This window comes from Stegastes partitus, unplaced genomic scaffold (genome assembly GCF_000690725.1).
Source record: "Stegastes partitus isolate 25-593 unplaced genomic scaffold, Stegastes_partitus-1.0.2 Scaffold737, whole genome shotgun sequence".
Taxonomy (NCBI): domain Eukaryota; kingdom Metazoa; phylum Chordata; class Actinopteri; family Pomacentridae; genus Stegastes; species Stegastes partitus.
This window is the reverse complement of record NW_007578468.1, coordinates 202573-273964: the sequence shown is the minus strand read 5'-3', so window position 1 is coordinate 273964 and position 71392 is coordinate 202573. Positions and strand designations below refer to the sequence as shown.

At 40.5% G+C, this 71392-nt stretch overlaps 2 protein-coding genes across 4 annotated transcripts in view; both read left to right on the top strand.

The window, feature by feature from the left end:
• popdc1 (popeye domain cAMP effector 1) overlaps positions 1–24684 on the top strand; it is a 28642-nt gene extending 3958 nt beyond the window's left edge. The window contains exons 4-9 of one of the 2 annotated variants that reach the window (XM_008291342.1): positions 3528–3715; positions 4076–4184; positions 4369–4536; positions 4682–4823; positions 10245–10286; positions 23978–24065. In XM_008291342.1, the coding sequence (XP_008289564.1) occupies positions 3528–3715; positions 4076–4184; positions 4369–4536; positions 4682–4823; positions 10245–10267 (630 nt within the window). In that variant the 3' untranslated portion in view covers positions 10268–10286; positions 23978–24065. Of the gene's footprint in view, positions 1–3527; positions 3716–4075; positions 4185–4368; positions 4537–4681; positions 4824–10244; positions 10287–23977 lie in introns of both variants that reach the window. The other variant, XM_008291341.1, reaches the window with a different exon arrangement.
• Positions 24685–26888: 2204 nt separating this feature from the next.
• On the top strand, positions 26889–66810 carry hace1 (HECT domain and ankyrin repeat containing E3 ubiquitin protein ligase 1). 2 transcript variants are annotated; one of them, XM_008291340.1, is made up of 24 exons: positions 26889–27147; positions 31738–31792; positions 32024–32113; positions 35929–36033; positions 36942–37017; positions 37169–37300; positions 38108–38190; positions 38457–38553; positions 38651–38752; positions 38873–38979; positions 42558–42708; positions 48183–48487; positions 49479–49547; positions 51998–52085; positions 53363–53474; positions 53896–53993; positions 54142–54229; positions 54443–54523; positions 58625–58821; positions 60847–60978; positions 61394–61492; positions 61975–62045; positions 62134–62247; positions 64380–66810. In XM_008291340.1, the coding sequence occupies exons 1-24, from the start codon at positions 27057–27059 to the stop codon at positions 64480–64482; spliced, it is 2646 nt and encodes an 881-aa protein (XP_008289562.1). In that variant the 5' UTR covers positions 26889–27056; the 3' UTR covers positions 64483–66810. The 2 variants fall into 2 exon arrangements, with proteins under 2 accessions (XP_008289562.1, XP_008289561.1); XM_008291339.1 differs by having other exon boundaries at positions 26890–27147; positions 54374–54523.
• Positions 66811–71392: the final 4582 nt, after the last annotated feature.

The following is a 71392-nucleotide window of genomic DNA, read 5'->3' as shown; positions in this document are numbered from 1 at the left end:
TTACACATAATTTAATTTATGGACATAAATGTTTGGATTTCTTTGTATGTGAGCATTACTTGGGTAGATGCCGACATCTGGTGAAAATTTCATGTCAATAGCTCGATTAGAAATATGTTTTTTGAGAGAAATGTTGACGTGTTCAATACTTATTTTCCCCGCTGTATATAGTGGGACTCCATCAAGCCGATAGAATCACACCAGAGGCCTCATTTATCATCAGTGCTTACGCACAGATGCGTGCGTAGTGAGTGTGTACGAACATTCCCACACAAAGTATGGAATTTATTAATTTGTACTTATACTTAGGAATGTGTGTAAATATATGCATAACTCTGACCATGCTTACACACATAATCTAGCGGTAGAACAGTGTAACTGCAAATAGAAAGCATTAAGGGATTTTGACCACCGGCACATTCCAGCTTGAGGCTGAAGATATATGCAGCTTTCCCAGCAATCACTGAGCAGGATCATGCTCCAGTGGCGGTTGGTTAATATGGGGCGCAGGGGTGCCACCTGACTACTAATGACCAGATAAAAAGTAGTTCTCAAACACAATATTCAATTTGAATTAATTATAACAAAATAATACTAAAATGAATAATAACCTTCATATTCGTTTGCCATATTAAAAAAAATATATATATTTTTAACAGATTTGAAATTAGTCTTTGCTGCGTGTTTACTAATTTTACACTTCCTGGATGCGGGGCGCCAGCTACATGAGTGTGTATGTAGCTTGAAAAACTTTGCGTGATCATGTGACCTTGGCCCGAGCTGCAGACTTTCTCACAGGGTGCAGCATGGTGCATCCCAGATCCGTCCACTTTTGCTGTAAGCCAGTTAATTTTGTCTTTATTTGCTTTGTCTTCTGTGGTTGGATATCGAAACTATCCTTTGATGTTCTTGAGAGTGTGTGAATTGATGAGCATGATGATCATTAAACTGTATTAGCGCTGCTGTAACCGGCATAGGAAGCTGCTGTGTTCATCACAGTGGTGGAAAGCAGAACTTTTATAACTTCGGTGTACTGCAGTATTTAAAAATGCGATCTTCTTGTGAAAATGGAGCGCACCTGCATTCGCTGTTTTTCCTCTCATAGAAAAGACCACATGTAGAATACATCTAACTCGGTTTCATCTTGGACAAATCTGACATGAGAACACTCTAGTTTATTATTTTTAAAGCCATTTTTGGTAGCACATCTGTCTGGGCACACCATAGCCACCAAGTAGCATCTACCACAGCTTGCTATGCAGGGCGTTTATGGAACATCAGTAAATCGTTGTGTCTATCAATAAGAAAATGTTTAGCAAGTCATATGTTACGCCTTTGACCAGGTGGGAGGTGCGGCAAAATGAGAAAGTGGGTCGTACCGGTGCTACCAGGAAAAAAAAAGTTAGTCAGGAGCCCTGAATAGTGTTTTTTTTCCATTATTTATGTTGTATGTTTTGAGTTTGTACAGATCCTGTAAATACTGATGAAAGACTGATGAGTAGTTTTGAAATTTACTTCTGATAAGCCTTAAGCGCTATGTGTTGACGTATGTTGTAAACGGCCCTGTACAAATAAAATTGAATTTAACTGAATAATGTTAAATTAGATTATGATTAGAATATCCTCCAAAGGTAGAACATTTGCATTCCTGTAAATAGTTGTGCCTGTTTTTACTCATGTTATAATTTCTGATTTAAAATAAAAAGTCATTTGCAGACTGTGCCCTCCCACCAAACATTTTCACCAGCCGCCACTGATGCCGGCAGTGTTGGATGCCATAATTCCCCTGGCCCCAGCCTACATATAGTTTCCTTATAGGCATCACCAATGAACCGAAATCAAACGGGGACTTCATGCCATTGCTGGATTCCCAAACATAATTCAAAGCTGCATCACTAAACAAATGTAATTACGTTTAAAAAAAAAAAAAAAGATTTCATTCAATCAACGTACAAACAATTTGCGATGCGTATTTGCTATCAGACATTGTTGCCCGGTGGCCTGGAGGAACACATGATTTATTTATTGTGCGGAATAGCTCTGTGGGTGCATCTCCAAGCAGGAGCTGTTGAAAATGGCTGGCTTAGTGGTGAGTGCTACAAAGTGTGGAAACATTTTGCTGGGTTTAGTATGGCTATTAAAACATCTCTGTTAGGAAGTGCTCCTAATATGTAGGAAGTGGACCCAGAATGCCACGAGGGAGACAGGTAATGATAACAAAAAGGTTCATTGCGGGAGGGGGGGAGGGAGGAGTGCTGGTGCACATTGGTCTTCGTGGAGGAGGTGAGGGGGTATCCAGGAACTCCCGTGATGTGGTCCAGTGCAGGGGGGATCCATGCTCCAGGGGAAAGGTGCTCGAGGCGTGAGAAACCAGTGAGGGAGAACCGGAGAGCTGCTGCTGGTGGCTGACTTGTGATGGCTGGAGAGGACATCAAGCTGAGGAGGCTCTAAGGAATGCAAAGGAAACGAGAAGAAAGGTTAACAACTAGGAACAAATAGCACGAGAACTTGAGAACTAGTTGTGGCCGATCTACCGCTCTAAGCAGAGTGAATCGTCTGGCGCTGCATCACGGGGAGAAACCAGCTTAAAAGCAGCGCTGATTGCAATGAGGGACAGGTGCGGTCGATAGCGAGTGAGTTCTCCTCGGCCACGGCCCCGCCCAGCCTGAAAATACAACGCACAGCACATCACAGCAAAAATACACAGGAAATAATTTTCCCAAAACCACTAGAACCCCAACAATCTCATCTGTAGGTGATCAGGGTTATCCACTGGGTGAACGTTGGGCATTAATTTGTCCTCCTCCAGTTAGTCATGTCTCTTTTATAGGCTGTGATGCGTTTTTTTTGGCCCTGAGCTTTATATCAAACCACATTTTTTTTTAAAAAAGAAAAAATTCTGCTAGTGATCTCTCCACTGACCCAACAGAAATAACTGCAGTGGTTATCTTGTCCCATGCAGTGTTTTTTTTTCTTTCGTTGCTTATCCCAACATTTCACGCACCAAACAATAGTTTGTGGTCATCTTCAAACTCGCTGACAAGGACCTCGATCTCAGTTTCAGACAAGTTCTTCTTTCTCGCCCTTTTTTCCATGATGATGACGACAGGTGAGAAAAAAATAAATCTTCACTTGCTTTATAAAGACGCGTGTTTTTGCTGTATATGGTTAATTTGAAGCGTTTATGAAGTAAATGATCCTGAAAGTGCACGAGCATGGTGGTTAAGAACAAGTAGGATTTATCAACACTGATGACTTACTGATGTAGGTACGACCCACGTGTTTTTTTTTGTACTTACGCACACTCTAAATTTCATTCGTAAGACAGAATTTAGAACGCACTGATGATAAATGAGGCCCCAGGATTTTATGTAATGGGGCAGGAAACCTGTCCTCAGTTATTGCTCGTTCACCAATCCACAAACTCTATAGTGTATGCTTTCACATAGTCCACAGCAACACTACTACAATTAGCTTTGGCTTCTTGGATTTTCATTAAAACCATGAATGTGGCTGTGCTCTGTCAGATTAAGATCGACAGAGAGCTGCGGTCAGTCTACAAGCGGATGTTTGAGCCTCTCCATGTGCAGGAGGCTTTGTTTCAGAGGCTCACAGGACAGTTCTGCACCATCCAGACACTGAAGAAAGGCCAGGCATACGCTGCCGAGGACAAGACCTCAGTGGATGAGCGCCTTAGCATTCTCCTGAAAGGAAAGTATGTTTTTGTTTGACTTTGGGTGCAACTGCTGTTCCATGTCATCCAGCCTCTATATGATGGATTAGTCTTATTCTCTGCAACACAAGCTTATTGTGAATCATCCTGACAGTTACTTTGGGACATAATAAGAGGGAATTTAAAAATAATTTTCGAACTGAATTAGTGATGTTTTGAAAAATTCTGAGATTAATTTGCTGATTTAAACATCTGCTGGTCATTAGAGGAACTGCTACTTCGTACTTTAAAATAAACACAAGTTACTGCCATGTTTTTAGAAAAGGATTTAAAATTACCTGAAAAGTGATTGCTTTTTGTTTTTAAGAATGAGAATTTTGACTTTAAATTTCTGTGAGACAGGATGAAGGTATCCTACCGAGGCCATTTCCTGCACAACATCTATACCAACTCATTTATTGACTCTCCAGAGTTCAGGTCCACTGAGATGCACAAAGGAGAAAAGTTTCAGGTAAAAATCTGATGGAAAAAAGAAAGAGCTATCTGAGATGACATGCTGTGAATTGTGGTATATAAATAAAAATGAACTGAATAAAAAAGAACAAACTGTTTTAGTTTAACTCCATAGATAGATAAATAGATAGATATATAGATAGATACATAGATAAACAAATTCTATCGTGACTGACTGACAGGTGACTATCATGGCGGAGGAGAACTGCAAGTTCCTGTGTTGGTCTCGAGAGAGACTCACCTATTTCCTGGAGTCAGATGCTTTTCTAAACGAAGTGTTCAGATATCTCATCGGCAAAGACATCACCAATAAACTGTACTCATTGAATGATCCCACGCTCAGTGACAAGGTGGGTCCAACCTTGGTTATTTTATCATTTTTTGGTTGTGCAACCACTGCAAGTATTATCACATTAAGATCATACTCAGCCATAACAGTGTTTACTTGCTGTCCTGATGACATTGATGAGGTTGATGGGGACGGATCTATCCTAGGCAGTGAAGAAGATGGATCGTCAGCCCAGCCTGTGCTCCCAGCTGTCTATGATGCAGATGAGAAACAGCATGGCGAGCACCAGCGACACTGATGATGTGCTTAACCAGATCCTACGCGGAGGATCGCCTGGGTCATCACTACGTAAGTCATGTACCTTGCAATAAAATGTTTCGCCGTGTTTCCAGGTCACTGTAATGTTGAGTACCTTACAGCAGGAGACCAGGGATTTGACAATGTTGTAATGTGCCCTCATAATAAATTTTTACTGGACCTGTGGTGCAGTGACTGTGGAGTAAGGTTCATGAAAATCATTCTTGTTCTACTTTGCCCTTTCCTTAGTTCTTCAAAGCTTTGAGGTGTGTTTAGGCTAGCCCTGCTGCAGCATAAATCCTTCTCCACAAGAGAGATACACCAAAGGGTGTAGCATGTCCCTGAAGAGTGTTATTTCTCATTGATCAGTCAGTTTGTTTCTACTACGAAGTAAGAGACATGGGGCTGTAAAGAAAATTCTTCTTACTTTATCAACAAATGACAAATTATTGCTTATTGAGTAGTGATAATGTGAAGATGATGAAGAAATTCTCAGTAGATACCGTCTTGTTGATTTATAAAAATGTATTAGAACAAGTACAATATCTCAGATGCCTGGGACAGGATTCGAATCCAAAATGAATCCCCCTCCAGACCAACATTAATCACTAGCTTATATAGGGGAGTTGTTTACTTAAAACAATGGACATATGGTTCATGTCCCAATGGGAGTCACATCCTCTAGATAATGTGACGACCCTCCAGATGCAACTTTTAACCTGATTACTCCAATCATAAATCTGCAAGGCCCATAAGTCCAAAACCCAGATGCAACCTTTGAGCTGGGGACTCTAATCATAAACCCATGTGGAATATCAGATACCACATATTTCCCCCCTTAGAGACTACGCAGAGTCTCTAAGGGGTGTTGCTGGTGTGGATGGGGGTGCAGTCTGAGGTGTAGAGGGTGAAAAGCAGTGGGCTGAGCATGCAGCCTTCAGGGGAACCGGTGCTGAGTGTGAGGGGTGCAGAGGTGTGGGGGCCAATTCTGACGCGCTGTGGACGTTCTGATAAAAAGTCCTTAATCCAGAGACAGGTAGAATGAGGTAGACCGAGGTTCAGCAGTTTCCTCACGAGACCGTGGGGAAGGATCGTATTAAAGGCTGAACTATAGTCTACAAAGGGAAGGCGGACGTAGTTCCCTGGTTTCTCCAGGTGGGTCAGCGCTGTGTGTAGCGCTGTGTGTAGCGCTGTGTTCACGGCGTCCTCTGTTGACCTATTTACCTTGTAGGCAAACTGGTATGGGCCCAAGCTGGGGGTTATGAAGGTCATGATGTGACTCCTAACCAGTTTTTTGAAGCACTTCATCACCACTGGTGAGAGTGCCACTGGCCGGTAGTCGTTGAGGCTGGTTGTGGGGGATTTCTTGGGTAGGGGGATGACAGTGGAGGTCTTCAGGCAGGATGGGACTGCAGACTTTGTCAGTGACAGGTTGAAAATCTTAGTGAAGATCCCAGCGAGCTGATCGGCAGTCTTTCAATACCCGTCCTGAGACGCCATCAGGACCCGTCGCTTTCCGTGGGTTGATCCTCCTCAGCATGTGCCTCACATCATGCACCCCCACTGTGAGGGTGGGGCTGCTCCCGGCCGCTGGTGGCACTGTGGCTGCTCATGGTAGTTCAGTCTCGAAGCGGGCGAAGAAGAGGTTAAGTTCTTCTGCCAGCTCAGCATCGCCCTCAGCAGCTCTGATGCCGAGTTTGTAGTTGGTGAAGTGCTGGACCACCATCCATGCCTGCCTGGTGTTGTTGCTGTCCAGGTGGTCGTCGATCTTTCTCCTGAGGTCCTCCTTGGCTTTCCTGATGCCTCTCTTCAGGTTGGCGCGGGCTGTGCTGTAGAGAGCCCTGTCTCCAGTTCTGAAGGCTGAGTTTCTCTCCTTTAGCAGCTGCTTCACCTCTCTGGTCATCCAGGGTTTCTGGTTGGGGTGGACCCGGATGCGTTTCTCCATGGTCACCGTGTCCGCACAGTTCTTAATGTAGCACAGAACAGTGTCTGTGAACACATCCAGGTCCTCATCCTCAAAGATGTCCCAGTCAGTGCTGTTGAAACAGTCCTGCAGCTGTAGAGAAGCACCTTCTGGCCACGTCCTGATGGTCTTAATGGTGGTGGGGGTGGAATTACAGAGGGGGGTGTATGCAGGGATGAGTTGTTGGAAGATGTGGTCAGACTTGCCTAAGTGTGGTGCAGGTCTGGCCCTGTAGCCCAGCTTGATGTTTGTATAAACCTTGTCCAGTGTATTGGCTCCTCTTGTCGCACACTTGACATGCTGGTGGAGTTTAGGGAGCACTGATTTTAAGTCCACATGATTAAAATCACCAGCGATGATGTGCACCGCATCTGGATGTTGATTTTGCTGCAGGCTGATGTTGTAATGTAGCAGTCCGAGAGCCGAGCTAGCATTATCATCCGGTGGTATGTAGACAACAGTTAGCATGACCCCAGTAAACTCCCGCGGAAGGTAGAACGGTCGGCATTTCACAGTCAAATATTCCAAATCAGGGGAACAATAGCTGGCTGCCGTCTCTGTGTTGTTACACCAGTTGTTGCTGATGTAAATACACAACCCTCCTCCTTTGTTCTTACTGGAGTCACTGGTCCTGTCAAAGCGCCGTGTTGTGAAGCATGCTAGCTCGATAGCTGAGTCCGGGATGGATGAATGTAGCCATGTTTTGGTGATGAGTAGGACACAACAGTCTCTGGTGAAGCTGTCCGAAGCCGCCCGGAGCCTCAGCTCATCCATTTTGTTGGTGAGGGATCTTACATTAGCGAGGGAGAGGCTGGGAAGTGGTGGTTTGTGTGGCCGCTTCCGTAGTCTGGCTAGCCCGCTGGCCCTGCATCTCCTCTTTTGCCTACACTCCCTGCGCCGCCTCCACTTCCTCCTCGTCGAGAACGTGATCCACGAAGAGCCCTTGTTATGTTGTATGAACGAGAGGACTCCGCTGTAATACTCATCTCGCACGAAACTCCAATTTTTAACAGATCCTGTTGGCTGTAGGTGACGTTAGCTCGACAGAAGGCAGTTGAAACAAGCATGACGTACATAACAAATACAAAAACAAAGCACTGAAAGTGAGAGCACAGAGCCGCTGCGTCTACGCGCGCCGCCATCTTGCTGCTGTAATGACAAAATAAACATATTTTCTCATTTTTTTCTCATGCGTAAACTAAAGCTACATTGCTTTTATTTTGAAATAGTTTTTCAATTCACGTGCATAATGACGCAATACGTTAATACGCATGCATGATTGAATCTACACCAGCAGATCACAAAGCAATTTTAGCCATCAAAATGTTTGGTCATGCTAAAAAAAGAAAGGTAGATGCGGAATGCAGGGTTTTCAACAAAACATGGACCGCTAAGTATTTATTTACTGACGTTGGTGGTAAAGCAGTGTGTTTAGTTTGCAGAGAGCAGATCGCCGTGTTTAAGGATTACAATTTGAGTTGGCATTTTGAGACAAAACACGCAGAAAAATACAAAAACTTTCTGAAAGGGCGCGGACATCAGAAGCTTTGCTAGCGAAGCTGCAACAGCAGCAAAGCTTTTTTTTTACCAAGCTTCAAACATCCAGGGATGCAGGAACCAAGACCAGCTTTGTGATAGCACACAAAATCGCTAAAAACAGTAAACCCTTCTCAGAGGGGGAGATTGTGAAAGAGTGCTTGGTGGACTCTGCAGTGCTAATATGCCCTGAAAAAAAAGGCGCATTTGAGCAAGTCCCACTGTCCAGGCGAACCGTGACGAGAAGGATCGAGGACATTGCGGGGAATCTGGAGCTTCAGCTGCAACGTGAGGTGGGAACTTCGACTATTTCTCTTTGGCTTTGGACAACAGCTGTGATGTCCATGACACCACCCAGTTACTTGTATTTGTCCGTGGGATAATGGACTTCAAGATTATGGAGGAGCTGGCAGCAATGCGGCCAATGAAAGGGACGACTACAGGGAGTGATGCATGAATGGAGACGCTGGGACGGAAATGGGACAGACTGGCAGGAGTCCCAACAGACGGTTGTCCAAATCTGACAGGGAAAAATGTCAGACTTCTGAAACGTATGCAAGATAAAGTGACTGAAATTGATGCAGATCAGAAATTAGTAATTTTGCATTGTATTATACATCAGCATGTGTTGTGCAAGTCAGTGCACAACACACTGCAAGGGGGTTGCATATAAACATGGGGAGTAGCAAAGAAATATCTGCAAACACAAAACTGACTAATGTAACGACCACATATACAAAGAATAAGCTGAGATATGACAGATGTAGCAACTGTTCCCATGCTTGCCACAGCTGCAGAAGCCAGTAAAGCAAGGTGAACAGGAATTGAAATGGGCTCTTGGCTTCAAAGAGAAAGAGCGTTCAGGGGACAACTACCTTTATAGAATGCAGCCCATAATGATTGGCTGATGGCTGCAGCATAATTAAAATGTGAAAATACAAACTCACTTACACCTGACAGGAATACAACTTACTCTGTAACAAAGTCTTCCTTACATAGTGTTCCTTATTTAGTAAATTTTGTATTTATAATGACGCTGCTTTTTTCTTTATCTCTCAGTGAAATATGCTGATTGTATTGATCTTGCTTTGGTGTGCTCACTTTGGTCTCCCTGATACTGCTTGGATACAACTAACCCAGTGTCCACAAAGTGTTTTAGAGTGCCATGCACTACCACTTTAGAAACCTTCAGTCTAACCATGACTGAGGAAGACTCTGTTTGATTAGAAAAACAATGTGACTTTTAACACTTTCAGTTCTGATGCCATGTTTCCCACATTCAGAATGTTAATTTAGTCAGCAAAATTCAGTTTGGAATTTGAGGTACAGCCATATTTATAACAGGTGACCAACAACTGCAGGTAGATTTAGTTCACCAAACCTCCGATTAGTTGATCAAATCCACCTCAAGGAAATCTGTTTTTACAAATGCGTTCATTTTGTCAGTGCCAATAATCTGCCTCAGTTTGATTACTGACCTAGAACTGCTTGTGTTTTTAAATATTTCACCTCAGGCTTTTTGGATATATCAACATTTACATCCAATTTGGCAGATTTTTGATGGGGTCTCAGACTTTGAGGCTATATTACATCAAAACAAGCATGTAAGCAGTCTAAAAACTAAAGCCTTTGCTGTCTAAGTTGTACATGATTGATACATGCATTTTATGTATTTATTTATGTTTGAAAGATTTTTTTCAGAATTGGTATTTCTTGCATTTACTGAGCTTCACAGTTCTTTAAATGTTGAGACAACTGCTTCATCATTGTACTTGTTAGTATGCTATATTATTTATAAAGACTTAAATAAACCACTCAGTGTCAGCAACACAAATGAATTAAGTCACCAGTAAATACAACCTATGAATTTACATCAGTTTTGACAGGGTTAGCCACAGTGTTTGCTCTCCACATAGATCGAGGAGAAGCAGCTTTGTCCTTATCTAATGGTTTTCCTCCTGTCCTGCCTCCAGCTGTGACTACTCCCTCAGATTGAGCCATTACCTGACAATACTGTAAGACCAATTCTTTTATTTCACCCTACTCCCACTTCCTCTACCCCAACTCAAACTGACTATCCTGATCATATACTACTCACAATAAGTTAGGGATATTGTTATTTACATGAGTGCTTTTCCTATTTGGTCTGAATTTTAATGAAATAAGTAAAGGTTCCCTTTCATATTACTAATAATGAATGAGAAGAAACACCATTTTCATTAGTTTAATATTTATTACCCCCACAATTTAAACAATAACAAGGATAGCCCCAAATAACAAAAATTGGCAATGTCAGCAGGTGTTTCCACCATTTGCCACAATGACAGCTTGACAACGACGTCTCATGCTCCTCACTAGCCTCATGATGTTGTTCTGAGGCAATGCCTTCCACTCTTCCACAAGTGCTACACGCAGTTCTGCCAGGTCACGTGGCGGTGAATTACGGTGATCCAGTCTCTACTTCAGCTGGTTCCAGATGTGCTCTATGGGGTTCAGGTCAAGGGACATTGCTGGCCATACCATATGAGGCACTCCGACTTCCTGAAGTCGAGTTGTGACATCCATGAACAGAAAGTTGGGGGTGTGCTGGCGGAATTGGGGGATGATGAGGGGTTCTATGATGTCTCTGAGGTAGGAACGTGCAGTGACTGAGCCATCTACAAAAACCATATCTGTTTTGCGCTGGCTGGTGATGCCTGCCCAGACTGTTGCACCTCCTCCAGCAAAGCGAACCCTGGGGACCATGTTAACCTCGGCATATCGCTCACCTCGCCTTCTCCAGCAACGCTGAAGACCATCATTTCTGTGCAAGGTGACTCGACACTCATCAGTGAACAGGACGGTAGACCACTGCTGCATTGTCCAGGTCACATGGTCTTGCGCCCACTCCAAACGTTCACGGCGGTGTCTTGGTGTCAGTGGAGTCACCTGCAACAGTCGTCTGGCATTCAAGCCAAAGCGGTGGAGTCGGTTGGGAATGGTTTGTCTGGAAACCCTAGTACCCCTCACATCTTGTAAACGGGCCTGCAGCTCTGTGGCACTTGCATAGCGATGTCTGAGTGCATAGGTCCTGAGGTACTGGTCATCGTTGCGGTCAGTCACTCTTGGGGCCCCACTCCTGGGTCTGTCACGAACTGCACCAGTAGTTCTGTGTCTTGATGCAAGTCTGCTGATGACACTTTGAGACACACCAAGTTCACGAGCAACATCCGACTGCCTGCCACCAACTTGAAGGCGTGCTATGGCCAGGTGGCGCTGCTCGTCCGTTAAGTGACGTCGTGTGTTCATGGCTTTTTGAACGATGAACTTGAGATGGCTTACTGACAATACAAGCTTTTTATACCCAGAATGTTGAAACTGGTGCCACATTGAAAAGGGTTGTCTTTTAGTTTTTTGGTATTGGCCCCAATATGTAAGGCACACTGTACACAGTGAGACCATTACATGGAAAACCCAAAATGAGGTGTGTCTATCACTCCAATACAATAGCCTCCCTGTCCCAGAAATCTCTGAAGTGAAACAAAGACTGTATGTATGAAATCCACTGAGTCTCTCACAATATCCCTAACTTATTGTGAGTAGTGTATTTTCAATTTCATGTTTTCAAACCAGCCGTGGAAAATTTAACTTTCTAAACTCTATATTCTGTCTGTTCTAACAGGGTGTTCCCCTAACCTGCTTGGTCCTGGTTACATCTGATGTAATTGTTTCGTTTAAAAGAGTGACACTGATCCAGTGGTTAGCTGCTTTATTGGGCAAACATTGGCCATTTAAAGAGTAGCGTAACACCTGACTGAACTGAGGTTTTTCTCTATCCTCTCTGCCTGAAAACATCACTTTAAAAAAAATCTGCACGTCAATCATCTACACATCACTTTTGTAAGGAGTTAAATCACAAGACAAGTCTTTTTTGTGAATATCTAAGTCCATGCTAGTTCCTAAAGATAGTTGCACAAAACAAAAATCCTAATTACTATTTTGCTTACAGTATAATGCTGACATCAGACCTCATAATGTCTTATCTTTTTTGAGATTACCACTGTGTCAGATAATTTGATTACAACTATTTACAGTCGTGGATGAAAGTTTACTTACATTGTGCATTTCTATACATATGTAACAAGTTTTCATTTCTTGGCGCCATGTTGAGCGGCAGACGGTTGCAATAGTTAACTGTGTTCTTATGTTTTTTTTAAAAAATCCTTTGTACTTGTTTTGTCTCCAAGCTTTTGTCAACTTGTCACAATGACTGCTTTTTCACTTTAAAGTTTTCTACACAGGTTGTTGTGGTTCTCTTGGTTGTATTTACCATCTGTGTATTGGAGAGCCACGCAGAGAGGGGTAGAACTGTTGCTTACACCCATGGACAGCTAATGGCGATACGACCACTGTTATTGCCTAGCGCAAGGCCTGAAATCTTGGAGGAGCTGCAGAGGATATGTCGGGTTTACAGGGCTGGAACTAAGCGGAGAGCAAAGAAGAGGAAATATAAGCCCTCTGTTCCAGCAATGATTACGGGAAATGTAAGGTCTCTTGGGAATAAGATGGATGAGCTCTGCGGACTTGTAAAGATCCAGAGGAAATACCACGGGTGAAGTGTTTTTTGGTGTCACAGAAACATGGCTGCGCTGATTTATCTCTGACCACAGCCTTACTGTACCAGGCTTCAGGGCTGTTTGGGCATACAGAGACATTAAGAAGTTGTAAGAAGAAGGGGGGTGGAATTGGACTGTTTGTGAATGAGAGGTGGTGTAATCCAGTGTTCATGTGACGGAACGTTTCTAAGACCTGGACATTGAACCATTAGCTGTGTGGATGTGCCCGTTCTATCTCTTATGGTAATTCATCTCTGCCATTGTTGGTGCCTGTGAGGTGATGTGGATGTGGCCTGTGACACTATCCACTCCACTGGTGTAAAAGTTAAGGATCGGCATCCAAATACCTTTATGCTCATAACATCCACACAACAAGCCCTGGATTGCCAGTGAAATGAAGGTACTTCTAAACAGCAAGAAGAGAGCCTTGAGGGCCGTGGACAAAAAGAAGTGGAAGAGGGTTCAGTGCAAACTTAAGGTGAAGCTGAGGGAGTGCAGAGATTCCTACAGGACAAACTGGAGGCTGTGCTCCAGCAGAACACGTCAAAGGAGGTGTGGACTGGTATGAATGAAATTACTGGTTTCAAGTTGAGGGACATATTACCAGGAGGCAGCTTGGTCAGGGCATATTAGCTGAACTATTTCTTCAACAGGTTTAGTTTACAGCCTCCTGTAGTCTCCCCCTCCTCACACACAGGGTCCCTTTACCCCAACTGCAAACAGTGCTTACCCCCTCTCCCCTGTAATCCCCCTTGGTGAGCTACACAGACCCTAACCCCCCTTCACAGACAATTACACTCTTTTGCCTTGCTGTGACTACTGACCAGGTGAGGAGACCACTGGAGAGATTCCACTTTGGCAGAGCTCCGGGCACTGAAGGCATCAGCCCCAGGATTCCCAGGACCTGTGCCAGCCAGCTGTCTCCTATCCTGTGTCATCTCTTCAACCTGAGCCTGGACCAGGAGATAGTCCCAATGCTGTGGAAGACCTCCTGCCTGGTCCTGGTTCCCAAGATGTTGTCTCCATCGGGCCTCAATGACGACCAACCAGTTGCCCTCACTTCTCTTGTGACAAAGTTGCTGGAGAGGCTGGTCTTGGCCCGCCTTAGACTGCAGATGAAACCATCACTGGACCCTATGCAGTTTGCTTACCAGCCTCATTTCGGTGTGGATGATGCCCTCATCAACCTGTTACAGAGCACTCTCTAACACACGTGTAAAACTCAGTGTGGCCCGCCAAGTCATTTTATGTGGCCCACGAGAGCTTAAAAGGTGTATGATTGTCTGAAATTAGTCTATGCTGCCTTAAAGTGTGCATTGACCATAAATTACATTTCCCAGAATGCATGTCAATTGTTACCCGCGAAGTGATGTCTTCCCGTCACTAGAGCGCAGTGTTTCTACATCAGCAATTCAGGACGGCAATTTTTCCAACATATTGATTTCCGAATGACCTTCAACCAATCTAAAAATGTTCAAGAAGAGAAAAATTGATGCGGATGGAAGGCAGTGTCAAGAAAGATGGTAAGGTGAATACATGTTTGTTCTTCAAGGAGAAAACCCGACATGTCTTGTATTGTCAAAGAGTACAATCTACGTCGGCATTTTGACATTAACACGGAGCTAAATACGCCAAAATTAGCCTTGAAGAAAAGCGACAAATTGCTGAAGAATTAAAAGGCAAACTAAAGTCACAGCAGAATATGTTCAGGAAAGCTACAGCCAATGAAGATGCAGCAGTGAGAGCTAGCTATATAGTAGCTGAGGACATCGCTCGTGCTACAAAGGCCTTTTCAGAGGGAGAATTTGTGAAGCAGTGAATGCTGAAGGTGTGTGAGCAGGTGTGTCCCGATCAGATACAAGCTTTTCGAAATGTCAGTTTGTCAAGAAACACCATCGCAGACTGAGTGAAGGAACTGGCAGGAAGTCTGGCGACACAGCTAAACGAAGAGAGTCGCAGTTATCTGGCTTTTTCATTGCTGTGGATGAAAGCTCAGACAACATGGATACAGCACAGCTATCCATTTTTATTCGAGGTGTGGAGTCGGACCTCTCTATCACCGAGGAGCTCTTGGATGTAGTTGCCATGCATGGGACCACAATGGGAAAGGACATTTTTCATGCGGTGGAGAAGTCCATAAGCAAAAAAGAATTATCGTGGGAAAATTTGGTTGGGCTAACTACCAATGGCGCACCGGCAATATGTGGAAGAAAATCAAGCTTGGTTGGGCTCATGAGGGATAAAATGCAAAAAAAACAACTGTCACACGCCTCTACCATTGCATTATCCACCAAGAAGCTCTGTGTAGAAAGGTTCTGGAGCTGGATAATATAATGGCCACTGTCATTAAAAAAAAGTGAGTTTTATTCGTGCACGCGGCCTGAACCACCGCCAATTTCAGCTGTTCCTCCAGGAGCTCAGCTCGGAGCACGGAGACATGCCCGACCACACAGAGGTAAGATGGCTGAGCCGGAGCAAAGTCCTCAAAAGATTTTTTGAACCTAAGGAAGAAATTGCTGTTTTCATGCAAAGCAAAGGAAAGCCCTTGTCTGAACTGTCAGATCCAAACTGACAGTGTGACTTTGCGTTGTTGTGTGACATAACTGAGCATCTCGCCCAGCTGAATCAGAGGCTGCAGGGACGTAAGCAAGTCATCACACAGATGTCTGACATGATCACGGCTTTCCAGCGTAAACTTGACCTGTGGAAATCCCAAGTGAAACAGGATAATCTTGCACACTTTCCTGTGTGTCAAAGCATCTCAGCCTCAGTTCCCGGTGCTTTTTTTTGGGGTCGGTTGGCTGCGAAACTGAACCAGTTAATGACGGAGTTTGATCGGCGGTTCGCTGACTTTAAAGCTCAGCACTCAGGCTTTGACATTTTTGCCAATCCTTTCACCACCAACATCTGCAGCGTGCCCTACAACCGTCAGATGGAGTAAATAGAGCTTCAAAGCGACAGTGGCCTCAGAGCAAAGTTTCAGGATGCTGCAGTTGAGGACTTTTACCGTCTCCTACCCCCTGGTTTGATGCCACAGCTCCGACTTCATGCTGCCCATAAATAAAGTTAATTGAATTGAATTGAATTGAATTGAATTGAATTGAATTGAACTGAACTGAATTGAATTGAATTGATGTGGTGGTTTGTGGTACAGGAGCTCCACAGGGCGCTGTGCTGTCTCCTTTCCTGTTCACATTGTACACGTCTAACTTGTAATGCAACACTCGGTCATGTCACTTGCAGAAGTTCTTTGATGTCTTTGCTGTGGTTGGGGGTATATGGATGGCCGGGAGGAGTACAGGGCTCTGGTGGTTGATTGTCTTGAGTGGTCTGGTAGGAGTCATCTGCATCTTAACATGGCTAAGACCAGGAGATGGTGATCAACTTTAGGAAGACGAGGACATCTACACAGCCTCTGCACAGCCTGGGAGTGTTAACTGCCATAGTGGAGGACAACAAGTATCTGGGAGTCTACATCGACAACAGACTGAATTGGAGAATCCAACACTGACGCTGTGTAAAAGAAGGGGATGAGCCGACTCATATTTTCTGAGGAAACTGAGTGGCCAGCACCCTGTACTTTGCAGTGGTTTGCTGGGGGAGCAGCATCAGAACCAGAGATAACAACAAACTGATAAGGAAGGCTAGCTCTGTGATTGGCTCCAATCCGAACACCTTTGAATCTGTGGTGGAAAGGAGGACACTGAACAAACTGTTGTCCATTCTGGAAGATCCTGACCACCCACTTCACACCCTACTTGATAAACAGCGGAACAACTTTTCTAGCAGACTGGTTCAGCTCTTGCAAGGTGGCTCGGTGGTTAGCACCGTCGCCTCACAGCTAGAAGTTCCCCAGTTTGCATCCCGGTTAGGATGCCCAGGGATCTTTCTGCATGGAGTTTGCATGTTCTCCCCATGCAGCGTGGGTTCTCTCCAGGTTCTCCGGCTTCCTCCCACAGTCTAAAAACATGTTGAGGTGAATTGGTGATTTTAAATTTTCCATAGGTCTGAATGTGAGTGTGCTTGTTTGTCTGTCTCTAAGTGTCTCTAAGCCCTGGGATAGATTGATGACCTGTCCAGGGTGTCCCCTGCCTTCCCCCTGAGTCGGCTGGGATAGGCTCTAGCCCCCCATGATCCTAGAGAGTATTAAGTGTTGTATAGATAATGGATGGATGGATGGATGGTTCAGCTCTGCTGTCACAAGCACAGCAGGCCTCCAGACTAACTTTTTGACCTAGGAGCATTGTGCTCCTAACCAAAAAAAGTTAGGAGCACCAGTAAAAATCTAGGCGCACCACTATAAAAAGTTGAGAGCACAAGCAAAACTCTTGGCCATACCAAGTAATATTCCTATGAATCAATGTTAACAACCTGAAATAAAATATTTGAATAGAGTATAAAAGAAAAAGGCTACACTGATAGGTGCAAAACAATTGGCAATGTGTGGTATAGAATTTTAGTTGGTTCTTGGAGAAGAAAGACAAATCACACCATTTGTTACAACCAACTGCTTTATTCCACAGACTTCTTGACAGCCATCATGACACATGACACATCTGCATCTCTGCAGATGGTCCTCATCTGGAGGATACTTGCAGTTAGGAAGTGGTTAAGAAACTTAACTGAACTTTAAAAGAAAAGGTTCGGCTGGGGGCTCATCATCCGTGTCCAAGCTTTCATCATCGTTATCGGGTTCCACGTTGCTCTCGTGCTCCACATCTGTGTCGGGCGTGGGCTCTGGTTAATCAGGGGTTTCTTGGCTGTTCAGTGGCTCAGGATGCTCTCGCTCTCTCAAAACAGAAGGTTGAGAGGCCTTTGAAAAACACTCAGCAATAGTTTCATCTTGTCTGACAAAGGCCACAGGTTTGCAGAAATTTCTAGCCAATCATACACATGCTTACTAACCGTGCTTGTTGTTTGTCTTTATCAATTTGCTCCTTGATTTGCTGATTACGGTCAGCTGATCGTTTAGCAAGTTGATTCGTGAATCATGATCAGCTGACTCACAGGCTGCATTATGGCCCGTAGGTTCGCACGCTTCAGTAAGCCAGCAGGCGTGGAGTTTGTTTTTTTTTTTTTTTTTTCCTGCAGCCATTATTTAGGCGCAGGCTTCAGTTTTGCTAATTTTAGTGTTGGCGCACCGTGCAACTGTACTTTCAAATATAGCCGCACCTTCGAAATTCCGGGCGCATGTGCGACCATGCCAGGTGCAGTCACGAGGCTTGCACAGATACAGGAACTCATTCCTGCCCACTGCTAACTCTGTTTAACAACTCACCTCTGGCTGCTGAGAGCTCTATGCACTCTCTGCTTTATAGCACCTGTATGTTGTGCACTAATTGCACATGTTGCACTGATTTTTATCGGACTTTAATTTCCTCATTCTCTGTAATTTTTTTCTATTTAGCATTTGACACTTTACAGTGCATTTTTCACTTGAGTTTTTTTTTTTTCATTTTCAAATCATGGTGTTTTTTTACTTTATGTTCTTTATTATGCATTTTATACTTAAGTATAATTTTCTCATTCCTCATTTATTGTGGTGGTGGTCACTTTACTCTTTCTGCTTGCTACTGCAACAACAGAATTTCTCCCTGGGGATCAATATAGTATTTCTATTCTACTCTGTTTTATTTTATGTTTATAATGGCAATCTTGAGTTTCCAGTGACTCGTGCTACTCTTAATTTTCAATGATGGAATGATTGAAGCCCTGTCATAGACTGGCGACCTGTCCAGGGTGTCCCCTACCTTTGCCCTAAGTTGGCTGGGATAGCCTCCAGCCCCTAGTGAGGATTAAGTGGTGTATAGATGACGGATGGATAGATACTAGATGGATAACACATGCATCTTTGTCACAAAAAGATGCATGTGTTGTCATTTATTAAGGTGTTCTGGTAATATGCTAAAAACTACTGGGTCAAAAATATACATACAGAAATTCTTATGCTTCTGGTAGCCATCAACAAGCTTCTGGTAAGTTTCTAGGTGTATTTTTGACCATTTTTCCTGACAGAATTGGTGTGGGGCAACAAAATTTGCTGGCTTTGTGACAGACTTGTTTCTTCAGCACAGTCCACAGATTCTTGATCAGATTGAAGTCAGCACTTTTGGAAGACCAATCTAAAGCCTTATTTCTAGCCTGACGTGACCATTTCTTTACCACTTTTGATGTGTGTTTTGGTTCATTGTCGTGTTTGAACACCCACCTGCATCTAAGACCCAACCTTCTGGCCGCTGAGTTTAGGTTTTCATGAAGAACGTGGAGGTAATCCTCCGTTTTCATTATTCCATTTACTTTGTGTAAAGCACAAGCTCCACTGGCACTGAAACAGCCTGACAGTGTCATACTAAAACCACTGGGCTTGACAGGTGGTGGTAGTAGGTTTGGCCTCACTTTTTCTCCTCCAAACATCTTGCTGGTTATTGTGGCCAAATAGCTAAATTTGTGTTTCATCAACAGAAATTCCTGCCAGAAAACCTTTTCTTTGTCCATGTGATCAGCAACATACTTTAGTTAGGCAGCCTCCTACCCCATTGTGATGTAAAATACACTTGAGTGTGGACACTGATGCCTGTGTTTCAGCAGCTTCTAATTCATTGCAGACTTGCTTCTTGGTTATTCTTGACTGACACTTGACCATTTGAAAATTTGTCTCTCAGCATCTTGTGCTTTCTTCCTGATTGTGACAGTGACACAACTGTACCATGCACTATATACTTAGAGAGGTCATGCAACTACGAACATTAGATTAACACAATTTTCGATATCCTCAAAACTGATAATTCAAGTTGCTGTATGTTTATTTTTGACCCAGCAGATGTTTTCATATTTTCAGAGGACCTGTAATAAACCTATGAAAGAACAAAAATATATGATGTTTTTGGTGACAAACATGCATGTATTTCAATCATTCCATTATAGAAAATTAAGAGTTGAAGGAGTCACTGGACTGTTGATATACATGGTTTTGTATGTACACTTTTGGATACCACTGTAGGTCATTCCATGTCAAATCATTAGGAGTCTTCTGCTTGACCATTTCTGATTTGCTTGAAACTTAAACTATGGATATTTAAAATGGTATCTGTGAAATTTAAAATTGATATAGTAAGTACGTACATTTTTAAAAATAATTAAAAAATAAAAATAAAATTCCCCTTGATCCATTTTCAGTAGAACTTTGAAGCTGTGTTTGAACAACAATATCTCTGGAATTATTAAATCTAAAAGCCTAAACTTTTTACTGCTATTTCTTTTAATGGCATTGATAAAAGAAAAAAAAAATCTGAAATATTGTACATGTAGGTCAAATAGCCTCTGACTATGGGAGAGTTTGGAAAAAAAATTGAAGCCATCTCAAGATCATTGTGTAAACTGTTTGATAGGTTAAAAATCAATTCAAATGCTTTGTTCCATTGGGAATAAACATGGCCTTCAAGACCAGTGTCACAAGCTGGACTATGTGCACAAAGTTACAGCGGGCATACATGTAAATTTATAGCAACTGCTTAAGAGTTTGCTTTCAAGAATCTCTTCCAATAATTATATGAATTCAAAAGATACGTTCACAGTTCAGTCCATTTCTCCAGAAGTAGGGTACGAAAATTAAACTAATGTCCGTATTTAAAAAAAATTAAAAAATCTTGACTATATTTTGAGAACAATTTTGAAACTCCAGAGATCTGTTATACTTTGATTTGGAAATCTAGCAATATTTTTTTTGTGGTACAACTTGAAATACGTGCTCAGTCACTTATAAATGTTCAAGACACTTTTTATTTATTTATTTTTTATTAATTTACATATGGTCCAGAAAATGTCAGTACTTGACAAAAATCATTTATTTTGGTAAGTGTATGTGTATCCTCAAATTTCACAATTATCTTTTTGAATAGCCATATTTAATGCTATAAAAATTTCAAGCAAATCAGAGCTGGTCGAGCAGAAATTGTTTGGTTAGAATTTCATGATTTCATTTATATATATGGCTTGACTGGGAGACATGGCAAACTGCAAGATGGACACAACCAATCCTAGCCTGCTATCCCTCCCAACTTAGTGATTAGCAAGGTGCTGGTTGGAAGCTCAACTGCAACAACAAGTAAAAATTCTGAAATGCTGAAACGTCTCAATCATGATCTGAGACAATAAGGAGGACTAAAGCTTCTGCAGTTTACAATAGAAGGTATCACCAGTGTGGAAATGTCTGTGATGCGTGATTTTAAACAGAAGCGCAGGTGTTTACTTAAAAAAGATGAGATTTTGTATCTAATTACTGTTCAAGCATGCTGGGCAGTGAATTTGGGCTCTGTTTTCTTCAGTCTATAAAAACAGTGTGAATGTGTGATTAAGGAGCAGTCAGACAGACATGTAACATAGCAAAGAACAAGATATCAGACAAGAATTCCCAACTTCATATATTTAGATAAATAGTTTATTCAGCATTTATTTCAATGGGGCACTTTTCATTCAGTAAAAACCCAAGGCTATGTCAAGTCTGAGAAGATAATCCTGCCAATGTTTCAGTGGCAGCTTCTGCTGATGAGATGACACATTTATGTCAAGCCCTCTGTCTCTACCTCTGCTGAACTGGCAGCTCCCTCTCTCTGGGTGTGATAATGCTGTGTGTGTATGAGTCCTAATTGCAGGAGTGAAGACAACAGCCCAGTAGGTCTTAATGGAGAAGAGTTTGATGATAAGTGAAAGCTGGACCAGGTTCACTAATCATCAAACTCCGCCGTTAAGACCTGGCTTAACCTTCTTTATCTGCCACACCAATGACTCAGTCATCATATTCTGAGTGGTTTTCTGTCTCACCTTCTTCCCTGTCACTCTCAAATTCCTTCTGACTTCACTCCAGCTGTTCTGACTCGACTCAAATCACTCTTGAACACACCACTTTGGATTTCCTGTCTGCCCCTGCTGTCGTCAACACCTCCAACATCCACTCAGTACACCAGCCCTCTCATAACGGATTCTGACTGCTCTTGCAGACCACAGCAGTCCAGCCTGAACCAACTGATCTTTTTCTCTCCATCCGGTTGGAAAACTGCCTATATTTATGGTGAGAGAGAAGTGCCAGGTCTCTGTTCCCAACTTGATACTACATTGATTGAAAATGTAGTACTCAGACATTATGGAGCGTAGGAGAAACAAATTGCAAATCTTAGGCTCTGGGGCTTTTTTTTTTTGACTATTCATTTTTTATTCTGTCTCTTGTGAGTCAACAATGCCCTTCGGTTTTACTAATGCCCCTGTGGTCTTCCTTCCATCCATCCATCCATCCATCCATCCATCCATCCATTATCTATACACCGCTTAATCCTCACTAGGGTCATGGGGGGGCTGGGGTCTATCCCAGCCGACTTAGGGCGAAGGCAGGGGACACCCTGGACAGGTCGCCAGTCCATCGCAGGGCTACACTTAGAGACAGACAACCAAGCACACTCACATTCACACCTACGAACAATTTAGAATCACCAATTAACCTCAACATGTTTTTGGACTGTGTGGAGGAAGCCGGAGAACCCGGAGAGAACCCAAGCTGCACGGGGAGAACATGCTAACTCCACGCAGAAAGATTCCGGTGCCCCCACCGGGACGCGAACCGGCAACCTTCTTGCTGCGAGGCAACAGTGCTACCAACTGTGCCACTCGGCAACCCTTGTGGTCTTCCAAAACCTCATTAATAATGCACTCTGTGAAGCGATAAATGGTTTTGTTTGGTTTATCTAGATGACGTCCTGATCTTCTCCCAGACCTTTGAGGAACATACTTGACATTTTCGTTAGGTCCTGGACCAGCTCCTCAAAAACAAGCTCTACGTCAAGACAGACAAATGTGAATTCTATGTATCCTCGGTTTCCTTCCTGGCCCAGTTTCAGCAACCAGACACAAGTAACGGCCCACCTAACCTTCTTTTTGTTCTGTTTATGGGCTCACTTTACCCATCTGACCTGTGACCCTGGAACCATATGAACTTGAGCCATCCTCCACCAGCAGCTTTGGTGGCTCTCCATGGATAAGGACACTTAGGAGTTCATTGAAGCTTACTCTGTCTGTGCCAAAACAGCCTTCTAACACTCCAGATCTCTTCATCTGCCACCATTGGCCCCACATATCTCTGTACTTTATCTCTTGGCTGCTGCCCTCAAACCGTTACACAGTTGTCCTTACTGTTATTGATTGTTTTTACAAGGCTGCATATTTTGTTGCTTTTTCCAAACTCTCCTCCTTGAAAAGACTGCAGACATCATGGTTTCTCGGGTGATTCATTGCATGGTTTCCCTCTGATATAGTTCAAGACAGGGGTTCTTAGTTAATCGCCCAGTTCTAGAAAGCCTTCTGTTTTGCTCTGGGGACCAAAGTCAGCCTTTTATCTGGATATCATCCTCAGTCCAAACAGCTGGATCGAGCAATCCTATCAAGAGCTGGAGACAGCACTCTGTTGCATTACCTCTGAGAGTCCAACATCCTGGAGCTCTCACCTCTCTGGGTGAAATATGCATACAACACACTCCCTAATGCCTCTTCTGGAATGTCTTCTTTCCCATGTTCTATGGGTTACCATCTCCCTTTGTTCTCCTCCCAGGAGTAGAAAAATTGCAGTTCAAGCCTAACGACATCCTAACTTCTTCTTTTGTCCATATTAGTTAAACCTTTTCCCAACTGAGTGAAAGCATCACATGCATTGGGCAGAAGCGACCAAACATTTGTATCTGTTGTAGCTTGGATACAGACTAAAAACACTGAAAGTGTTGCTCTTCAGAATGCTTTTACTCAAGAAGAGCAGCTCGATTTCTAATGCAGCAACTGTTAGAGATCATGGAAACACATTCACTGAGCTTTTTCCAGTTTCGCAGTTTCTGTTCATCCATCATGCTGTGCTGGGCTCTGGGGGTGTCTGTCTGTGTGTGTGGACACGCATTGGATAATAACCTACAATGTGAATTGTTGCTATGTGAGTGAGGTTTGTGTCCTTAATGAGATATAGCAGCTTCTGTAGATTGGAGAGCTAAGATGACGATATTTCCCAATTACTGAGCCCATATGAGCACTTGCATACTTAAAACACCTAACTGATTCAATTGCAATATTTTTATTTCTAGAGATATCACCTGGCACGAAGTCTTCTCCTAAAATGAAGCCTATAGAAGAAGGCATGGAAGATGACGTTTTTGAGGAATCTGCACCTTCTCACCATGTGCCCAACACTTCAGCGGAGGAGGTGTAGCCGGCAAGGGAAGAATACGCATGTTATGTAAACCTGTTTAGCAACCTGACAGACCATGATCGATGAAGTGACATGGTAATTATTTAGAAATCGTCAAAGATGATTGTGATCATTTATAAACTGTGTCTCCATTAAATAGTTTATCCACCAGAGAGCTTCACAAGTTTTTTTTTTTTTTTTTCTCAAAGTAAAATGTAATTCTATTTCTTGGCAACAGTTCTTTGAAAACAGTCTCAGCAAAATGTTTGTTTTTATGTAAAAGAAAAAAGCAACAACAACAACAACAACAACAACAAAAACAACAGCAACCAAAAAAACAGGATTGGTCACCACATTGTCATAATATTTTGCCATGAATTTTATCATAGAATCTTTGTTGTGACAATTTCTCACGCAGAGATAATTTTTTATTTAACACTGTATTCTTTAGATAATGAAACAAAAACTAGTGCACTTTGTGTGTTTAATAACCATTTGGAGAAAGCTGTCTTATTGAAATACTGTTTGCCGTTTAAACTGTTAAAGCTTTAGGATCAGTTGTTATTTCCCTGTTGTACCACATTAAATGTATGTGATCTGTCAGCTCACTCTGTTTTTTTTTTGTTACCTAAACGGTAGGGAGTACCACTATTTGTAGAAGTGCAGTGCCCCTCTGTGGTCATAACATGCCATCAGTGCTTGGTTCATTACAGTAGAGGCCATTGAACATCAAACCACAGATCGAGTGTGAAGGCATAGCCTCGCTTTGCCAGCCCATTCTATAGAACATGATAGCATTGGGGGGGGGGGGGGGGGGGGTTGATTGTCTGTCTCTAGGTGTAGCCCTGTGATAGACTGGTGACCTGTCCAGGGTGTCCCCTGCCTTCACCCTAAGTCAGCTGGGATAGACTCCAGCCCCCTGCGACCCTAGTGAGGATGAAGCGTTGTATAGATAATGGATGGATGGATTATTATTATTTTAAAAATATGTATACTTTTTTGCACTGACTCCAGAGAGTCTGCCATGAAATACATACCACTGTTAATACATGTTTCAGGTGAATAAAAATAAATAAAAGTCTTTCCATTTATTACTTAAGTAGTCACTATGATTTAACAGATTCACATATCAGTTTCTTGATGTTATGGGCCATTTGGTCTAGATTGATTGGTAAACAATTTTATTTGTCTAAAATCAGATGTAGAAGACCAGTAAGTGTGCAAAAATGGAGGAGGCCTCTGTCCTGTACATGGTAAAAATACAACAAACATAGCCGAACCAGCTGTGGTGTAGTAAACAAAAATAGACAGTTCAGTTGATGGTTTACTGCTCATAAACGAACAGCACGTTGAGACAGCAACAGTTAAAAGACTGATAACCTTAACAATCCGTTATGATTGATCAACAGGAAACTTTGTTACAGCTAACAGTTAATTAATTTAGGATGCTTACAAACCCCATTTTGCATCTCACTTTCACTGTTAACACTCACGAAGTTAAGAAACAGAACCTGAGATTTACAGAACAAATTTATAATATCATGTTAGAAAATGTTTTACCATCAGAGGTTGCACACAGTCTAATGTTATTTACACAGGCTAACTTCAGCTGCAATCACATACAGTGCTGTGAAAATGTACTTGACCCTTCCTGATGTTATTTATTTTTGCACATTTCTCACATTTAAATGTTCCAGATCATCAAACTAATATTTCTGTTTATTTAGTATTAGACAGAGATAACCCACAAAACAAAAACAAAATACAGTTTTTAAATAATGTTTTATTGAAAATCTATATCACCCCTTTGAAAAAGTAACTGTTCCCCTAAACCTAATAATTTGTTAGGCAATCCTTGGCAACAACTGCAGTTAAAAGTTTGCTTGCTTGTGATGAGTCTTTTACATGGAATTTGGAGGAATTTGGTCCCACTTGTTTCTGAATAGTTTTAATTTGGCCACATTACATTGTCTTCAAGCATTAACTGCCCTTTTTTGGTCTTGCCACAGAATCTCAGCTGGGATGAAGTCCGGACTTTGACTCTGTCATTCCAAAACCTTAATGTGGTTCTTTTTGAGCCATTCAGATGTGGACTTGCTCATGTGCTCTTGGTCATTGTCATGCTGCATAACCCATTAATGCTTCAGCTTCAGGTCATGAACTGTGGCGGATATTCTCCAGGATGATTATCTGATAGAGAGCAGAATCCATGGCTCCATCAATTGTGAGAAGTCGTCCAGGTCCTGTAGAAGCAAAGCAGACCCAAACCCTTGCAAAAGGTTTGCAAAAAATAGTTTTAATGTAAAGATTGTCAGAGATTCCAGACTTGATAATTGTAAAATATTTTAATTTGAAAATGTATACATTTTGGCAACACTCTTATTCTCCTGTCATTCTTATAAACTACGTAGTTCTTTACTTGCTGATCATCTGCTTATTGTTAGTCGTTGTTTACCAATGCTCCCAAAACACCTCACAGGCTAACATACAGGCCAGCCTTGGGTGCGTTTACTCAGACAGGTGTGAGACCAAAAATTAGTTGGAAAAGAATGAAATAAGGCATTCCTCTATCGGATTTGCCCAACTTGAAACTAAATAATTGTAAATACATGGACAATTTTAATGAGCATACTTTTCTCGAAGCGAAGTGCATTTTATATGTCATTATGACAGTCGATCGGCTGCTGTTCTTCTTCAAACTATTTTCTTGCTTTGAAAAAATCCAAGATGGCGACCAGGAAGTAGCAAACGCATCACTTTAGAAATCAACGACTGACGTCACGGTGGCGCGACATCATTCTTACACTCTGTAGTGGAAGCAGAGCAACAACAGTGTATGAATCGGCTTGTCTGCCAGGAAACGGTTTCTCGTGAGCTAACACCGATGGACAACGCCCAGGAACGACACAACCCCACAAGGAATAAATAAACGAGACGACAAGGCTTTGTTCCTTATCCGTGTGGACCCTTCACCTATGATGGAACGGGCGATGGAGCAGCTTAACGTACAGCTCAACCGGCTGACCCGTTCCCTCCGCCGGGCCAGGACCGTGGAACTCCCGGAAGGTAACGATGCAGGATCTTAAAGGCATTCGTTATAACAGCGTGAGCTTACACGCGTTTAAACAGTTTTGCTCACGTGGTAAACTGTGGCACAGCAATCCGCTGCGGCCTCTGTTACGTTTAGAGATGTTTTGTAAGGCCACCGCCATGTGTTACATTAGTAAATAAGAAACACTTTGTGTTCAGTTTAGTGACTCAGCTTTTCCGTAGAGCCTACAGGCGCAGGCAATCTGAGGCAGTTTCAGTGTTTTGTTATTCAGCCTGACTTTACAGTGCGGGGACTCACGCTAGGTGTTTTTAAAGAATCCAAAAATAATCGTGTTACTGCTGTGTCGTCTAGGTGTAAATATGTTTTTTTGTAGTGTGTTTGTAGTCTGCAGTACGATAAGCGAATGTCTTCTAAAGTTACCTGACTGCAGTGACACCAGGCGCTGGGAATATAGGAACAAATATGCCGGTACAGGTTTATGCAATTACGGTAACCTGATTCTTATAGATATCAATTAACTGATGTACATACAGTATGCAACATCAGAGCCATCATATACAGTGTCCTCAACAAAGGAAAGAGTAAACAAAAATTAATTGAAAACCAAAGTAGCTGAGAATGTTATTGGACCCTAAAAAAGATTTTGTATTAGCAGAATGTGGCTTTGCTACTAGATGTAAACGACAAGAATAAATGCTAATCTATAGAGACTACAAATTACCAATTTCAAAAGGAAAACGCAGAAATTCATTGCAACCAAACGAAAGCATAATTAATGGTCACTGTTTGACGAGTGAGGTTAAGACAGAATTACTTCCTCCAACAATGTAAAACACAGTGCAATTAGGAACACTTTAGTCAGTTGAACTTTCAAAACATGGTCATTTCCAATTTTAAAGAGCCAACTGAGCTGTCAAAGTTAAAAACATACTACCTGGAGAAAGGACACAGGGAATATCTAGATGCTCAACATGCATGCATCTGGTCTAGGTGCATGTGTACCAGCAAGAAATTTTGGAAAAATAAGTCCCTAAACCTGGGGTGTTTAAAAATCTGGACTAATGACTCTGACTAAAACTGAAAATAATAATAAGAAAACTCCACAAAATGATGGGTTAACTGAGTCAAAAAAATATGAGGTAACATTCACTGTTTGCTTGACACAGTTTTGCTTCACTTGAAATAACTAAACAGGTATGAAAAGTTGTACCACAAAAACAACTATATGTTTGGTAGCTAGCCGAATTGAAGTAGAGCAAAGTTCTGGAGTTTCAAAATGGTTCTCCAAATATAAGAAAAATAAATGTATTATTATGGGCACATTTTTCATTTTCAGACACCACTTTGTAGGCTTAAGAAACACAGTGACCTTTTACCTTAACCATTATAGTTAATGAATTTATATACAGTCATGAACAAAAGTTTACATACACTTTTCAATGACTCCTACAACTCTCAATTTGATAGAATCATTGAAATCCATGTGTCTTTGTCACAAAAATCAAACCATGCATTATAGTTCTTTGTTTTCTAGCTATTCTGGATATATGGCAAAATCTGTTGGGTTAAAAAATGTATATGGAGCAATGCTAACGTGTGCTTAGATGCCCCTTGGCCAATTTCACCTCAACTAGGTGCTTTTGGTAGCTGTTCACAAGCTTCTGGCATGCTTCTGGTTGTATCTGTGACCACTCCTCTTGACCAAATTCTTATAGTTAAAGTACATTTGCTAGCTTTTTGATATAGAATTGTTTCTTCACCATAGTCCTCAGATTCTTTATTGGTTTTAAGCCAGGACTTTTGGAATGCCAGTCTAAAACCTTCATTCTAGCCTGATATACCCATTTCTTCACCACTTTTGATCTATTTTGATTCTATCACAAAGTTTCCACAGTGATCATTAGAATAAATTTACCACAGAAGTTTTAAGCAGGTATAGCAAGCTGTACCACAGAAACAAAAATATTGGTACATAGCCTAATGGTAATACTTCTTATTGTGGATATATTTGTCATTGTCAGACTCCACTTGTAGGCATAAACCTGGGTTTGGAGGAGCTTGTCATGTAGTTTTGTGAAATTTCTTTGAGAATCATCACTGCATTAAGTTCATTAGGATGATGTCAGCATAATATTGCCATGACCAAATACATATTTGGATAGTGTTGTTTTTCTTGTTAGACATGTTCATGCATTGACATACACGAGATACTTGAAAGTAAAAAGCTCAAAAAAAAAAAAAAAGATGAACCATCTACAAGCTCGAAAAAGAGAAGTCCAATAGCTTTCTACTGAATCTCCAAGGATACATTATATCTTTTTAAATTTGGCCAGTGGGGGTCACTGTTTTTACTGCTTATTTTTTGTGTTTTTATTGCTTTTTCTGTTTATTGCAACATGCAATAAGACAGGTTAGTAATCCATTATTAAATGTAATAGACACGCAGTTCGAACAAAAGTGTCGTTTTTTTTTTCTCATTTATTTATTTTTTATTTTTTTTAACAAGCACTGTTTCAAACCACCCCTGCTTGAACTTGCTGCTTCCTTGTTTTCATTCTGATTTTAATCTGGAAGTTTTCACCAAAAGTGTTGGTTCCTTTTGACCCTGCCATGACAGATGGTATTTCTGACAGTTCAGTTGCTGCTTATTAGCTCACCCAAGCGTGTCCCTGTTGCTGTTGTGGTGGTGCTCTGTAACATTCAGCTGTATCTGTAGTGAGTCTCTCATCACATGGATGGATTCCATCCCCACTTTCTTGGAATGCAACTGGCAATAGTTGTTGGCTATCTCATAGCAGGTGGACTTTATGGCATCCTTGTTCTGCTTTGCAGCCCCGTTGAGTTTGACACAGCAGCACATAAACCAATTTTCTGACTGCTGGTTCTGGTTGGTGTGGCCAGAAAGCTCACAAGGATCTCCCAGGGATCAGAACAGGGAGTTGAAGACAGGTGATTTCAATTGAATGTTAGCACTGCTTTCAGTCAGATAGCTTTCATGTTGCTGTCAGAATGAATGACTTAGTTCCAGAATTAATGATGTATGTAGAAACTGGAGACAACACACAACAGACTTTGTCTGTGTTGTAGTCTCCAGTTTTCTCTAGTTGGAGGGTGAGAAATTCACTGGAGACACCTCAGTAACATTGAACAAAAGCAGCCATACATGCTCACATCATACCATGACCTCTTTTGTTTTGCTGATGAGCTGGAATGGTCTGGGTCATGGACACTTCCACTTCCACTAAAAATTGCCAATGGTGTACAAGACTTTCAAACTACATCAGTAGTGTGAAGTACCACATGGAGGCTAAGCTGAGCAGGCACATGAATCAGCGCTTGAGCAAAGCTCAGAAGAACAATTGAAACAACAGTAGAAGGCTTAAGCACCAGCTACTGGTCAACAGAGCAATCACCCAAGACTTAAAGATTAGGGAGACTGGGCAGAGCACTGCCTGAATTGACTACATTAAAGACAGCGTTAAATTCCCCACTCTTGGATACGAGAGAACCAGTGTTAGTTTTGGCACCTGGTTTTGATTTAGTGTAAGTCTTTGCAAAAATTAGTTTTTGCAAAATTTTGTTACTTGATTTTATAAGATTTTGTTAACAAAACTTCAAAGTATTTCAGTGACATTTTAATCTATTTTTTGCATTTCTAATTGTCATATCTTCTGAACACTATGAGATTACAGCAGTCTCCATCTTTGTGTACAGTTACCATGGTTAAAGTGTTATTCTGGTCTATGGTAAGGTTAATGTAAAAGTGTGTGATGCTCACCTATCATTAGGATTACCGCAACTGCTCTTTCCAAGAAGAGCAGCAGTGTTTTCAGTAGATAATTTGCTGACCACTCAAGTCCTGTTAGCTACTTGTGAAAACATCTAAAGGATTTCTTATGCAAACATCTAGGGGTTGATGTCAGAGATTTAGAAACATACATACATCATTAATTCTGGAACTAAGTCATTCATTCTGACAGCAACATGAAAGCTATCTGACTGAAAGTAATGCTAACATTATATCAAAATCACCTGTTTTAGAATAGTAGTGTTCTATTAATGTTTGCTTACCTTTTTTCAAATGTCAGTGGCTGATGTTTGTAGTTTGTTTCAGCTGTTTGTTTCCACTTCTTCGTGTAATTTGTAGATGACTTAGTTGAGGAGTCTGTTCACTTTGGAGAACGGCCAGAAAACATTACTGCCTTTCACCTTACATTACTGAATAGGAGTACAACATGTCAAACTGATAAATCTACTGAACAAGAGATCATTTTCACGGCAGAAGAAAACTTTGATCGGAACCTCTAGCGTGTGATTCCACAGATGCTCAATCAAAAACACTTCATATTAAAGCAGTAAATAGATTATTTGTCCATTTATCTGTCTTGACCAGTATCATTCAGTTTCTGTTCATTGACAAATAGTACAGTTTCCCAATAAACAAGGCTGTTAACAGGTAGTTTTTGTTGTATAGATGTTTTGAACAGATGATCTAATGATAATAATTTCCAAAGCTGTACATACACATTCGGAAGTGAAGTAACCATCAGTTAGTAAATGGATCAAGTTGTACTTTTATTGCTTACCTGTTTTTCTCTCCATAGATAATGAAACTGCTGTGTACACACTGATGCCTATGGTCATGGCTGACCAGCATAGGTAAGCATCCATCCTGTCCGTACAACATGGGCTGTGTACAGTATGTTACTATAGTGCTGTTGTCAGATACATTTTAAAATACATTTATTATGGCATATTTACCTACTTTGGCAGGTAGAAACAAGACTTGTTTTGTTTTTACTTTTATGTGCACAACTTTACTACTGCAGAGGCATGATATTGTTCTCTCCAGAAGAAATGATTTTCCACTTTCCATCCTGTCTCTAAAAGGTCAGTGTCAGAGTTACTGCTCAACTCCAAGTTTGATGTAAACTACGCCTTCGGACGGGTCAAGAGAAGTCTGCTGCACATTGCTGCCAAGTAATTTTATAACAATACTTACTCTGTTTTTCTTTTTCATAAAAGCAGTAGGGATTGGCGTTATCACCTAACGCCAGTCCCTAGTGCGGCAGTTCCTTGAGATACCTATCAGTATCTCAATTAATTGTCACATTTAGTCATAAATTGACTATTACGTATTTTTAAATCATTTGCACTGCACAATACATAATGAATTTGGACCACAAGTACAATGAAAGGAAGAGTTCTATGTCATATTCACTGTTTCAGATGCCTGTTAAGTAGTTTCTTAACTGAGCAAACAGTCTTTTATCATTTTAAAGTGCATAGCACAGTTGTGTCCCTGCCACAGTCAGAAATATAACGCACGCTATTGCCTGCTGCTGAGAGGCAGTAGCTTAGGATGGTCAACCAAGAATCACTAAAAGTAGGTCTGCAATGAATTAGAAGCTCCTGAAACACAAGTATTAGTGCCATAGTCAAGCATGCTTTACATGGCCATGGGCTGAGAGGCTGCCATGCAAGAAGGAAGCCCATCTTCTAGAAGCAGCACCTTAGACTTGACTGAAGTTTGCTACTAATCATGTGGACAAAGAAAAAGCCTTATGGATGGAAGTTCTGTGTTGACGTGGGAAAAAAATGCAATTTGGCCACAATGACCGGCAATATGTTAAGTGGAGAGAAGGTAAGACCTTTAACCCCATCCATTATCTATACACCGCTTAATCCTCACTAGGGTCGCGGGGGGGCTGGAGCCTATCCCAGCTGACTTAGGGCGAAGGCAGGGGACACCCTAGACAGGTCGCCAGTCTATCACAGGGCTACACTTAGAGACAGACAACCAAGCACACTCACATTTACACCTACAGACAATTTAGAATCAGCAGTTAACCTTAGCATGTTTTTGGACTGTGTGGGAGGAAGCCGGAGAACCCGGAGAGAACCCAAGCTGCACGGAGAGGACACGCAAACTCCACACAGAAGGCACTAAAAATTTGCCTAGCTGGAATGCGAAATGGGGGATCTCCTAGCTGCAAGGTGATGGTGCTAACCCCCGAGCCACCTTGCAACCGCTTTAACCCCTGGGGCTGTTTTGATGCCATTAGAATTGGTGCGTTACACAAAGTAAATGGTATAATGAAGAAGGAGGGTTACCTTCACATTCTTTAAGAAAACCTAAAATCAACAGTTGGGTTTGGACTTGGAGGCAGTAGGGTGTTCCAACAAGACAATGACCGTAAGAGGTGTACATATATACCATCCCACCTAAACACTTTATTTTTTTTCCCTGTATATTTTTATTTATTTATAAATTCAGGGATGTTTACGTAGAATTTCAAGACAAAAATGCCATCCCAACCCTGTCACATATCAACAGGAAGGGTGTACTTAACAAGATAAACAACTAAACTACACACACATCTACACAAACATCTGCATGTATATGCACCTGCACACACACACACACATATATATATGTATATGTACACTGTATACATACATACAGAGATCAGCAGACAAATGAAAAATAAACAAGTAAATACAAAGAAAAAAGAAAGAAGAAGAAGAAAAAAAAGGGTTCAGTCCGCCTCATTAAAAGAAAGAAAATTGCCCCATACCTTGAAAAAGGCTTTTGGGTTCTTCTTCAAATTGTACATAATTTTTTCCGGTGGGATATAAGACGAGATTTCATTCAGCCACATGTTGAAGCATGAGGGTGCAACACTTTTCCATTTCAATGCAATACACATAATAGCAGCTATCAAGGCCATTTCAGCAAATCTGATATTATTCTCAGAGTATAAAGGTAATATTGACTCATCTCCAAGTAGTCCAAATCTTGGGTTTAAAGCAAACTCAGAACCAATAACTTTTTCAATGGTACTTGTTACAATTTTCCAAAACTCATCCAAATGGGAGCATGACCAAAAAATAAGGATAAGAGACGCAGTTTCCACTTTGCAGTGAGGGCATGAAGCCGAGAGGTCTGGGTTCATTTTTTTTAAGCGCTGTGGTGTATAGTATACTCGATGAATCAAACTAAATTGTTGCAGTCTATGACAACTGTTAAAGAAAATGTCTGACTCTTTTGACAGATTGCTTTCCATTGTTCATCCTTAAATTCAACTCCAAGGTCTTGCTCCCATTTAAGCTTGGCCCCTACTTGGCCACAAACAGAAAACTTCAATAACATTTTGTACATAGTTGAAACAAATTTCTTTACATCTTTACCCACTATATAAGTGTCCAGTTGCAAAGGGTATAAAAACAGTAGTTTACCACTGGAGAAGGGAGAGAAAAGAAAAAGAAAGGAGAGGGAGAAAGAGAGAAAAAAAATCCCTCATATTCTATAGTCAGTTAGGGCCCAGCTGCCCAGTTTTCCAGACAGTTGATAGCCGATACCAAAGTAAAATATTATTTGTAGATTGTCCAGCAGGAACCCCTCTTTGGTCTTCTTCTTCTTTCTTTCCTTTTTTCTTTTTAAAAAAAAAAATATATTTAGAAGGTCATACCTTAAGGGATTAGTGTGTCCAAATTCAAAGAGTAGTCCACTGTAGGATGATAATAGTCTGTCCAAACAGAAGATCCTGTGCATGTCTTTGCCGGCACCTGTCAGTCGGACGGCCCCTGTCCCGGTGTTGCGAAACGTGGGCCCAGGGGTCTGTTGCTATGCTGACTCGAACTCAAAAATATTCAGGATGATATTGTCGCAGATATGTCAGCTGAATTTGGAGAGGTAAAGGATCGACGTCCTCCAGGCAAATGGATCCGCAATGTTGCCGGGTAGAGCAGGCTACATTTTATGTCACGTCCCTACAGTAATTTCTTCAGGTTGGTGAATGCTTTCCGCCATTTGTACAGCGCTGTGAACATATCTCTGACATATCTCTGAAGATCATGATGGAAGAATTGCCGTATTCCAACTTTTTTTGGTGTCGGGCAGCCGTGAGGATCTTCTCCGTATCACTGCACACCGCAGACGAATGACCAGCGCCCGTGGTCTATCATGCTCAGCTGGACGGGGTTGCAGGGTACGGTGGCACCTTTCAGTTTCAAGAGACTTTTCCATGTCATCAAGTTTTCCTCGGAGCTCTTCAATTGCGGCCTTCGTCTCTTTCTTGGAGTTGGCGATATCTGTACGTAGATCCACAGCGGTTGCTTCGTATTCCGTTTGTTTAGAGGTCCGCCAACTTTTTGTTGATGGCTGAGTGCTCGCTATGTATTTTCTCCACTGCCTTGTTTATTTTACTCAAGCGGTCCTTGACCATGTCGTATATCATGGAAAAGCCCTTATCCATCTCCGAAAGAAACCAGGCAGGTGGAGTGCCCTCAACAGGCTGTGATTGCGTAATGTTGTCCGCAGTTGTGCCCGCCGGCGTGCCTTCATCTCCTCGCCTCAAGCCCTTTCTGGTACTCATTCCGAAGTTGTGAACGAAATAAATATAACGTACAAACCCAGAACAACTGTAAGATAACTTGTAGGATGACTTGTCTAGAAGTTCCAGTGGTATAACCATCAATTAGAGCGATTTATAAATTCAATGGAGCAGAGTGAGCTGTAACGTGTCCACTACCTATGCCGCCATTTTGACCCGCTTGACACTTTATTGTCCTGTTTTTTGTTTTGTTGGAGTTTTTTTGTGCACAGCGTCTTTGAGTTTCTTAAAAAGCACTATATAAAACGAATGCATTATGATTATTTTACATGTATGTATATATATATCTTGTTATTGACATCACTGCTTTGTCACATATTCAGTAAGACTGAGTTTGTGTGCTTATGTACTGGTGTCTGCTGCTCAGGCGCTAAGTGGTACTGTGTGGTCTTTGTACAGCTGTGGGTCGGTGGAGTGTCTGGTTCTGCTGCTGAAGAGAGGAGCCAACCCAAACTACCAAGACATCTCAGGCTGTACCCCTCTGCACCTTGCTGCTAGGAATGGGTATGAGAATACATACATACCAGCATTTTCTACCTCAATAATCAGTGCAACACTGTTTTTTAAACTGATTTTAAATCCTATGTATTTATAATCTTGCAGTTTGTCTTTCTTACATTTTGTTGCATTTCATGTACGTGTATACAAGACAAACAAAAATACAATCCACTTATAAAAACTGCTCCATACCTCTATTTGAGTTTCAAAAAATGCCTCAGGTTGCCTTCAACTCCCTTTTAGAAATACAACCAGTGGTAATTGTGGGTTAAAATCTTTTTTTGTTAATTCTGGTTATATGTTGCATTTCAGACAACCCTCAGCTATGATTCCTCACTCTGTATTCTGAGATCTGCCAGGAATCAGCAGCCAGGCCAGAAAGAAGCACAGCAAGCTTGGCTCTGCTCAGAGAAGCATTATAAGTCACAGCATAACAGTTAAACTGTCCAGAAGACAAGATTACATCCATCTAATACAAGAATACTACCAGACATACTCAACATCAGCTGATCGGCTTGTTTGAGAAATATGGCATAAGATGTTACTGTCAGCCATTTCCATTTTGTACTAGTTACTATGGTGCAGATTAAAGTTTATAACGTATATAATAAAGACAAACAATAGACACAACATGAGAACTGAGCTGAGTGGCCTCAATAGCCCAGACTGTCTGTCTCATTGAAACCTACAGCTGAAACCAAATGTAACTCATCAAACTGTTTGCTTTGGTGAGAATGTAAGTTGATCAATCTTTGAATGCCTGCTTTTTATACTTTTTTTCTGAATGTTGTTACTTGTAGTCAATGGACTGTCAACATAGTCATGACTGAGTCATTGTGTGAAATGACATGAAACAGAGTAACTGTATGTGTAATGACACTGATACTAAACCCTTTCCATCACTGTTATCTCAGACAGAAAAAGTGTATGGGCAAACTACTGGAATATAATGCTGATGTCAATATCTGCAACAATGAAGGACTGACTGCTGTGAGTTGACTCTTAATTCTCTTTCTGGGCTTCATGTTGTACGATACTTCTTAGATTGTTATAATCATCATCGGTATGCTACCTATGTGACTAGTGGTTAATTCACTTGTGTAGTCAGGATGGTGACTGTTCACATTTTTCCCTCCTGCAGATCCACTGGTTAGCAGTAAATGGGCGAACAGAGCTTCTTCATGATCTGGTCCAGCATGTGTCCAATGTTGATGTGGAAGATGCCATGGGGCAGACTGCCTTACATGTAGCCTGTCAGAATGGACACAAAACAGTAAAGCAATTACAAAATATCTATGCAATTTTTAGTCCTGCTATAACTGCAAAGCATTGCAACAAATTTTGGCCTCTGGCTTGATCAATCCTTCAGTCAACACATTTGGTTATTTCACTGCATCTGTAGAAACTCTGCATTTAGTTGGTGTTACTCTCATTTGATAAATAATTTGTCACAATGTAGCAGTCATGCTGTCTTGTGGTTAGCTTACATAGCATTAGCTCGTCACCGCATAGGGTGCATCTATCTTGTGCTCACAGTAAGTTAGGGTAACTACTGTTACGGCCAATTCATGGTTGATGCAGCTTTGTACACTGGCCAAAAAGCAGGTTGTGGAAGTGACTCTGTTCATGTGTCAATAGACAGCCCATTGACCATTTGATTTCCTTCATATCAAACACAGAAAAACACCTAAGGAATCGGCAGCTGACACTGTAGCAATGTTTTGGTGATTATTCCTGAAACATAAACATAGCATAGCACTTCTGGAGAAATGAGGACTTCCTACTGTGTTTGGGTTCAGTCTATGAAAGCATGTACAAACAGAGATCCTCTGAACCCCATGACAAAACTTATGTTACGCATACTTTTGCATGTGAGGAAAGCATGAATTGGCCATCAGCACTTCATCCTCCTCTGCAAATATTAAAAAGAAAAAGTATTCGGTAGGAATGCAAATATTACTGCAAAGGAATGCAAAGAAATATTCCATTGTTGGGAATTGTTGTTCTGTGTTTTGTATTTATCATATAATCATATGTACTTGCCCAGTTTGTAATGTAAGTATATGATGTGTCTCCTCAGACAGTGTTGTGTCTTCTCGACAGTGGAGCTGATATCAACCGGCCAAATGTCTCTGGAGCCACACCTCTTTACTTTGCCTGCAGGTGATGCCATCAGTAATAATAAAGCTCGGGATTTAGAGTGTGATCTCAGCTTTTTTGCACTTTAACTTAAGTTATAGAGATTAAAGATTTACTGATGTACTTCTTTTAATTTTATAAATGAGAGCAAGGCTTTTTCGCAGTTCCCAATTCACATGTTTCTGAATAACAGAATATTAAGAACTGAAATTTTCATAAATACCCATGCTCAGCTTCAGCTTTGCATGTTACTGAAGTGGAACTTAAACTTGTCTTGTGTTATTCTTTAGTCATGGTCAAAGAGACACAGCACAGATCCTGCTATCTCGAGGTGCCAAATATCTTGCTGACAAGAATGGAATCACTCCTCTGGATCTCTGTGTGCAGGTGAGTATTGCAACACAAGTTAGGCTTTCATTCATTTTACATTTTCCTCTGTGTTTTGTTGTGTAAGTGCACTTCCTGTTTGTGTATTTTTGTTTAGGGTGGATATGGGGAGACCTGTGAAATTCTCATCCAGCACCATACCAGACTGTTCCAGACCCTCATCCAAATGACACAGAATGATGATATTAAAGAGAACATGGTATGATCAGTTTGTTTGTAAGTTTAATGAGAAGCCTCCTGTATACATTTCAGTTGGTGTGTGTGTGTGTGTATATATACATCTCTCTCTGTCTCTGTGTCTCTCTGTATCTGTGAGAAGCTCAGGCAGGTTCTGGAGCATGTCTCTCAGCAGAGTGACAGTCATTACCAGAGGATCTTGACCAGTCTTGGTGAAGTGGCTACCACAAATGGACACAAGCTTCTAAGGTAAAATCATACATGTCAGTTTCACATATTTTGTCACAGTTTTTATTTGTTTTATGTTGCATATAGTAATTTCTTAAAGAATTCAGACCTGTTTCCTTTTTGCACACGTTATTGTGCTGACTAATAATTTTTTTTTATTATTATTTTATTATTATAATTTTTAAAATTTTCTTTGATATTACCATGTGCAATAATCACATCATAAATGACTGCCTGAAAGGCTATGATCGAAAAAAAATCATTCTTATTAATTTTTTTTACATCCATCACCATTTTACCTATTAGATGTAGCCTGGACTTGGCTTTTTGGTCAATGAAGCCCCTAGTCTGATTCACCAACTGTAGATTACCTGTATGAACCTGCCTATATCCAATAATTTTATGTTGTGTTCACACCAGATGCAAGTAAAATCATTCACGCAAATGATTTACATGTCAAGTCAATGTGAAGACGCGATTAGACACGCGTACACTTCTGCAGGTCAGGGATGTGAAGCTCCGGATCCAGAGGCGTCTGCAGGAAGAATAAGCACACTGGAAAATGGCAGGAAACAGGCATAAATTCCTGGTGGATGCGCAAATGACACAGTTTTTGACGCGTGAATGGAGCAAGTTTACTCGCCCGAATGACGTGAATTATTTACACGAATGAAGAGTAAACTCTGCGCATACACGCGTCCAAATATGCACGAATAGCGAGATGAATTTGCAAGTAAAATCTTTTGTGCAAATGATTTATATGTAAAGTCGATGTGAAGATGCGATTAGACTCAAGTGCATGTCCTGCGGCGCGAATCGCACGAATAGCATGGCACAAATGACACAAATTGAGTGGGTTATTTGCGCGAATGATGCAAATTCGTGTTGGACACTTCATAGAATGGAATAGAATATACTTTATTTATCCCAGACCTAGGAAATTATTGTAAACGGCAGCATCCAAAACCATAGAAAGAAAAAACATAAAAAAATAAATGAAATAAAAACAACAATAATTAAGTAATATGCATCCCTGGTGTCTGCAACAGCAGGTCCAAGGCACCACTGTCTCCGGTTGGGCAGTCCACATCCTGGCAGAATGTGGGGAGAGTGGTAGAGCGATGTATGATTAAAGTCTCCTGAGATGATGATCAGAGACTGAGGGTGTGATGTTTGCAGCTGGGACACTGAACTATGGATGAGTTCACAGGCCACAGCAGCCAAGGGGGAGGATGTAAACTGCAATCGCCAAGACGTGCGAAAACTCCCTCGGCAGGTAAAATGGCCGCAAACCAACTGCCAGCAGTTCAACATCCTTCGTGCAGCGCTGCTCATTAACGCTAATGTGCCCAGCATTACACCGTCTCTCATTCACATACATGGCGAGTCCCCCGCCTTTCTTCTTACCACTCTCCCTCAAGCTCCAGTCCGTTTTGACCAGGTGAAATCCATCCAAAGTTACGAGCGAGGGAGTTTGTTGAGCCATGACTCCATGAACAACATAAGGCTGCACTCCCGATACTCCCACTCCAGCCAGGTCAGCGCTGTTAGCTGTTAGCTCTTCCTGCCTGTTAGGGAGAGACCTCACTTTTCCCATGATGATGAACGGACGGACGACTTGTAGCATCTTTTCTTCTCCCGACGCTTCACTTCTGCCCTGCATCCCCTCTTCCTCCAGCTCATTGGGGATGTCCGGACTCTCCCACGACGAGGCTTGGCCTGGTTCAGCGCCAACAGCCGTTCATGAGTGTAAAAACAATAGAGCCATGGCTCAACGGCTCAACGGCTCACCAGACACGGACCCCAAAAACTTGCAAAGAAAAGCAAAGAACAGACAAGCAAAAACGCCATCTGCATCTCCACTGTTCTCGCACAAGTGTGGTACAGCTGTGTGAAATTAAAATATTAAAATGATAGACGAGAAACCAAAGTAAATAGCTAAAAACACAGAAAGTAGGTAGGAGCCGCTGCAACTGGCTGCCACTCTCACCGCGCCATCGCAACAACAACAACAACAACAAAAAAAATAATTTGCGCAAGCTGAAACATTTGAACTTAAGCGAGCATTCGCGCCACGATGGCCAATCAGCGTTGAGATTGTCTGGTGACATATCCTGGTAACCTGGAGGGATATCCTGGTACTGATCCTCTCCAACAGGTCATCAAACTGGGTCTGGGTCAGCCGAAAATAGCACTGGAAGCAGCCGTCATCCAGGCCCAGGCCTTGGAGAATGTGGTGGAATTCCCCGAACTGTGTGCGTCTCTGGAGGATTCGATGGACCCAGACATGGCGGCGTCTGGATCTCCGTTGTTTCTGGGCCTTCCACAGCAGAAAAAATGCAGCAATGTTGTTGAGCACAGCCATGTTTGAAGATATCACACTGGAAATTGGCAGGAAACGGGCAGAAATTCCTGGCGGACACACGAATGACACGGTTTTGGACGAGTGAATGAAGCGAGTTTACTGGTGTCTGGTGTGAACACAACATAAGTAAACATTCTTCCCCCATTCTGCAGTCTGCGTGTTACAACTTTCTTCAAGACGGCAAACCACAACAACAAGCTCTGTGCTGCAATCTACTGCACTGACTATGAAACTGATACTGATACCTACTAATACAAATAGCTCTGCTAGTTTTTTGGTGGAGCAGCCATTTTATTCACAGTGCTCCTCTCCCTGAATGCAAATGTTCCACCACAACAACTTCAACTGACACTTTTTTGAAGAAGCACTGAAGCTCCGCCCACAACAGCTGTTATTGGTTTAAACAAATGCAAACAAGCCAGAGTCTTTCACTCCTATAGATAAATGATAGTGTGGTGCAGCAAGACCATTATGTTCAACAGAATGGGCTATGGCCTGGCATAGCGACACTAGTGAATGAGAGATTTCAGTTTTCGAATTTTAATAAACCCACAATAGAGTCTTAAAAACATGTTTTCACATTGTAATTGTGGATTTTTGAGGGTACATTGATTGGGAAAATACTGCTAGTTTTATTTATTTAAAACTAAATTTACAACACAAAAACCCCTTTCAGAAATGCACTCATTTCTAATAATCTGACAGCAGTTGAACCTATCAGCTTAATATCCTAATGTGCACCCTGGTCCCTTTTCAGTGTAGGTATAGGCAGTCTTACTAGGTTGGATCTAGTAACATCCACATCATTTCCTGCATGGCATAATTCTGAACTGTACCTGAACTGTTTGTGTTAAAATCATACCACACCTTTCTCATTCTTTTTGCTCTACAAATCTTAGGCTACATCTAAAATGTCCATAACAATAAAACTTTACTGCACCTAAAAACAGGACACCAACAGTTCAGATTAATGGTACTCAGAAGTTATGAATGTAGTCCTTTTTTTTTTTTTTTAATTTTCATCACATAGGAGCTGAAATTTAGTTTAGTTTGAACTGACGTGATGGATGACTTGCCGTACACACTGTTGCTTTGCTGTTTTACCTATGTTGTCTGGATGTCTCTGCTCTGCTTATTTACAATTGCCAAGCAATTTTTAGCATAAGAGCCTTATCTGAAATTTTATTAAAAATTGATTACTACTAAGATAGGTTTTTCCTCTGTCCCCTGTCAGCCTGTCCAGCAACTATGAAGCTCAGATGAAAAGTCTGCTGAGAATTGTTCGTATTTTCTGCCATGTGTTTCGCCTGGGGCCTTCATCACCTAACAATGGCAACGACATGGGCTACAATGGCAACAAGACACCTCGCAGCCAGGTCTTTAAGGTTAGTAGGTGTATGTACAGTATACTGGGATCTGTGTGCCTCCTGAACCAAATTGTTTATTAAACCTGAATGAATTGGTTATAGCTTCATTCTGGGGAAAGCTTATGCAAAAAAAAAAAAGAAAAGAAAAAGAAACATTTAGCAAACACAAAACACCAGGTACACTGCTTCGACAGTACTTTAAACAAGTATCACTATGCATTAGTTTGGTAGGTCAAAGATGTGCACAAAATATAAAACATTTAATGTGGTTGCTCTTTTGTAGGTTTCTACATTTTTGGATTTTCTCAAGTCCCTAGTATCAAAAACCACAATACAGCCATACTGATCATGACACATGATCATATTGGCTTCACTTTTTGTCCTTTCAACTTAAAAAGCACAATACGAATTGATTCCATTGGTTACAGATGTGTGTGAGACAGTCTGAGATAGCACAAGATGTCAAGATGAATGTTCCTGGATAAGGTGTGCTGTCTTAGATGTGAGCCATGGATATCTTTCTATTATTTGTAGTTAATTCTAATTCCATGCATGATAGCAGGGCCTTTCAATTTGATCACCCACTAATTAATAATCTGACTGATTTACTCTGATATTTAAAGTTTAATTTAAAAATTATAGATACTGACGTTTGATGTTTGTTGTTAGACAGAGTTAGGGTTGTGGTATGAAAATAAAATAGTTTGACATGGAATAAGGTCGAATATGTAGTTAAATTTTTTCAATATATGTAATTTTGTATGTCGAGAACTACAATTGTGAACAAAAGCCTAGATACACTTGTATAGACCATAAATACCATGGCAATCTTGAGTTTCCAGGGACTCCTATAACTCTTAATTTTGTATGATGGAATGATTAAAACACATACATCTTTCTCACAAAAATAATCATACATTTGGTTCTTTCATAGAGTTAGTACAGGTCTTCTGGAAATATGGCAAAATCTCCATCCATCCATTATGTATACACATAGACTGAATAAAAGATGGACGTAGCGACCGTGACGTCATCCGTTAGTTTCTGCTACTTCCTGGTTGACATCGTGGATTTTTGGAGCCAGTGACGCAAAAATAGTCAGAGGGGGCGGAGCCATAGGAGCAGTGATTGGTCAGACGGATTGAGAGGCAGGCCCTCTCTGCCCGCCCACATTTACCGCCTTCTGCTCGCTTCGTCTGCATCGTCGCTGCCGACTGTCAATCAAGCCAGCTACACCCCTTGCCCTGCAAAATTTTGACGATTTTTAAAAATTTCAATATTGATTTATTTTCAGATGATGATGATTGACTACGAAAACTAATAAGAAAAAAATCCTGAGCTGTAGGAATGCGGTATTTTATGATCTGTGATCACTTCTTTTCCAATTCAAGTCTATGGGAGCCAGGGCTTTTTGGAGCTAGTAACTAGCGGACGTGGTGATATTGCAGGTTTTTGACACTTCCAGGTTGGCTTCATTTTTCAGGGCCGATTGCTACGTCCATCTTTTATACAGTCTATGTGCATACACCAATCTATCCCAGCACACTCAGGAGCTGACACCTTGGACAGGTCACCAGTCTATTGCAGGGCTACACAGAGAGACAAACATGCACTCACGTTCACATGTACGGTACAATTTAGAATCACCAAATAACCTCAACATGTTTTTGGACTGTGGGAGGAAGCTGGAGAATGCAGAGAGAGGCCACGCTGCACAGGGAGAACATGCAAACTCCACACAGGAAGATCTCCGGCGTCCTAACTGGGATGCGAACTGGGTATCTCCGAGCTGCGAGGCGACGGTGCTAACAACCGAGCCACCGTGCAGCCTATGTCTATGAAAAAATCTGCTGGGTCAAAAATATACATACAATTCTAATATTTTGTTAAATGGCAATTTTTGCTTTAATTTGGTAGGCATCCGCAAGCTTCTGGTTTTGTCTTTGTATGTTGTATCTATCTTTTTTTTTTGTTCAGTGCAGTATGCAGATTCTTGTCAGGGCTTTGGGACCAGTCTGAAACCTTAATTCTAGCTTAATCTAGCCATTTCTTTACCACTTTTCATGTTTGTTTCTTTACGACTCTTACATCCAAGGCCCAGCCTTCTGGCTGATGATTTTTATTTTTTCCCCTGAAGAATGTGGAGGTATTACTCCTTTTTCATTACTCCGTTTACTTTGTGTAAAGCACCAGTTCCACTAGCAGCAAAACAGCCTGACAGCATCATACTAAAACCACCATGCCTGACAGAGGGTTTGGTATTCTTGGGGTTAAGGGCTTCGCCTTCCCCCACCAAACACATTGTTGGTCATTGTGGCCAAACAGCTCAATTTTTGTATCATCTGAGCACAGAACATTCCTCCAGAAGGACTTTTCTTCCTCCTTGTGATCAGTTGCAAACTTCATTTTAGCTTAATGGTGCCATTTCTGTCAAAAGGGCATCTTTCCTGCAGTGCAGCCTCTCAGCCTATGGCCATGTAGAACACCCTTGACTGTGGACACTGACACGTGTTTCAGCAGCTTCTAATTCATTGCAAACCTGCTTTTTAGTGATTCTTGGTTGGCTCTTGGCCATCCTGACCAATTGTCTCTCAGCAGCAGGTAATAGCTTGCATTTTTGTCCTGATTATGGCAATGGCACAACTGTGCCATGCACTTTATAAATCAGTTGTTTGCACAGTTGATTTTGGGACCTGAAGCATCTTTGAAATGGCTCTAAGTGATTTTCCTGACTTGTCTGACTTGTCGACGATTTGACTTTTCAGATCTGTACTCGACTCCTTGAACTTTCCCACTGCAGTGTTTGTAGCAGAGTCTAATGAGTGTATCAAATGGACTCTATTTCAGTCAGAGAAGTTAGCCGATGTAGTCACTCACAAGAAGGTAAAAGGTCATGCACTAACAACATTTGATTAACATAAATTTTTGTATTACTAAAACTAATGGTTCAAGTTGTATATCTTCGACCCAGCAGATTTTGTCTTATTCCCAGAAGACCTATAATAAATCTATGAAAGAATCAAAATGCATGATTTTTTTTTTGTGACAAAGATGCATGTGTTTCAATTGCTCTATAATAGGCATTGAAAACTTCACCAAATCTTCACAAGTGAAAAAAAATTTTCACGACTATATATGTATGTACAGTGGGGAAAAGAAGTATTTGAACCCCCTGCGATTTTGCAAGTTCTCCCACTTAGAAATCATGGAGGGGTCTGAAACTTTCATCGTCAGTGCATGTCCACTGTGAGACACATAATCTAAAAAAAAAAATATCCAGAAATCACAATGTATGATTTTGTAGTAATTTATTTGTATGGTACTGCTGAAAATAAGTATTTGAACCCCTGTGAAAATCAATGTTAATATTTGGTACAGTAGCCTTTGTTTGCAATCACAGAGGTCAAACTTTTCCTGTAGTTTTCACCAGGTTTGCACACACTGCAGCAGGGATTTGGGCCCATTCCTCCACACAGATCTTCTCTAGATCAGCCAGCTTTCTGGGCTGTCGCTGAGAAACACGGAGTTTGAGCTCCCTCCAAAGATTTTCTATTGGGTTTAGGTCTGGAGACTGGCTTGGCCATTCCAGAACCTTGATATGCTTCTTACAGAGCCACTCCTTGGTTATCCTGGCTGTGTGCTTTGGGTCATTGTCATGTTGGAAGACCCAGACACGACCCATCTTCAATGCTCTGACTGATGGGTTCCCCAAAATCTTGCAATAAATGGCCCCAGTCATCCTCTCCTTAATACAGTGCAGTCGTCCTGTTCCATGTGCAGAAAAACACCCCCAAAGCATTATGCTTCCACCCGCATGCTTCACAGTAGGGATGGTGTTATTGGGATGGTACTCAGCATTCTTTTCCCTCCAAACACGGCGAGTGGAATTAAGACCGAAAAGTTCTATTTTGGTCTCATCTGACCACATAACTTTCTCCCATGACTCCTCTGGATCATCCAAATGGTCATGGGCAAACTTAAGACGGGCCTGGATGTGTGCTGCTTTAAGCAGGGGAACCTTCCGTGCCATGCATGACTTTAAGCCATGACGTCTTAGTGTATTACCCACAGTAACCTTGGAAACAGTGGTGCCAGCTCTCTTCAGGTCATTGACCAGCTCCTCCCGTGTAGTTCTGGGCTGATTCCTCACCTTTCGTAGGATCATTAATAAGCCACGAGGTGAGATCTTGCATGGAGCCCCAGTCCGAGGGAGGTTGACAGTCATGTTTAGCTTCTTCCATTTTCTAATAATTGCTCCAACAGTTGATTTTTTTTCATCAAGCTGCTTGACAATTGCCCTGTAGCCCTTTCCAGCCTTGTGGAGGTCTACAATTTTGTCTCTGGTGTCTTTGGACAGCTCTTTGGTCTTAGACATGTTAGAAGTTGGAGACTTACTGATTGTGTGGGGTGGACAGCTGTCTTTATGCAGCTAGCGACCTCAAACAGATGTGTCTAATCTAGAATAATAAGTGGAGTGGAGGTGGACTTTCTAGAGGCAATTAACAGGTCTTTTAGGGCCGGAATTTTTGCTGATTGGCGGGGGTTCAAATACTTATTTGCAGCAGTAACATACAAATAAATTATTAAAAAATCATACATTGTGATTTCCTTTTTTTTTTTTTAGATTATGTCTCTCACAGTGGACATGCACCTACGATGAAAGTTTCAGACTCCTCCATGATTTCTAAGTGGGAGAACTTGCAAAATCACAGAGGGTTCAAATACTTCTTTTCCCCACTGTGTATATATATGTACACACACACACACACACACACACCGCTAACCACCGTTCCACCATGCAGCCCTAAAGTCAATCGAATAGTTAAAATTAATTCTGTTTTTCTCAAATTGTATTCAATCCTGACTGAAAATTCAACACTACATTCAGTTTTCACAAATCATATTCAGATTCTGTCACACTGTACCACACATCCGGGTCACTAAGGAAGATCGTGAACTCCATCAGCACCTGCAGTATAAAAACTCACATTTCTGCCCATTCTACTTCACCCAAGAAAAATCATGTCCAGTCATGCAGATAGATCAGTTTTTTTGGCCACCATCCAAATAAAGTAAAGATAAAGAATTTTATTCAAAAATAGTTCCAATTACTTACAGTCTACAAAATGTGGATTTTGTAGAGAGACCAGGACATTGTATCTGAAAAGACATGGTGCCATTAATGTTTTTTTTCATGTGTCATTTTTTGCTGTTTGCAACTTAGCAAATAGTTCCATTCGCCCTCATTCTGTGGAGGCAAGAATAATCTAAAAAGATCAGAGATAGCTTAACCTTGTGAAATAAAACCCAAATCCGTTTTTTGAATCACATAGAAATATGTGTCTTTGTAACGTGGGTAATCGACCCCTGTACAAATTCAACTGAAATAAGGATTTTAAAAGTTCTGATATCATTCCTAACACTGATCATTAGTAGTGTCATAACTTATCCAGGTAACACTTCAAGGTTGACTCCTGTTTGTTTCTCTGCAGCCATTGGAGTTGCTGTGGCACTCCCTGGACGAGTGGCTGGTGCTCATCTCCACAGAGCTGGACAGGAACAGGAAGAACCCATCTTCTTCCTCCTCCAGCAGTGAGATAGCCTCTCTGCTTTTTAAACAGCGTGAGTCTGACCACTCTGCTGCCACACCAAAGCTTCCCTCCTTGCTGGACCATCACATCGTCATGGAGGCAGAGACATATGCTGACGGAGAGGATGTCATCTCCATGACAGCCAATCGACTCAGTGCTGTTATCCAGGCCTTCTACATGTGCTGCTCCTCTCAGATGCCACAAGGGTCTGTGCTCAGGTTTCTTCTGTCAGCTCTAGTAGTATACAAAAAAAGCCTAATTTTACATGGAGGATGTCAAGTGTCAGCTGTGATCTGACAGACCTTGAGAACTCTTACCAGTTTACAGTGCCAAAAGCTTGCTACTACAGACATTCTTCTGACAATAGTACAACAACTACTGCTGTGTCAGTTCAGACAGAAATCAGAAAAAACTTTAGAAATTCAGGAAACTAAGACCTGTAAAATATTTTGGCTGTATTTTGACAATTTCATATGTTGTCAGATCTGGGATTTTTTTGTATTTTTACAGTTAAAACAACATCTCACTTGGAAAGCAGTTTTAAGGTTATATATATCCCAAACCCATAATCACTAGAGAAAGTTGATGGGAACACAGATTCATCTCATGTTTATTGGAGCACATCATGGCAAGTGCTATAACAAGACAAGTGAAGTCAAGTTTGTATTAGAATCCCCTTCTCATAGTAGTTGGAGCTAGAATGGCTGAGTCCATTGAGAAATGACTGACTGAATGAAGACTCTTCTGCATTTTTTTGTTTTCTTATTTTTAGTACAGCATTGATATCTTGTTTCATGACAATATATAGATGCCTATGCATACCAGTGTTCCTGGTCCTACAACCTAAGTCCCCAAGAAATTGGGACAGCTCTCACTTCAACCAGCCATGCCTCATCTACTTCCTGTTTCATCTCGCATTAGTCCGTCTTTGTTTAAACCCTTCTCAGCTGACACAGTAATGCGCAATTAGAACACTGAAGATGATTAATGAACAAATAAGTGACAACTGACATTCCAGGTGAAATGAGCTGTCTTTCTTTATTTATTCTATTACCTTTTTACCTTGTTTTCCGTCAGCATTTTTGATAAGTGATGTCTTTTATGATTATCTGACTTTCTTTTCAATGTTTATACTGTTGTCTATAGATTTTCCTTTCTTAAACTATCAACCTCGCCTCCCTTTCTTTTCTCACTCAGAATGACATCCCCCCGCTTCATTGAGTTTGTCTGCAAGCATGATGAGGTGCTGAAGTGTTTTGTGAACAGGTGAGCCAATGTTCCGCTGCCATACATTACTCTTCTGACTAGGGACATTATACATATACACAAAAAGGAAAATATTGTACGTTTTATACATATGTACAGGTACTACAAATTTCAAAATACTGGTTTTAGGAAATTTGAAACTGCAAAACTGCATGCTATGTCTGTGTATTTTTTCAGGGGAAAATAGTGACGACAACAAATGTTATCACGACAACCATATGCGTTCTCACCACATGTGCCCAGGTTACTGCAGAGACAGAAAGGGTCACGGGAGAATCTTAAAACACTGAAAGAGCCAAACTGCTTAGGAATGATAATATTTGGTATACATAATGAACAGAAGCCATACAGAGGTCGGAGGTTGCCTTGACATAGTCTTAAGATCTGCACCTTTAGGGACAAGCACTGCAATATAAAACCTGTAATAAAACAAATATTCTAAAAATAAACAAATTAGAATCCAATAATTCTAAGCTGAGGTCAAAACACACATCAAAGGAGGAGTTTTGGGGCCATAAGGTTATATAGGTACCTGGGCTGCCATTTTAGGGTCTGGCATTATGGCAGGAAGACTTATTGTGCAAGCGGCCATTGATCTAATCTTTCAAGATGAGGAAGCAAAAAGTTATTTGGGGGAGGACGTTACAGAGCAGGAAGATATCATGGAGAAAGACTAATTACAGCCACTCTGATGAAGCTGACTCTGAGGGAGAGGAGCAGGTAGTAGGGGAGACATATATGTTGAAGGACAACACAATCAGATGATCCTCACCTCTACATTAAGCTGCAGGCAGGATGGCTGCAGAAAATGTCATCCAAATGACTCCAGAACCCAAAGATTGGCTACTTTCCATCCCATTTTCATTTTAAAGTGTATTTTAAACATGGCTGATATGTTTTCACATCTTAGGTACAATAGGACATGTTATTGTGTGATAGTAGATATTTCTCTCCAAAAATTTGCTATTTAAAATCTAAAAAATATAGTCTCCCTGCTCTGTGAAACATTAAGTAAGGACTCAACATCCATTTATTGATGTCAGATAGGCTGTTAAAAAATTCTTAATAGACAATTTGGTATCGGCACTTGTTATGAGGGAATTCCTGGTCTGGGTCAAAACTGGCCATACTGTGAAGGCATAGGATATAAACAATGTGTAAGGGTTAAAGATATATTAACCGATAAGACATGAGGCAAAAGAGGTCCATTCATTATCTATACACTGCTTAATCCTCACTAGTGTTGCGGGGGGGCTGGAGTCTATCCCAGCTGACTCAAGGTGAAGGCAGGGGACACCCTGGACAGGTCGCCAGTCCATCACAGGGCTACACAGAGACAAACAAGCACACTCACATTCACACCTACGGACAATTTAGAATCACCAATTAACCTCAGCATGTTTTTGGACTGTGGGAGGAAGCCGGAGAACTGGGAGAGAACCCACGCTACACAGGGAGAACATGCAAACTCCACACAGTAAGATCCCAGGCATCCTGGGCGGCTGTGGATCAGGTCGGGTTGTCCTCTAATCGCAAGGTTGGCGGTTCGATCCCCTGCCCCTCCACAGTCGAAGTGTCCTTGGGCAAGACACTGAACCCGAAGTTGCTCCCAATGGCAGGCTAGCGCCTTGCATGGCAGCTCTGTCGCCATTGGTGTGTGAATGGTTGAATGAGAAACATTGTAAAGCGCTTTGAGTGCCGCAAAGGTAGAAAAGCGCTATATAAGTACAGACCATTTACCATTTATCCTAACCAGGACGGGGGATCCTCTAGCTGTGAGGTGATAGTGCTAACGACTGAACCACTGTGTAGCCTGGCAAAGGACATGCATGTTAGAAAATGTATTGTTCTTGTTCTATTGTACCAGATGAGGCCTTTTATTGTTTAACACTGACGGGTCCTGAGAAGACGGTCACTTGGACTAGTGGCAAGCAGGGAGCATTGTGGGAGTTTAGTTATTAAAGTGCAATAATTAGAAAAGGTCCAATGACAACTAATGGAACTGGCCAGAATTCTTCTTTTGTTAATGAGTGGCAACACTCTATGAGAGTGCTGGTTTAGCATGTGGATTAATATCTGTATTAGTCAGCCAGTGTTACGTGATGTACGTTATCAGAGTGACAAATTCTGCGTGTGTAGGCAAACTGAAAGTAATACATTATAGTGGCCACCGTGTATTTTTAATAACTTCGATTAGTCAACTATTGATTGGTAAGGTTGCAGCTTAAGGTTGCAGCTACAGGAAATAGTTCAAATTTGCATCCCTACACTTCACACATTATGTACTGGTTATTGATCCTGCAATGTTCATCCATCCATTATCTATATGCACTGCTTAATCCTCACTAGAGTCCTGGAGCCTATTGATTCTGCAGTGTCTTGGAATTTATTAATTTAGTTGTTTTCCCATGTCCTCATGCCGTTTTTCTTGCTCTGCCTCCTCTTTTCAGGAATCCAAAGATAATCTTTAACCACTTCCACTTTCTTCTGGAGTGTCCTGAGTTGATGTCACGCTTCATGCATATAATTAAGGGCCAAGTAAGGCATGATACATGATTTTTTTTTAATCACAAAAATCTTCTTCTGCAACATTTCTACATTTTTAGTTTTTGTTGATTTCAAAATGGTGATAATTATGCTGTATGTTTATTTTAAGGCCATAGTGGATGGCGGGGGTTTACTGGATTACATTAACTTTAGAAATGTGGAACAAATATTAGAAATAGAAATTTGGGCACAACTGCTGTATTGCATCAAAACAGTATGAACTTTTTTTCTCCATGTGTTTGTCTTTTACGTTTTTGTCTAGTTTTTGTTCGCTGACAAAAATGTAATGCATTTTAGCATAGTGTCTGTTTTTGAGTGTAACTTTTTTTAGGTGTCAGTCTTTTTTATGACAAAATCCAGTGATTATATATTTTTTAAAATTAAGCTTGAAAATTGTCATTTGTGTAGTCCTTAAAAATCCAGTCTTGAACAAGCTACAATTTCAGTATCAAATTTTCCAGTTAATTGGTCAGGCTGTAGTGAAAACCAAGTTGTCGTGAGCTGCAGATACTGCAAGGTGTTATTTTAAGTCCACATGTTAGGTATTCTTTTAGTGCAGCCATAAGTTTTGTTCAGGGTTCTCACCTAGGTGTACACTGTCAGGCTCATCAAGATTGAGGACCTTCTAAAACTCTGCCATTATTTTAGTTTGAGGAATAAAATACCTCCAAATTTTACCATCACTCTATTCTACTTCATATGTCTATGCTAACTAAACTAAACTGTGGCTTCAAAAGTATTTACCTTATTCGTCTTTATCTGACAAGTCTGTCTTTATGTTCACTGCAGAATCATTTTACAGTGTTACAACTATGGTGATAATACTTAAGTTCCATTTATATGGCTTCATAAATTTTAAAGTACTACTTTGAGTTGTGTGCTGTTCTCTCACTGTTCTGCATTCATATTTGTGCTGCAGCATTTGAGTCTTGTTAACCATGGATAATGGTTCACCTGGGAATAGGCCCTTGTTTTAATTACACATATGAACCTAGTAAATTTGATTTCATCTTCTCATCCCGCTCCTGTTACACCCTAGGGGCCCCAGGGGAAAAGCCTCCTATGCCTAGAGAACAAAGGCATGTATTATGCAAATAAACCCTATACTCATCTCTGTATTACAGATGAATATTTCAGTACTGAGTGCTTTCCGAGCCATGAGTTGAGACTGAAAAATCCACAGGCTGAACACTGAAAACATCGCGAAGTGATAATTAGTTTAGGAAAGTGCCGTACAGTGTGAGATAAAGCCTTGTTTTCCCCATCAGCCCTTTAAGGATCGCTCTGAGTGGTTCTATGAGCATCTGCTGGCCAGCCAGCCAGATTCAGACATGGTTCATCGTCCAGTCAGTGAGAGTGACATCCTGCTCATCCACAGAGGTACAGATTCTGCTTACTACTACACACTTTCACTGTTGTGTGTACCTTCTTCTTCTGTATGTAGAAAGTGAAGATCAAACCAAGTCCACTCACAGCTGTACTTTACACTTCTGCTGCCTGGCTTGTTGGTCCACACAGAATGAGGTTCTGAAGGTGGATATGTGCCAGTTGTTAGTACTGTATTAACATTCAGTGTCATTTTTGGAGCCCACTAATACCAAACGCTTCCATGAGCACCACAATAATTAGACTTGCTGTTGCTTCATGCAGGTTCATGCATGAAGCGGTTTAGGCACTACAGAAAAGCATGCAGTGCATGCGTATGGCTCCAATCCTGACTATCTTATTTTCCATCTCTTCTTTTAATTGTTTTTTTTTTTTAATGCAGTATACTAGTTTTCTTTTTCTTTTTCACCAACAGACTCCATATTTAGGAGTAGCTGTGAGATGGTTTCCAAGTCCACCAATGAGAAACTCAAACAGGGCATTGCTGTTCGCTTCCATGGTGAGGAGGGCATGGTGAGTTTCTACATTCATATGACACTTCATAACTCTCAGTAATTCAGCTGTCAACAGAAGAATTAGCAGGACTCCAGTCCCATGTCCCATAAAATCCAAAGTAGTAAGCTGTGTTCTAGTTTGTGCTGAATTTGTTTGTGTATTTCAGGGCCAGGGTGTGGTTCGGGAGTGGTTTGACATCTTATCCAATGAGATCATCAACCCAGACTATGCTCTGTTCACTCAGTCAGCTGATGGTATATGATGTTTTCCACATAGCGATAACATTCAGTGTGACACGCAGGACTATATAATGTAAAATGTGTGTGTGTGTGTGTGTGTGTGTGTGTGTGTGTGTGCGCATGCGCGCATGTGTGCATGTGTGCGCGTGTGATCCACAGGAACAACTTTTCAGCCCAACAGCAACTCCTCAGTAAATCCAGACCATCTGAACTACTTCCGTTTCGCAGGTCAGATTCTGGGTCTGGCTCTGTACCACCGACAGCTGGTCAACATCTACTTCACTCGTTCATTCTACAAACACATACTGGGTAAGGAATACAGTCTCCTTTTGTGCATATATGGGTGATTGATTGATAATACTTGTGCTCAACAATCAGTCCATTCAGAATTGAAATCAAATTTTGAAACAATGAATGTAGCAAATTGCATACGCTGTAATTTAGAATGTATGAGGTGTACCTATTTAATAATGAAACTAATTCACTTTTAAAAAATTTCAGGTGTTGTTTATGCTTGCCCACTGATCAATATGTGTTGTGTTTTAGGCTTGCATGCTGTGGTTTAACCGACACAAGCCCAGTCTCAGTCTTTAATAGCCACCTCATACATTTTTCAGCATGTCTGATCCAGGGTTTGTTATGACTCAGTCTGCCTGCTATGGGCCAAAGATGATCAGGCAACTTTGTTCAACAGGTAGTCAGAAAATTACTTCTGGGTCAACTATTGGAGTCTTCAAAAAGTTTTGAAGAAAATGTCTTCGAAATAGATTTTAAAGTCTCGTGAATAATCAATACAGAGGCTGTAGGAACAAACATGAACAAAATATTAACAGTTTTACTGACTAAACAATACTTTCATAACTTCTTATATACTTCTGTAAACTCCTCCCAAACTCTCCTCCTTCTGGGAAACCACAACCCATTCTTTTAATTGAATTTAATTTTAATTTTGAATAAATTTAGATTTATTCATGTCTTGGAGTGTCTGATCTAATTGTGGCAAGTTTTCAAATACCTCCTTTTTTTAAGAAAGTCAGCAGGCCGTTCCAAAACCCCCTCCTATCTTCTGTTCTCGTTATACAACTGCTAAACCTCGCCATTTTCATTTGACCACCTCGTCATTCGTCTTGACATCCTTTCCCTAATCCTTTTTGCTGACGCCATCCAGCAGCTGTTACCATTTCTCCCTTTAAACTTTAAATTCAGCTGAGGTCTGCATTTTAGCTTGCCAGGTCATCACGATCCACAAGAGCCCACAAGCTCACACAATAACTTACAAGCTCATGGCACTCTTTCTATCCCAGTTACTGCATGTTGTATGTTCTTTATAGGTTGCAATTATACAGGGGTTACACAAGATTATTCATTTTTGTACATGAGTCTAATTTAATCATCATTGAAAAATTCTATTTTCCAGTTTTGTCATTTGTTCAGTTTAATAATCCGACAACAGTTTAAACATTTGTGTCAGTGGTTTTACAAATTCATGCCGTCCTCCTGATGACACTCACATTTTGATTGTGTCACATGTGGTAATGCTCAGTCACATGGAAATCTATTTCAGTCAATATTGAACTGAAGTTTAACTTTAAAAACTATATTGCAATACACTCTATACATATGCTGTAACTTGACTTGTCTAACTTAATAAATGTCAAGTCTTACCTTAAAAAGATTGTAATATCAAATAATGTCAATTTTGTCTGTTTTGCTAACTGAGTATGACTTTCACTGTAGGAACCCAGAAACTTTGTGGAAAAAAAGTGAAATATTTATTTAAAGTAGAAATAAAATTGTAATCTTTACCGTGCATACAGTGTATAGATACAGTGTCTATATATATATTTTTTTACCCGCCTTGGATGTTTTCCACTGTTATTGCTTTTCAACATTGAACCATGGTTAATGTAGAATTTAACAAAAAAATGCTGTGTCAAGGTGAAAACAGATTTCTGCGAAGTAATGGCAATTATTTAAGAATATATAAAACTAAATGATTTCATAAGTATTTATCCCCTTTTAGTAAATGCAGGTTTGCACGAACAACTTTGAGCTTGTGTGGATAGGTCTCAATCAGCCTTGCACATCTCAACACTGCAGTTTTACTTCCTTTGCAAGACTGCTCAGACTTTGTGAGGTTGCACAAAGATCATAAGTGAACAGCACTTTTTTAATCCTGCCACAAAGTCTCAATTGGTTTGAGGTCTGGGCTCTGAACTTGGGCTGTATGCTTTGGCCTATTGTCTTGCTGGGGAAAAAGTGTTCTGTCAAGTTTCAGTTCTCTTGCACACTGCATCAGGTTGTCCTCAAGCTTATACTCTACTGCATTCATTTCATCCTCTACCCTTACAAGCTTTCAAGGGTCTGCTACAAACAAGCATTCCATGTCATGATGTTGCCACTACTTCATGGCAGGGAAGGTGTGTTTGTGATAATGCACACTGTTTGGCTCAATTTTGGACCAAGGTTCTTTGGTCAGACCAAAGACCCTTCTTCCAGTTGACTAAAGAGTATCCCACATGGATTTTGGCAAACTAGAGATTTAGTGAAGATTTAATGTGAGATTTTTTTCAGCATCGACTTTCTCTTTGCCACTGTTCCGGAAGGCTCTGACTGGTAAAGAACACGGGCAACAGTTGTATGCAGTCTCTCCCACCTCAGTGGAGTCAGGTGTCATGGTAGCCTCTCTCACTAGTTTCTTTCTTGCATAGTCACTTGTTTTTGAGGATGGCTTGCTCTCGGCAGATTTAAGCATGTGCCATATTTCTTCCATTTCTTAGATATAGACTGAACTGTACTTCGAAGGATATTCCATCATCCATCCTCTGACTTATGCTTTTTGATAACCTTTTTGTGGAGTTGCTTAAAGTGTTTTTTGTTTGTCTTCATGGTGTAATTATAGCTAGGAGTACGGATTCACTAGTCACTGGATTTTCCAGATACAAGTATCTTTGTAAGGGCTGCAGGGTGGCGCAGTTGGTAGCACTGTTGCCTCGCAGCAAGAAGGTTGCCGGTTCGCGTCCCGGTTGGGGCACTGGAATCTTTCTGCGTGGAGTTTGCATGTTCTCCCCGTGCAGCGTGGGTTCTCTCCGAGTTCTCCGGCTTCCTCCCACACAGTCCAAAAACATGTTGAGGTTAATTGGTGATTCTAAATTGTCCGTAGGTGTGAATGTGAGTGTGCTTGGTTGTCTGTCTCTAAGTGTGGCCCTGTGATAGACTGGCGACCTGTCCAGGGTGTCCCCTGCCTTCGGCTCGGATGGGCTCCAGCCCCCCGCGACCCTAGTGAGGATTAAGTGGTGTATAGATAATGGATGGATGGAAGTATCTTTGTATTCTAATTACTTAAAACACATATGCTTAACTTAAATAATCTTCATTCAATTAGTTGTTTGACTTCTAGTACCTATTTGCTGCACCTGTGTTTAATGAGGTAGGTCACTGTAAACTGTAAACTTTTTTCCCCACATTTTACACAAGTGGACAAAATTGTTGGCACCCCTCGGTTAATGAAAGAAAAACTCACAACAGTCACAGAAATAACTTGAATCTGAAAAAAGTAATAACAAACAAAAATTCAATGAAAATTAAGCAATGAAAATCAGACATTGCTTTTGAACTGTGGTTCAACAGAATTATTTTAAAAAATAAACTCATGAAACAGGCCTGGACAAAAATGATGGTACCCCTAGAAAAGACTGAAAATAATGTAACCATAGGGACATGTTCAATCAAGGTGTGTCCTCTAATTAGCATCACAGGTGCCTATAAACTTGTAATCAGTCGGCCAATTTATAGGGTTACAAGTAGTCACTGTGCTGTTTGGCGACATGGCGTGTACCACACTAAACATGGACCAGAGGAGATAACAGCAAAATTGATTGTTCATATTGCTTGCACACGATTGTGCTGGTACCTTTTTTTCTTGACTAAAATGATTCTAGTGATGTTTTGACCTTTTCCACATATATGTTTTCAGACAGCAATTTTAGGATTAATATACTTTAAAAAATGTTTAGGTATTGTGCTTTGTATTATAATTTATACCTTGTTTTTATTTAATTTTTGGGGATGGATAATAGCACATCTTACATGTATATGGATAATTCTCCATCCTAAAATAGCAAAAATTCCAAGGGAAATCTAATATCAAATTGTCGTGAATAAGTATTAGTAATAAGTAATTATATTAAGTAATAAATATTTTGTGTTTTGTTTATAAAAAATATTTATAATTGCATATTCCCATATGTCTGTCAGCTTTGTTATGTATATCAAAATCATATTAAAAGTTTGTATTTTGACCTCTTCAAGATTTACTATTATATTACCTCCTTGATCCAGTCTTATTTTTTTCTGTACTGTGTATAATATGTGTGCCTGTGTTTCTGTGTGTGATTGTGTGTTTTTCAGGTATCCCAGTGAACTACCAGGACGTGTCGTCTATCGATCCAGAGTATGCTAAAAATCTGCAGTGGATTCTGGACAACGACATAAGTGATCTGGGTTTAGAGCTCACCTTCTCTGTCGAAACAGATGTGTTTGGGGCGATGGAGGAAGTGCCACTTAAACCTGGAGGGATCAGCATCCTGGTCACCCAGGACAACAAGGTCAGTCCCCATGAACACAGTCCTAGGCATCATCTCATACAATGCAAACATACAGCAAAAACTGGTTTGGTTGGTGAAAGGAGAAAACGCAGTATTCTGGTAGATTAATCATAGCAACTGGACTTGTTTGAGTTTGTTGAAGACGTTTCACCTCTCATCCAAGAGGCTTCATCAGTTCTGACTGACTAGTTGGGAGATCCAGATACTTATAAACTCAGGAGCCATTAACACCTGAGCTTCGGTTTCAATTGGGGGTTGTTACTCCTCCCCCTCGTTATGTGAGAAAACGCAGTGATGTGCATGCTAATACTTTATTTCATTTAGGTGGAAACAGACGCAAGCTGACTGCTTAGAATACGGTTTTGTAGTCAAGGAGATAATGCTTCTTTTTAGTCATAAACAGAAAATATTAAGGCTGGCAACTGCTGTTTCAGAAGTCTGATTGAGTTGGATTCCACAGCAGTATACCTGACTATTAGTAAAGATTAGACTAATTTGTGCTGTACAAAAATGATATACACAACCTGTCTTTTGAATGTCTTGTCAGGATGTGTAGTCTTGAATTGAAATCAGTCAGAACAAGCTGGGAGGACTTTAGGGAGGGGTTTATACAACTGTCTAAGAATCTGAATGCCTTTTAAACAATTTTAAATTAAAAAAATAAAATAAAATAAAAATCTGAAGGTTATTTGTTAGAACATGTTATGTAAAGCCTGGATCAAAGTGATAGAACAGACCACAAGTAATTTCCTTGACCATGGGCTCAAGCATGATGCCTGGCAACGTCTTGCAAAACCACAATGTCACAATTTTACTCTTAATTTTTTGAGGTGATTGTACAATTGAAATATAACATGTTAATGAGAGGGCATTAGAGCTGTTTATACGTGACTTTTGTTAGGCATGCTGTTCCCTCTGTTTCCACTCCAGACAGCTTACTGCAACTTCATATGTACTGTACAGACAAGAGAGTGGTATAGATATTCTGTAACTCTCAGCAAGAAAGGAAAAAATCTATTTCCCAACATGTCAAGCTATTCATTTGAAGACTTCCTCTGATAATCATGTTTCTACCTTGTTACTGTGTCCATGTGGTGGTTTACATACTAGAAGACATATCATGAGGGAAATAGGTAGTCAACACCTGAGCATTTCCACGTTGAAGCTGCAGTGTAGCAACAACAGTCTCAAAAACATGGATCTACCTTGTTACTGTGTCCATGTGGTGGTTTACATACTAGAAGACATATCATGAGGGAAATAGGTAGTCAACACCTGAGCATTTCCACCTTGAAGCTGCAGTGNAATTGGGGTTCTGGTTTGAACATATGTCTGAATTACTCCAATATTACAACTTGGTATCATGTAGCATAGAATCATTTTCTCGTGTTTGAGCAAAGGAGTAGGCGAGCTGGTGTGCTCTAGCTGCAGGCATATGCCAGACAAGTATGTGTAAAAGCATGGGATTGCACATTCACAGATCCATGCATGCTAACGGAGGCAAAGGTGTAAAGCTACATTACAAGTTTAAGGCATGTAGGGTTTATTTCATGAAGAAATATATGAATATGTAATTTTGATCAACAAAAAAAATATTTTTGGGGTTTAATTGATGACCAGTGAGAGACTCTTGCCAGTGAGGTTATGAATTTAGCAGCAAGTCATGTGTATAAATAAATTGCCTAGGACAAAAAGAGGGGTTTGAAAGTTGCTTAGTTACTGGACTTTTGTCTGTTAAAAGTCTTGGGGGGGGGGGGGGGCTTTAGATATAGATTGTTTTTATGGTGTTATTCTCTAGCAGTGTGGTTGAAGATGACGTTTAATTGATCTCTCTCCTCCAGCTATTTTTTTCTATGGAATTTCTAATTAGAGTGTAGCACTTGCAGTGTTCCTGCAGATGGCATTACCCTATAAAGACAGCAGCTGAAAGGAGCGGAACAACTATTATATATGAGGTCAGTCTCTTTCTCATGTTCACCAGTATTCTGCAAAGACTTATCTGGGTGTGTGTGTGTCTTCTCTTAGGCTGAGTATGTCCAGCTGGTGACGGAGCTGAGGATGACGCGAGCCATCCAGCCTCAGATAAACGCTTTCCTACGAGGATTCCACACCTTCATCCCCCCGTCACTCATTCAGCTTTTTGATGAATATGAATTGGTTAGTCAGCCTTTTCTAACCTCCCTGTCTTTGTCTACTTTTCTTCCCCCTGTGCTTTTTCCAGTTGCTCTCCTCCTTGGAGCCTTATGCCCGACACCCCACTTAGATCTGATGTGGTATTGATTAGCCATATCTTCAACTTCTTTAAAGGGTTTGTGTGCTGTGTTTGTGCAGTTTCCCATCCGTATGGATCAATAGGGTAGCATTATGATTTGTTGGACGTGCTTGATCGTGCTTTTTGCAGGGCAACTCAGCAGCTTGTTTTGTGTTTACACTTCTTAATAGCTGTTTTACTTCACCTCTGATTGGCTGGTTTTAGCAATGTGAAGGTACATAGAGTTCAAAGGATCTTTCAGCTACTTGCTATCTTTTCTTAATGCTTTGTGTGCGTGTGCATGCACATGCGTGCGTACAGGAACTCCTGCTGTCGGGGATGCCAGAGATCGATGTGCAAGATTGGTGCAGGAACACTGAGTACACCAGTGGCTATGACCCTCAGGAGCCAGTCATCCAGGTCGGCCCTTTTTTACCACTTTACATGGACTGAATCTTTTAAGACAAGATGGTTATGTTTCACCTGAATCAACTGGGTTTGTAGTAACATTGATGTTTACCTGTCGGCACAGGTTGTTACCATATTACATTTATGTATTATTTTGAAAACATTTCCAAGAAGACAGTATTTACAAGGCAGTGATATACAGGAATATACGTTTTAAATGTCTGACGATAAAGAACTGATGATTCTCCTCGATTAGCTTTGCATGACAAAAGCACAATTATTTATCCTATATGGGATGCAGTCTATCATCCAACTTTAAACTGTATGTTTTTAATTTTGACAAAAGATTATGTTAAGAATATAGAATATATACAATATAGAATAAAGAATATATATGTCACCTCATCTTCTGGGCGAGCGGTTTCTAGCTTTTGAAAACTGTGTATGGTGTAAACTGGTGTGATGTAGCTCTAATCTGTCTGTGTGTTTTGCAGTGGTTCTGGGAAGTGGTAAAGAGCTTGACCCAGGAGGAACGGGTTCTTCTGCTTCAGTTTGTCACCGGAAGGTTTCTCTGCTGGAATTCCTCAGAAGTTCTCAATATAAAAAAATGTGTCAAAGCCTAAAAAAGTAAATTAAGTGCTATTTTCTCTCAGTTCCAGAGTTCCTCATGGTGGCTTTGCTTACTTGATGGGTGGCAGCGGTTTACAGAAATTCACCGTTGCTGCAGTACCATACACCTCTAATCTACTGCCTACCTCCAGTACCTGGTAATTACTCTTTTTCTTTTGATTCATTTGTATTCAGTCTTGTATTTGAGATTGGTGCAGGCCCTGTATAAGATGTTTTTTGGATTATCTTTGACTTGTCAGTGTCTCATGGATGTTTTGACTCCAGCTTGTTTCCCAGTCAACAGCATCACTTAATGCAGTCTTTGCCTTCTATCAATTTGCATTATCACATTATTTTTCCTTTTCCAGAACATTGTCACTTGCCACTCATATACAGTCTTCAACAAATGTATTAGACCACCCAGTGTAAGGTTTATGCCATAGCTGCCATAAATTAACAGCATTGGTAATTACCAAAATAATTTTCTATGTTTCTGTATCGGTTAATACACCAGTATGTAGAAGCTCTTTAACAGAAATTATATTTTTAATGCTGAAATATAATTATTGTCATCAATGAATTTTAAAAATTACTGTTTTACAAAAAACTGAAAAAATAGTAAGCACATTATTATTTATTGATTAAGATGTCAAATTATAGTTATTTACTTGCATTCCTGACCAGAAAACTTTTAGTGGTTGAATGCTATGCTTGATTCATGTCTGACTTCTCAGAGAAGCCCATAGAGCTGAGTGTGAATTAAAGCACTTTCTGATGAGACAAATATCGAAAGACATAAAGTGTTCTCACAGTATGGTCAAGTGTGCTTTGGAGTCAATTGCTTAGACTGATACTTACAAAAAGGAAGAGGCAGGAAACGAAAGTTAACTGAAGCAGATGTCAGACACCTCAACATTTTGAGTACTCGAGACAGAAAGAAGACCACTGCTGATCTTCTGGCAGAGATGAATGCTTCTAGATCAGAGTCTGAGAAAGTCTCCAGAATGACCACAGTGTAGACCAAAGTGTCATGTAAAGCAAGTCCGTGGGAACAGCGAGAAACTGTTTGAAACTCAATAACAAAAGAGACTGTGGAAAAGTACATAAAAACAATGTCAGCAAGAATGCAAGCTGTTATCAGAGCCAAAGGAGGTCGTACAAAATGTTAAGCTTTTTGGTTATTATGTGTGAAAAAGGACGATTTAGTTGTTTCAGTTTGTTGTTTTGGGCTACAAGGTGGCGAAGTGGTTAGCACTGCAGCAAGAAGGTTGCTGGTTCGCGTCCCGGTGAGGACACCGGGATCTTTCTGCGTGGAGTTTGCATGTTCTCTCCGGGTTCTCCGGCTTCCCCCCACAAGTCCAAAAGCATGTTGAGGTTAATTGGTGATTCAGAATTGTCTGTAGGTGTGAATGTGAGTGTGATTGGTTGTCTGTCTCTAAGTCTAGCCCTGTAATAGACTGGCGACCTGTCCAGGGGGTCCAATTCACCATAGAGATGTTAATTTAAAAAAAAATATCTTCATCAGGTACAGGTACTGTGTGTTTTTCTCTTAGAAATAAACATTACGAACCCATTTTAACCCCAGTACAGTAGGGATTTTTTTTCCCCCTTGAATTGTGTACTGCACCACTTTTTGCCGTGTTTCACTGAGATTTTGTACACTGATTAAAAGACTAGTTTACACTTGAAATTAATTAGAATTTCTTATTTGAAAATGTGCTAATTTACCACTGCCTCCATTCACATTGTCACATAATCATTTCCTGCAATCTTCCTATGAAATGGGCACTGTTTTGTCTCTGTGCACACAATTTAACTTATAATGGTCTTGTGGTCCTGGCCCATTGCCACACTTCTTACACACCTGGCAGGGATGCTCAACAGTACTCCAAAGTTGTAGATTTATTCTCCACAAGAAGAAATTGCACAATCTGTCACCTTTAGTCCTCAACCCCCTGCTGACACAGACATAGTACATGTCACCAACATCCTCAACAGTTATGGGACCTTCCCTGATGGACCTTTGTGTTACTAAGCACTAGAGGGCAGTGTGTTCCTTCAGTGTTTGTGACACTTGGTAGTGATATCCTTGTACACTGATGGCAAAGTTTGAAAACAGGGAGAGGCCTCTGCATGGTGGACAGGTAATTCCTATTGTTGAATTTCCTCTTTTAGAAACCAGTGAGACACCAGCTCTCCTCCAGTTCCTAGATATGATCTGTTATGACCACAGTGTGCCATCAGTGTAGACCATGATCCCTGCAAACCTCTTGTTTCTCCCTCTCTGCAGTATCAACATGCTGAAACTCCCAGAATATCCAAGCAAAGAGGTCTTGAAAGATCGGTTGCTGGTAGCGCTGCATTGTGGTAGCTACGGGTACACCATGGCGTAAACGTCCTATCAGCCCCTGCAGCTGTGACAGTCTGCGGAGTCATGCAACTCCCACCTCCTCCTTCTTTATAGACCCTTTTTGTAGTCAGAAGCTGCTTTTGCTGGACAAATAAAGAAAATCCAAAATCTTTTTGAAGAGCTGCTGGAGAAGCACAACAGACTGAGCAGAGACCCCAGGTTCTAGTTCTGCACTTATACTTTCTTAATGGAAGCTGGTATCTGGTAATTTCTGCAATTTCTGCAAATAATAAATATGTAACAGAATTTATACCGTGAGTACTCTATTTAAAAGACACAATAATATTCCTAATAAAGTGCAGGCCTACTGAATGCCACATATCGATTCTGTTTAAGGAGCTCTCCAATGGAAGTGTAGAATTGATCAGTTTTGAACATGCTATCAAACATATCAGGAATAAGATACAGGTATATCAAACTGATATCATGGAGCAAATCTATATTTAGTTTTTGCCTTGCCTCTTGCCTTCTGTGTCCATTTCCCTATTTTACCATTTCTTGATCTTTGGGGTCAGTAGCTCTTGTCTGAACTACTCAAACGACTTACTGTCAGGGTCCAGTAAGAGACCAGTGCCAATGTGATACCTAAGTGTTTTGACACCTTATTTCATTGTGGAGAAACCAAAATCTTTAATTTTGTTAAAATACAGTAAGAACAATAACTACATAGGTAAAATAATGCCAACAGCCTTATGTTCCAGCCATATATGGGAGATGCCGTTCCAAAACGATAGAAGAACCTCCACTCTTCTGGTTTCAGGCCATCCAGTAGTAGTACCAGATTGTAGTCTGTATTTGTGTTCATCCCAAAGTTGTTGGATGGGGTCACGGTCATGGCTCTGTGCAGGCCAGTCCAGTTCTTACAAAGAAAACCAGGAAAATCACTCTAGATACCCCTGGCTTTGTCTATTTGTTGAGGTTATTTTAACACCTGCTAAGTCACCAGCAACTCCTGTACATGCACTGCTGTTTTTATATAAGGGAGAATATCAAGCTGCAATTAGCTGTATGCCTCCAGATTTGGTGGCTGCAAATGACCAGTCCAATTACTCTGTTGGAGTTGACTTGACATAACCGTATCAAATGCTGGAGCCCACTAGAGCTGGTACTATGTCATGACATCTAAATTGCACCTTCAGCTTCATTCTCTTCAGTTGTACACTTTCACCCTTTTAGTATGAAACTGTGAAATGCTTGCCAAACATATAGAACTTAGGCTTCCTTTTATTTCACTTTATTAAATAGCTGCAAGGATTGATTGTATTTTACCTTTTTTTGATGAAATATTAAAAGTCTTTAATGTTTCATTGCAAAATAAAATTATCTACCACGAGCAGTGTATTTGGATTAAAGCCTGGTGTAATATTGTGTTTTAGGTCTTCACAGTGCTTCAACTTTTTTTCACCTACTTTCAATGGCTGGCTTCATGCAAATTGCTAAACATAAATAATCAAAATAAAGATGCAAAGCAAAAGAGATACCTGGCCCTGGTACTGACAAACACGGCACTAATCAATAGCAGTAAAGACATTGTCAGTGGCCAACAATTTACGTTTGCTGGAGAACAGCAGTAAAAGGGGTGCTATCACTGCAGGAAAGCAAGTATTTTTTTCTTTTTTCTTTTTTCTTTTTTTTTTTTTTAAATTTGCGTGATTGCATTTATGAACAAATACATAAACACATTAAATAAAAGCCAAGTACAGCTGTTTATTGATTTTTAAGCTTTAAGGTTTTATTTCAGTTGTATTTCAGGCTGGACTTATCTAGCTGTGATGGAAAGTGTTTGCAAAGGAAAAACTGTTCACAAACACATTGATGTGCGTAGTGGACATACTTTCTGGCAAAGGTGTTTTTCATTTGTCAACACAGCTGCCTGAACACACCCCTCCATTGCTGTATCTCTTTTGAAGTGACTTGCTGTTTTTTTGTATTTCATGAATGAATAATCTTCTTTAATGATAGCCTTCTGTTTGTATTTGTCCTTGTTTCAAAGAATTTTACAAGGAACAAAATATATTTTGTCATGATAAAGGGGATGGGGGTAACATCATGAATGTATCACACAAACTTCTTGCATAGTTGTCCTTCTTTCCATTTTAAAAGGGAGTATAAACATTAATTTAATATTTTGTCATATTTGCCAGTATTGCTCATCTGAAATGCTTTTGTAAGCAGATGTTAATGTTTTATTGTAATTGCAGCCTTTATACATTCTACTGTAAATGTTTGCAGTATTAATTGATGTATTTTACCATGAAATATAACTTATGCATTCAAATTTTACCAAATAAAGTGTGTTTTGATACTCCAAGTGGTTTGGACTGCCTCTGTAGTACGCTAAGAAAACTACCAAATATTCTGTACTGAAATGAAAAATGGCAGATATTAAGAGGGAGGAGAAAGTGCAGTGCATCACTTCAATGCAACAGGTATGCTCCCAATAAATTTGGTAAACAATGTTTAGCATGTTTAGCATCTGCTTCAGCTCTACCTTAACAGCATATTGAACAGCCTTCAACCCCTGCCTTGCCCCTCATCCTGTTGTTACTCTTGAGTTACTAAGGACCTCTAAAAGGGGACTCACAAAAAATTAAACAGAAGCCAAACAAAAAACAACAACAACAGAAGCCAATAACAGTACTGTTGCAAAAAAAAAGTTTGAATTTTGAAGATCATGGCTTCCAGCTATTGCAAAAATACAGTATCTCAAAATATTAGAACATTTCATTTTAAGGAAATTACTATTCAAACAGTATAAATACAGTGTATGGTTTTGTTCAGTACATGCAACTGCTATCAAAGGGAAGACTGCTGATTTGGAAGTTGTCCGGAAGACAGACACCAACAGCCTCCGCACAACCCAGTCACACTGCAATTTGTGATATAGTCACGAAACTTAATCTATTGACTAGTGTCCAGGGACACGATTTGCCCAACTTTTTCGTGTTTCCCTGCACGAATTTCAAACCAATACATTTTCAATTGGAGCTATCTTTCGTGTCTGGGCCAAGTTTTTCTCCCCTATTAGACAACGCATACGTTGTAATGTTTTTGTCGTTCTTTTCTTCCAACAGTCAGGCATTAACCAATTTTACTGTTATGGCCTGTCCACACTAATAACTATAGAGATCACTATAAAGATGTGTGTGCCCACACTGATGAACGTTAACATTCTGTAAACACTGGCGCTGCTTATAAGCTCCGTATTCATTCAAATAGAAAAGGCAAAAAATATCCAGGCAGAGAGAAGCTGTTCTGAGATTGCTCTGAAAGGGATCCCAATGATATTGTTCAATAGCTATTATTGTTCATTTGTGATAAAATATAAGTGCTTTTACTTTGTTTGGGCTACATGCTCCTCGTTGCTTTCATTTCTCTGTGAACGTATACAACTCTGACGGACACATGCAGGAAAACGTCGCAGCAATGGATGATCTGACAATTGTTATTGATAGGCCAGTGGTGGGGAATGTGTCTGTAGCTTTGTGAAGCTTTAACGCAATTCTTTAGTTGGATGCCCAAGAACAAACCGGAGAAATCTTCAGTTCACTATGTAGAATTTATTTAGGTCACAGGTAGAGTAAGGTAGCGCTGGACAGAGGCATAACAAGAGGTCTATCAGAAGGAGCCCCGATATCCGGAAAAATTCACATTTATCTTCTTTGGCTGGGCCTGCCCCAAATGTAAACAGAAACTGCTTGGATCGAATACAAAGTGTGTGTCTGTTGTCCAAAAGGCATGTATCTAAAGTAACTGATAGAATAGGGGAGTTTCCGCTGTCTCACAGTATGTGAACCAGTTCTCACCGGCCATCTTGTCTTCAAGGACATGCATTGTACTCAGTAGAAAAAAGCAAAACAGGATCATAGGTTCAATGGAGAAATACAGATTCAGAATACGTGATGGTTTAAAACATAGCTAGTTATAACAACTCTTTTACACTTATTTAATACTACACCTATTATACTGTAACGGTAACACATTTGTCAGTACTTCAATTAATTTATTTTAGTTTGTTAATACAAAAACACAACCCTAGTTGTAAACCCAAAGAAGAGCTACGTATTTCATGGTGTGTCCAATCACGTATTGTACCGCGACTGGAAGTTGTAGTTCTTTCTTTAAAATAGCTGTTTCTCCAAAATGGAGGGTGAAAAATAAAACGTTAAAAGCATTTAGGGGTTTAAATTGATGAGGAACACTTTTTTTTGGAATGACTTTACAAATGAAGTTGACATATATTGGTGAAATTAAATTTTTTACCACATTTTGTGATAATTTTGTGAAACATAGTGGGTAAATTCCTCAATGACAGCTTTGTTTTGATTTACTGGAACCCATGGGTGTCATTTTTGGCCTTGTTAAAGATGTTTTTCCTGGTTAAATCCTGTTTCATACTATCCTAACCCTAACATTGAGGACATCCTTACCGGCTGCTTTATCTGCTCAGGAAAACAATTTCAGGGTTACCCTCATTCATGTGTTTTAACAACAGTCATATAGCTATATGGCTATACAGTATGTAATAATAATAATAATAATAATAATAATAATAATAACCTTATTTGTAGCACCTTAAAGAACATTTCACACAGTGGTTTCATAAAATACAAGTAAAATATCAGGCAAGACAGGGCAAACACAGGCAAAAACAATCAAAAGTTCATGAAGACACATGTAAATACACACCATAAAAAATGAAAATGTATAGAAAGGATGGGAAGTTAAAAACTGTTTAAAAGGATGACATCACACAAGGGGGTTAAAAGAGAAGCTGAAGAGAAAATTAAGGATAAAAATGGATGAAGATATACAGTAGTTACTCCATAGCCTCTCATTTACCATAAATACACTGTTATGTTATAAGCCCTCTCTAAGAGCCATACACATATGTACAAACAAGGCCTAATTTCTGTTGCACTTACTCATTGCTTTTTCTTATTAAAATAAGATTAAATGGTAAAAATTTAATTTCACCTATATCAATTTCATTTGGAAATTCAGTGCAAATAATAAATCAATTTAAACCCCTAAATGCACTTAAAGTTTTATATTTCACCCTCCATTTAGGAGAAATGGCTATTTTGAAGAAAGAACTGCAACTTCTAGTAGCTTTACAACACAATGTGATTGGACACTCCATGAAATGTGTAGTTCTTCTAGGGTTGTGTTTTTGTATTAATAAACTAAAATAAACGGACTAAAATACTGACAAATGTGCTACTGTTAAAGTATAATACATGTAGTATTAAATAAGTGTAAACACATCTTATAGTAATCTCTACAGTTATTAGTGTGGACGGGCCATAGCAGTAAAATTGGTTAATGCCTGACTGACTCCCCTATTAGACAGCACATATGCTGTCTAATAGGGGAGTTATAAATAAGTATGTCCGAAGACTCCCGTTGAGCGGATGAGTATAATAAATAAATAAATAAATAAATAAATGAATAAATACGTAAGTAAGTAAATAAATAAATATATAAATAAGAAAACGAGAGAAAATAAATAATATTTAAACTAATAAATAAATAGAATGGTGGCATAATTGTGAAGATAAAAAATCTTAATGAGGACACAGGGAACACAAGGATATGGAATGTGGGGTGGTTTCCTACTTGATTGATATTTTTACTGTGCATGTGTCAGTGTATCGGACAGTACAGACTGCTCGAGAATTCTGGCACTAACACAGATCTCAAGTAGTTGTGTGCATGGGGATTGGAATAGCATAAAAGGGGATATTTTAGTTCGGGTGTTATATGAGGTGGTGAATTAAAACGAGTGAATAGGCTGGGAAAACCCTCAACGATCAAGTGCACAGAGTAATAGACTCCATGTAGAAGCTTCTTGATTGGGTCCTTCACTCAGGCACTGTGCCATTCACCCTCTCTGAATAATACGTGTAATAATCATTGAAATGTCTCAGAAAGTTGTAGATCGATGTACAGAGTGTAAATCTGGCTTTTTGTGGTCGGTACTGGTTGAAAACAATGATAATGTGGTTAAAGAAAGTTTCAAAAGATGAGAATAAGAAAGGGTTAGAGAGATTTGTAAATTAGGTGAAGAGAAATGTAGGAGAAAAATGCTTGCCACTCCACCAACACAGACAGATTTCAGCTTGTTTCTGCACCAGGCAGCAGCAGAGTGTGAGGAAAGATAAGAGCAACACAAAGATGCAGAAAGGGTGCAAAGAGGGAATGCAGAGAAAGTAGTTAAGAAGGTAGAGAGACTTTTAGTGGCTTGAGAATGTTTTTTGTTTTTTTTTTTAAAGGTAAAGGTATGGTTGAGAGAAGATGGGATGAGCAAATAAGACACACTGTACACTGACTCAAGACCCTACAGAGAGAACACTGACTGAGGTTCGCACTGACTTAGGAACCTCACTAACTGACAATGACCACAGCCCTGGAAATAACTAAATAAAATAAGAAACTGGAAAGAACTCAACTGAGGAAATCCTCCAAAAAGAGTCCACTATGCAAACTAAGCTGTACACTGAGAAATTTGGAGTGCCATTTACTTGAAAACAGCTAGGTAACAATTTCCACACAGATATTCTGAGTAATTTTTACTCAGAAAAATGTCAAGTAAAGTTTACGTGCCAGCAAGATTTTTTTATTTTTTTAAACAATCAAGTAAACATTATTGGCAAATTTCTTTTAAATGCAAAATGCACTAAGTCTTTGATAGTAAATTTTACTCAAAATACCTTTGCATCTACTTACAAAACCCATATAAAGGTGCTTAATTGTCATGATTAGTTAACTAGTTTTTCTTTACTTTATTTTGAGTAATATTTAAGTAACGTTTACATAATTCATCTTCTACCTACACCACTGTTCTAACATGGAGTTGTTGCATTTTTAGCCTGGACTACTTTTAATTAAAT

Bases quoted from the DNA above. Each gene is read 5' to 3' on its own strand.
- hace1 (XM_008291339.1), top strand. From the start codon at position 27,057: ATGATGGAACGGGCGATGGAGCAGCTTAACGTACAGCTCAACCGGCTG. The intron at 27,148-31,737 runs GTAACGATGCAG...TTCTCTCCATAG, and splicing joins GACCGTGGAACTCCCGGAAG to ATAATGAAACTGCTGTGTAC. The intron at 53,475-53,895 runs GTACAGATTCTG...TTTCACCAACAG, and splicing joins CATCCTGCTCATCCACAGAG to ACTCCATATTTAGGAGTAGC.